Raw genomic sequence first — 72,089 nt, forward strand, 5'->3', positions numbered from 1 at the left:
CCACAGTAAAAAACACACATTTTAGGCATTTTTTTTGCAGTGGTGGGTTTTGTTCTAATCCACAGCAGACCCACTACTTGTCACCATACCACGAAATCCAAGGGAAATTAAAGGGGTGCTCTGGGCTTCCCAGAAACTCTTGTGTGCTGCCCTGCTTACCCCTTCATGACGCCGCTGATGCCACCATCCCCGCTGTGCTCAGACAGCTGAGGGCTCTTCTGTTCAAGTCCCCATGAAATATGTTCCGGAGTCTTTTTGTTCAGCTGCATATACAGTGACATTCAAATGTTTGCCCCCCCCCCCGTTCAAAATTACTGTTACTGTGAACAGTCAAGCGAGTGGGGGGCAACAAGCTGAAAGGCGAAATGTACCTCCGGGGGGGTTAATAGCACTGCGGTCTGTATTTATTTATTTTGAATTGTCTCCCTTGTCTCCTGTAATTTATACTCTGACATACCTGCCATCTGATTAGTGCATTTGTGGCTCACACACACAGGATTGACTTTTGTCTACCTGTGGACCATATGGAGTGGGGGGGGGGGGGTACTTCAATTTGAGCACCTCCCATAGCCATTGCTATTTAGTTTTTCTGATGGCATGTGTATTGGAGACATATAGTCGCTAGGGGGGACTGATATTCATTGTATATTTGAACTTATGTGGGCCGTTTCTGATCCTGTGTGACTTTAAGGGTCCAGTCACACGTCCCCAATTCGCGGACCTGCACTTCCGGGTCTGCATTTCCGTTCCCGAAAAAAATAGAACATGTCCTATTCTTGTCACAAGAATAGGCATATTTTATTATAGTGCCAGTGATGTGCGGTCCGCGAAATGCGGAACGCACATTGCCGGTGTCCGTGTTTTGCAGAAAAAAATGCAAAATGCAGAACAGAATTGCGGACGTGTGAATGGACCCTTATAGTGGGCATATTGTTTGGTAAATTAATCTAACACAATAAAAAAAATGCTGTTCTTGTGTTCCCATTTTCTGAGAGCCACATTTTGATTTTTCTGCTGATCATCTTGTGTGGGGGCTCATTTTTTGCAGGATGAGTTAAGGTTTTCATTTTGGGGTTGCGAGGGGTAGCTTTCTTTCAGGGGGATCATCCTCACACATATGGATTCAGGACACCAGGTTGCAGGTCAAAACAGTGCATTTATTGTGGCACACCAGCACAAGCAAAATGACAAAAATAATAAACACTCGCCCGTCCAGGCTCTAACTAAACACAATCTTCCTGACTCACCTAAGTCACCGGTCACACCCTGTGAACGCATGTGGCTTTCTCAGCCAATGTCCCACAGCCTCCTAGCTGTACAGAGCACAGTACGCCCACTGCCTCCAGTCCAGTGTCTCTTGGGGAATAGTCAGGGGCGGATTAAGTGCATGATAGGCCCGGGGCTGTCTACCCAACTTGGGCCCCCCCCCCCCCCCCTCCATTTTAGTTTAGTTTTTTTTTTTTTTTTTGTATGAAGAGGCTGCGGTGCTTTATGAGCGCCACAGTCTTTTCTTAGGCCATATGACATCTTCAGACAAAAAAAAAATACCCCAAATTGGGTCCTAAACTGAAAAATTTGGTCGTCAAATTTAAAATACATATAATTGTAATAAAAAAGACATGGAGGAGAATACAGCACCACATACCTGTTACATCCAGTGACATCTCCTGTCATGTAGACCTTCTATTTCCTCTTCTCCTCCATTTGACCCAGACCACCATGGCAAATTCTTTCAGCCGCATCTCGTCTCTACAGTTTGTAACACAGACACGTTAGATTTCTCAATTTTTCCATCAACCTCCTCATCCTGGTGTCCCCACAGTGTCATCCTGCCACCCCCAATACTGTGCCCGTTGTGCTCCCCAATGCCCCAGGAACTATACTGCTGAAAAAATAGTGACCCTGAAAGATATAATTGGGGTAATTTATCAAACTGGTGTAAAGTAGAACTGGATTTCCAAAAGAGCTGTCAAATATGAAAGGTGGAATCTGATTGGCTGCTATGGGCAACTAAGCCAGTTCTGCATTACACCAGTTTGATAAATTACCCCAAATGTCCCTATAGTGTCCACAGCAGCTATAATGTCCCCTAGAGACCCCCAGTAATAATACCACCCTCTATTGTGCTCCAGGCAATAATCCCTGTATAGTGTCCCCAGAAATAATAGAATTGCCCCTATAGTGCCTCCCCAATAGCAACACCCCCATATAGTAATTTCCACCACACTGCCCCCACATAGTAATCCCCCCATAGTAATTTGCCCCCACATTGCCCCATATAGTAATTTGTCCCCACATAGCAATTTCCCCACACTGCCCCCACATAGCAATTTGCCCCCACACTGCCCCATCTAGTAATTTGCCCCCACACTGCCCCATCTAGTAATTTGCCCCCACATAGTAGTCCCTCTCATAATAATTTGCCCCCACATAGTAATTTGTCCCCACATAGTATTCCCTCTCATAATAATTTGCCCCCACACAATAGTTTTCCACACACTGCCCCCACATAGTAATTTGCCCCCACATAGTAATTTGCCTCCACATAGCAATTACCCCACACTTTCCCCACATAGAAATTACCCCACACTGTCCCCACATAGAAATTACCCCACACTGTCCCCACATAGAAATTACCCCACACTGCCCCCACACAATAGTTTCCCCCACATAGTAATTTGCCACACATAGTAGTCCCTCCCATAATAATTTGCCCCCACACAGCAATTTGCCCCCACACAATAGTTTCCCCCACACTGCCCCATCTAGTAATTTGCCCCCACATAGTAGTCCCTCTCATAATAATTTCCCCCCACATAGTAATTTGCCCCCATAGTATTCCCTCATAATAATTTGCCCCCACACTGCCCCATCTAGTAATTTGCCCCCACATAGTATTCCCTCATAATAATTTGCCCCCACACTGCCCCATCTAGTAATTTTCCCCCACATAGTATTCCCTCATAATAATTTGCCCCCACACTGCCCCATCTAGTAATTTGCCCCCACATAGTATTCCCTCATAATAATTTGCCCCCACACTGCCCCATCTAGTAATTTGCCCCCACATAGTATTCCCTCCCATAATAATTTGGCCCCATACAGCCCCCACATTCCCCCCCATGTTCGATCGATTTATCTTCCCTAATAGGTCCTCCTGTGTCCCCCCCAAGTAGGCAAATGAAATAAAAAAATAAAAAATGAACAAAAAATGAAAAAATAATTACTCACCTATGTCCAGGGCCAGGCGCTTGCTCGCAGAGGAAGGCGGGCGGGATGAGTCAGGCGCGTCACAGTGCTGCGTCCCGGCACAGGCGCGCGATGACGTCATCACGCACGCCTGCGCCGGGATTTCACTACCGCATAGGCCTCAGGCCTACAAGGTGAATGCCGGTGATCGGCGACGGGACAGGGAGCTATGCGCTCCCGTGCCCCGCCGCAGTATGTGGGCGTTCGGGTCAGCGTTGGGCCCCCCAGCGGTGCTGGGCCCGGGGCTGCCGACCCGAACGTCCCTATTGTAATCCGCCACTGGGAATAGTGGTCTCTCAGCCTGATTACTTCCAGCTGGTCTCGCCTGTGGTGGAATAGGGGTGTGGACCACACTATCCACCCCTTCCTTGCCTCTACCCTGTGTGAGACCTGTCATTGTCTCACAGGGTACATAGTACTTTGATTTTACACTTTTTGTAAGGCAATGTGATCAAAAAATGGTTATTTTGACACCGTTTTTTTTTTTTTGCAGCGTTCACCTGAAAGGTAAGAACATGAGATATTTTTATGCAGACGTTATGGACGTGGTGATACCTAATATGTTTATATTTAACAAATGTTTTGAATTTTTTTTTGTACATAGTGTGATTATTGAAAATGGAGCTTTTTTTTTTTTACTTGAAACTTTAACTTAAAAAACCCTATTTTTCAATTTTTTTGTCCCATTATGGGACTTCAACATTTGAGGGTCTGATCCCTTTTTCAATGCAATACATGCTGTATTGTACAACATTGACTGTCAGTGTATTACACTGACAGTTCACCTAGGAGACCCAGCCTTGGGGCCTGGGCCTCATGGACCCCAAGGCCTTTGCAAATCTTGGTGCTGCCATGGCAACCATCAGGACTTTGCCATCGCAGCACGGGGACCCGATGGAGTGAGAGCCCCTCCCTCTGCGAACCTCCTATATACCGCAGTCAGAGTTATACAGGATAACTTGAGAAGAGATCTGGTCAGGACCTGAGCAGAAGAGCACGCAGTTTGAGCACAGTGGATACGGCAAAATCGGCGGTGCAATGGAGGGACAAGTACTGCGCAGATTATCTTTTCTCCAGCGGTTGGTACACAGCAGGATTTTCAACAAAGCCCTGATAACCCCTTTCAGTGGAGCTAAGCAGCATTCTGGTGCACAGCATTTGAAGCCAACAACTGTGGCAGAAACCATGGCAGTTTCTGCCACAGAAAACGCAGCGGATTTTGACAGCATCAACATCCACTGCGTAAATGGTCAATGGGCCCTAAGACTAACAGGAGGTGAAGCGCGCGGGGCCACACGGAAGGTGCGATGGCAGGAGCTGGAGAGGATGGAAGTAGTGGCAGTGGCAACAAGGATGATAGTGGCCCTCAAGGTGGCTAATCCCTCTCCCACTAGTGCTCCCTGGGCTATGTGTGCAATGAGTGGAGGGTGCATCCTTTCTTCCCTTGGGACACACCCTGGCCTTTTGGGTGCTTCTTGTCTGCTGGTGTTTGGGTTGCTCTTGATGTTAGGCAGATGGCTGCAAGGCTGGAGGGCAGGCATAGAGGCCGGCGGATGGATGGTGGCGTCAAAGACCAGGCCTATTTGGTTGTGATAAAGCAAGATCGGCTATCACTCCATTCACTTCTATAGCCGAGTCAGCCCTTAGCTATTTTTGGTAGTCTCAAAGAAATGAATGGAGAGGTCCATTTTAGAGATAAGTGTGGGTCCCAGACATTAGGGGAATATCCTAGCAATGTGCCTCCAATGTATGAGATAACACAACCCTTTTAACTCTTACCAGTGATACTTGGTGACTTTAACTATTTTGCCGTGATTATCTGACTACAGATTTTTTGGGAAAAGTAATTATCTTTTTACAGTCATTATCTTGAATATGAAAAGGTGTAAGTTTCAGATATGCTGGCGGAAGGGGCACTACACACAGGAGCCCTCAGTTTCCTCTGTCAAGGAAGCAGCTGGGTTCCTTGAAATACACATTCTTAAGGCCTCATGCACACAACCGTTTTTCGGGTCCGCATCTGAGCCGCAGTTTTTGCGGCTCGGGTGTGGACCCATTCACTTCAATGGGGGCGCAAAAGATGCGGACAGCACACGGAGTGTGCTCCATTCCGAGGACCCGCAAAAAAAATAGCATGTCCTATTCTTGTTCGTTTTGCGGTCAAGAATAGGCATGTCTACAATGGGCCGCCCGTGTCCCTTCCGCAATTTGCGGAACGGGCGGCCCATTGTAGACATGCCTATTCTTGACCGCAAAACGAACAAGAATAGGACATGCCTTCTTTTTTTTCTGCGGATCCGTGGTTTGCGGTCCGCAAAAAACAGCACGGTCGTGTGCATGAGGCCTAAGGCTGCATTACACAGCTCGGTGTGGAAGCGGTCCTTCCTGGCAATCGCCAGCGATCTCCTCCACAGGATGGAGGGGCGTTATCGCTATGCCATTGCTCGTCCCCATGCTTTATAGTGGTTTGCCAGTGGCAGATCGTGATTAGACACCACGATCTGCTGCCTGTGTAACATCCTGGAGTTATGTTACCAAACTCTTTTTCCCAGCTACCACATGTTAAGTGTAATTATATTGTCACTATTGTTATTATATGTATTTTCTAGGCCTGTTTTATGTATTATGCTGTAATTTCCATGTGCACCAGCAGGTGGCAGCAAGATGTAGCAGGACCTTAGCCAGTTTAGTACTGCTAGACTGGAATAGTACATTCCAGTTTAGTCCCCTCCCTCTGTGAGCAGAAGTGGGCCGGTCCCATGTCCTGTTTCATGGGGAGGAGAAGGAAGTTCTAGTTAGTGTACCAGCCACCCCGGCTAGGAGAAGGCTGTGTTAGTTGGAGCTCCCAGAAAATAGGGATCCCAAACCAGGACCCTGTCTCGGTTGAGACTAGAGGACATTCCCAGCCTGAGCCATCAGCCTCTGCTGGTTGACAAGAAAAGCAGCCATCTCCGGCCTCCAGGAAGAAGCATCCCCTGTGAGCCAAGCTGTGAGTACATATCCAGAGTCCAGGAGAAGCCAAATTCCTCCTCAGCTAGTCAGGCCCACACCAAGCAGAAGACAGACAGAGCAGAAGATAGATACCTGCCAGATTCTCCAGGCACATAGTATAGAAGCAGAAGAGATATTGAACCCTGCCATACATTGCCTATACCTGCTGGAACCCAAGACTATTGCTGTAACTCGTATGGATTTATGCTGCATTAAGTAAAGACAAGTTGGATTATATCACCAGTCTTGATCTCATTCCTTACTATCAAAGTTCCTCAGTTACTCCTACTAGCAACACTCAATTTTATTGCAAGCGAGCCAGGATCCAGGAGTCCAGCCTTACCTAGGTAGGAGACACAGAGACACTATCCCCACTCTGGCATTCCTCACCCGGTACGTGAGTTATAACATCTTAAAGGGCCCTGCAACAGTACCCTGCGCACATTGCAATTGGCGTCACAAACAAAAACTAACTATACCTACACCTGACCCAGTCGGCATTTAGTCTTGCGCCAGTGTGCATTGGTCCCAATCCGGCTTACTGCACCTGCAAACGATCATTTTTTAACATTTAGAAAAATTTGGATTGCATGATGATTAAGCATTTGCTCATTCATCGGGCAACTGGCGGCAGTATTACACTGCAAGAAGATCGCTAACGAGCATTCAGCAATTATCTGCCGAAATCGGCAAGTGTAATACAGGCTTTACACTACAGAGTTACATAAGGGGTATAGATAGATACATATGAGATAGCTGGATAGATATGAGATAGATATTAGATAGATGTATAGATATTAGATGTATAGATAGATAGATAAACGTGAGATAGATGGATAGAAGATAGATACAATTGCAGAGAAGACAGCAGCACAGTTAGACAGTATGAAAATGGGTGCAAATCCTCAGGGGAGATAGGTATTACTTCCACTGATAGATCCAAAAAACCAAAAGTGAGGCAGCACTCCAAGTGTGGTGAAAGGGTGAAGACCTGTTTATTTCTAAGGCCTTCACCCTTTCACCACAATTAGAGTGCTGCCTCACTTTTTGTTTTTTAGATGGATAGATATGAGATAGATGGATAGATAGATAGATAGATAGATAGATAGATAGATATGAGATATATATGAGATAGATGGATAGATAGATATGAGATGGATAGATAGATATGAGATGGATAGATAGATATGAGATAGATGGATAGATATGAGATAGATAGATAGATAGATAGATATGAGATAGATGGATAGATATGAGATACTGAGATAGATATGAGATAGATAGATAGATAGATAGATAGATAGATAGATAGATAGATATGAGATAGATGGATAGATAGATATGAGATAGATGGATAGATAGATATGAGATAGATGGATAGATATGAGATACTGAGATAGATATGAGATAGATAGATAGAGAGATAGATAGATATGAGATAGATAGATAGATATGAGATAGATGGATAGATAGATATGAGATAGATGGATAGATAGATATGAGATAGATAGATAGATAGATATGAGATAGATGGATAGATATGAGATAGATGGATAGATAGATATGAGATAGATGGATAGATAGATATGAGATAGATGGATAGATAGATATGAGATAGATGGATAGATAGATATGAGATAGATAGATATGAGATAGATGGATAGATATGAGATAGATGGATATGAGATAGATGGATATGAGATAGATGGATAGAGATGAGATAGATGGATAGATATGAGATAGATGGATAGAGATGAGATAGATGGATGGATAGATATGAGATAGATGGATAGATATGAGATAGATGGATAGAGATGAGATAGATGGATGGATAGATATGAGATAGATGGATAGAGATGAGATAGATGGATGGATAGATATGAGATAGATGGATAGATATGAGATAGATGGATAGATATGAGATACTGAGATAGATATGAGATAGATAGATAGATAGATAGATAGATAGATATATATGAGATAGATGGATAGATAGATATGAGATAGATGGATAGATAGATATGAGATAGATGGATAGATATGAGATACTGAGATAGATATGAGATAGATAGATAGAGAGATAGATAGATATGAGATAGATAGATAGATATGAGATAGATGGATAGATAGATATGAGATAGATGGATAGATAGATATGAGATAGATAGATAGATAGATAGATAGATAGATAGATATGAGATAGATGGATAGATATGAGATAGATGGATAGATAGATATGAGATAGATGGATAGATAGATATGAGATAGATGGATAGATAGATATGAGATAGATGGATAGATAGATATGAGATAGATGGATAGATAGATATGAGATAGATAGATATGAGATAGATGGATAGATATGAGATAGATGGATATGAGATAGATGGATATGAGATAGATGGATAGAGATGAGATAGATGGATAGATATGAGATAGATGGATAGAGATGAGATAGATGGATGGATAGATATGAGATAGATGGATAGATATGAGATAGATGGATAGAGATGAGATAGATGGATGGATAGATATGAGATAGATGGATAGAGATGAGATAGATGGATGGATAGATATGAGATAGATGGATAGATATGAGATAGATGGATAGATATGAGATACTGAGATAGATATGAGATAGATAGATAGATAGATAGATAGATAGATATATATGAGATAGATGGATAGATAGATATGAGATAGATGGATAGATAGATATGAGATAGATGGATAGATATGAGATACTGAGATAGATATGAGATAGATAGATAGATAGATAGATATGAGATAGATGGATAGATAGATATGAGATAGATGGATAGATAGATATGAGATAGATGGATAGATATGAGATAGATGGATAGATATGAGATAGATGGATAGATAGATATGAGATAGATGGATAGATAGATATGAGATAGATGGATAGATAGATATGAGATAGATGGATAGATAGATATGAGATAGATGGATAGATAGATATGAGATAGATGGATAGATAGATATGAGATAGATAGATATGAGATAGATGGATAGATATGAGATAGATGGATAGATATGAGATAGATGGATAGATATGAGATACTGAGATAGATATTAGATAGATAGATATGAGATAGATGGATAGATATGAGATAGATGGATAGATATGAGATAGATGGATATGAGATAGGTGGATAGAGATGAGATAGATGGATGGATAGATATGAGATAGATGGATAGATATGAGATAGATGGATAGATATGAGATAGATGGATATGAGATAGATGGATAGAGATGAGATAGATGGATAGATATGAGATAGATGGATAGAGATGAGATAGATGGATGGATAGATATGAGATAGATGGATAGATATGAGATAGATGGATAGAGATGAGATAGATGGATGGATAGATATGAGATAGATGGATAGAGATGAGATAGATGGATGGATAGATATGAGATAGATGGATAGATATGAGATAGATGGATAGATAGATATGAGATAGATGGATAAAAGAGGCAGTGGGCGGCAGGGAAGAAAGGGGTGCACACAAGCTCTTTAGCGGTCACCAGATGTAAGGCAGCTCTCCTAGAAGTCAGTGTGCGGCCCTGAGATAGAACCCCCAAAATCTACACTTCAGTAAACAGAACGTATGATATCGATATTATAACAATGGCCAGTATCCCTGCCTATATGCATTACAAAAAAAAAAGGGAGGGGGGGGAGTTACACTTTAACAATCCTTGGGTCATAATTGGGGCTGGGGCTGGACTGGGACCAGTGTGGGGCATTCTGATCATTGCACAGTATGTAGAGAGGTCATAATTGGGGCTGGTGCTGGACTGGGACCAGTGTGGGGCATTCTAATCATTGCACAGTATTTAGAGAGGTCATAATTGGGGCTGGTGCTGGACTGGGACCAGTGTGGGGCATTCTGATCATTGCACAGTATTTAGAGGGGTCATAATTGGGGCTGGTGCTGGACTGGGACCAGTGTGGGGCATTCTGATCATTGCACAGTATTTAGAGAGGTCATAATTGGGGCTGGTGCTGGACTGGGACCAGTGTGGGGCATTCTGATCATTGCACAGTATTTAGAGAGGTCATAATTGGGGCTGGTGCTGGACTGGGACCAGTGTGGGGCATTCTGATCATTACACAGTATTTAGAGAGGTCATAATTGGGGCTGGTGCTGGACTGGGACCAGTGTGGGGCATTCTGATCATTGCACAGTATTTAGAGAGGTCATAATTGGGGCTGGTGCTGGACTGGGACCAGTGTGGGGCATTCTAATCATTGCACAGTATTTAGAGAGGTCATAATTGGGGCTGGTGCTGGACTGGGACCAGTGTGGGGCATTCTGATCATTGCACAGTATTTAGAGGGGTCATAATTGGGGCTGGTGCTGGACTGGGACCAGTGTGGGGCATTCTGATCATTGCACAGTATTTAGAGAGGTCATAATTGGGGCTGGTGCTGGACTGGGACCAGTGTGGGGCATTCTGATCATTGCACAGTATTTAGAGAGGTCATAATTGGGGCTGGTGCTGGACTGGGACCAGTGTGGGGCATTCTGATCATTACACAGTATTTAGAGAGGTCATAATTGGGGCTGGTGCTGGACTGGGACCAGTGTGGGGCATTCTGATCATTGCACAGTATTTAGAGAGGTCATAATTGGGGCTGGTGCTGGACTGGGACCAGTGTGGGGCATTCCGATCATTACACAGTATTTAGAGAGGTCATAATTGGGGCTGGTGCTGGACTGGGACCAGTGTGGGGCATTCCGATCATTGCACAGTATTTAGAGAGGTCATAATTGGGGCTGGTGCTGGACTGGGACCAGTGTGGGGCATTCTGATCATTGCACAGTATTTAGAGAGGTCATAATTGGGGCTGGTGCTGGACTGGGACCAGTGTGGGGCATTCTGATCATTACACAGTATTTAGAGAGGTAATAATTGGGGCTGGTGCTGGACTGGGACCAGTGTGGGGCATTCTGATCATTACACAGTATTTAGAGAGGTCATAATTGGGGCTGGTGCTGGACTGGGACCAGTGTGGGGCATTCTGATCATTACACAGTATTTAGAGAGGTAATAATTGGGGCTGGTGCTGGACTGGGACCAGTGTGGGGCATTCTGATCATTGCACAGTATTTAGAGAGGTAATAATTGGGGCTGGTGCTGGACTGGGACCAGTGTGGGGCATTCTGATCATTGCACAGTATTTAGAGAGGGCACAATTGGGGCTGGTGCTGGACTGGGACCAGTGTGGGGCATTCTGATCATTGCACAGTATTTAGAGAGGGCACAATTGGGGCTGGGGCTGGACTGGGACCAGTGTGGGGCATTCTGATCATTGCACAGTATTTAGAGAGGTAATAATTGGGGCTGGTGCTGGACTGGGACCAGTGTGGGGCATTCTGATCATTGCACAGTATTTAGAGAGGGCACAATTGGGGCTGGTGCTGGACTGGGACCAGCGTGGGGCATTCTGATCATTACACAGTATTTAGAGAGGTAATAATTGGGGCTGGGGCTGGACTGGGACCAGTGTGGGGCATTCTGATCATTGCACAGTATTTAGAGAGGTAATAATTGGGGCTGGTGCTGGACTGGGACCAGTGTGGGGCATTCTGATCATTGCACAGTATTTAGAGAGGTAATAATTGGGGCTGGTGCTGGACTGGCACCAGTGTGGGGCATTCTGATCATTACACAGTATTTAGAGAGGTAATAATTGGGGCTGGGGCTGGACTGGCACCAGTGTGGGGCATTCTGATCATTGCACAGTATTTAGAGAGGTAATAATTGGGGCTGGGGCTGGGGCTGGACTGGGACCAGTGTGGGGCATTCTGATCATTACACAGTATTTAGAGAGGTCATAATTGGGGCTGGGGCTGGACTGGGACCAGTGTGGGGCATTCTGATCATTGCACAGTATTTAGAGAGGTAATAATTGGGGCTGGGGCTGGACTGGGACCAGTGTGGGGCATTCTGATCATTGCACAGTATTTAGAGAGGTCATAATTGGGGCTGGTGCTGGACTGGGACCAGTGTGGGGCATTCTGATCATTACACAGTATTTAGAGAGGTCATAATTGGGGCTGGGGCTGGACTGGGACCAGTGTGGGGCATTCTGATCATTGCACAGTATTTAGAGAGGTCATAATTGGGGCTGGGGCTGGACTGGGACCAGTGTGGGGCATTCTGATCATTACACAGTATTTAGAGAGGTAATAATTGGGGCTGGGGCTGGACTGGGACCAGTGTGGGGCATTCTGATCATTGCACAGTATTTAGAGAGGATTTTACAGATTTGTAGCAGCAGCCATAAGGACGTGAGGAAAGTGTCATGGTGTGAACCTGAGGCAGAAGTGACGACCATCCAGGAGAGGGCACAGGAATGCCTCCTCCGCCCGCAGTCTCCTCCTCCAGGATGATGGTGGCTGGGGTGATGAGGGGAGGAGGAGACATCTGATGGGGATGATGATGGTGCTGGAGGATGCAGGTTGGCTGCTCCGGTGCACACACAGCAGCAGCCAGCTCGTCGCCCCCAGCGGTAGCGCCTCACCGGCCGCCAGGAAGAGCTAGTCGGGCAAGGCTAGGGAGCGCCTGGCAGCAGCAGCCCTCTTCCTCAATGTCTCCCCTGCGAGGCTGCTTCTCCTCCCCGCTCCAGCTGCGCCCTCCGCTCATCCCCAGGCCGTCGCTGCTTGGCCTCTTGCTGCTTGAGCTCCTTGTGCTGCTTCTGGAGGAGGAGGAGCAGCTGTCCGGGAGCCCCACGTCTCCTTCACCCCCGAGCACCCTGCCGGCGGAGGAGCACCATGAAGGCGGAGAAGGAGGACCTGTCCATGATCAACCTGTCTGTGCAGCAAGTGCTGAGCCTGTGGGCACACGGGACGGTGCTGAGGACCCTGACCGGTGAGTGCCACTTCAGGCCCCATACAAAGGGCTCACCTCATCCATTGTCACCTCCTACACAAAGAAGTTATTAGTCCACCATGTGTGTTCATGGCCATAGTCGCCCCATGTGAACGACAGCCAGACAATGAGATGGCGGTACGTAACAGTATCTAACAATAGTGCATTGGCCTCCTGGCAGTCTGAGTATTGGGGTCACTATAAACTAGTACTCCTAGTGCTCAGAGGTGTAACTGCCACTTGCCTATCTATGCCTCTACACCCTGCTGACAAGGGGTGTCTCCTTTGCTCCAGCCACAAAATTGGCACCCCTTGGCATGCTGATGCCCATGGCACTGGCTCAAGCGCTGTCACTTGGCTGCTGGGATTTGGGAACCACAAGGTCCTGTTGTCTTTATCGGCACAGTCAGCGCATACTAAAAAGCTTTATTTTTACTGTCGCTTTAGCGGTTACTTAGACATTGTGGTCATTAACCCCTTCCAGCACAAGTCATTTTGGAACAAACGCCATTATGCGAATCTGACCTGTGCCACTTTGTGTCTAATATCTTTGGATCGGTTGGATTGATCCAAGCGATACTGAAATGTAGTTATTTTTTTTGGGGGTGACTCATACTTGATATTGGTCGATATATTTTCTTTTATAAAAAAAAAAAAAAAAATCCTAAATTTAATGAAGATTTGACCATAGGTCCACTTTATGTCGGCATGATTGTTCAAATGTACTTTTTTAATTTTTTGGGGGGAACATTAGAAGGTTTATAAGTTTACCAGACAGTTGTAAAATTTTCAGGGACCAATTCATTTCTGAAGGGGCGTTGAGGGGTTTGTATAGTAGAAAATCCCAATAAGGCCTATTGCACACGGCCGTTTTTTTTCCCCGTTTACTGGCCGTTTTTTGCGTTCCGTATACGGTCCATATACGGAACCATTCATTTCAATGGTTCCGCAAAAAAAACGGAATGTACTCTGTATGCATTCCGTTTCCGTATTTCCGTTTTTCCGTTCCGTTTTAACATAGAACATGTCCTATTATTGCCCGCAAATCACAGTCCGTGGCTCCATTCAAGTCAATGGATCCGCAAAAAAAAACGGAGCACATACGGAAATGCATCCGTATGTCTTCCGTTTCCGTTCCGTTTTTTCCTGAACCATCTATTGAAAATGTTATGCCCAGCCCAATTTTATCTATGTAATTACTGTATACTGTATATGCCATACGGAAAAACGGAACGGAAAAACGGAACAGAAACGGAAAAACAACGGAAACAAAAAACGGAACAACGGATCCATGAAAAACGGACCGCAAAACACTGAAAAAGCCATACGGTCGTGTGCAATAGGCCTAAATCACCGCATTTTAAAATCGCCACTCCTCAAGGTATTCAAAACGGCATTTAAGAAGTTTGTTAACCCTTGAGGTGTTTCATAGGAATTAATGCAAAATGGAAGTGAAATTTGAAGGGGTTGTTTACCCCTTGAGGACCTTTTCTACAGATTTCCCTAGCATGGCCGGATCTGTGGTGGTAATCATCCTTACCTGAACACCACCACTGAGTTCTGGTTCCATCGCTGCCCCTCTGGCTCTGCAGGTGCCCCGTCAACATCCAGTTTGATGCAGGTCATGTGACTGTTGCAGCCAAAGCCTGGCTGCAGCAGTCATATGTCACCCATACTTCAAGTGCAGCCCTCACGTGACCAGCGTCAAAGTGGGTATTGGCGTGGGGAGACTCGGGACATGCAGTGTCGGCGGGCAGCTACGGAGGTGGAACCCAGCGGTTGGCATCAGATGAGTATTATTACCATCAGCCATATAGCCGCACTGGGAGATCTGTAGAAAGGGTTCCCAAGGCCTGGACAACCCCTTTTAAATGGTTCATTTTTATTTATTTCATTTCAGTTAATTAATTAATTTATTTATTGGACACAGTAGCAAATAGAAGAGAGAAAATACTCAATATTTGTTACCCTGATTCTGTAGTTTTTGGAAATATCCAATATGTAGTCCTAGTGTGCTACTCTAATACCAAAGAAAACCACAGAAATAAGATAATAATGCACTTAGTAAAGTAGATGCAAGCACTATATATGGACAAAGTCCTCACTCTGATATGATAATATCTGAGACACTTAGTCAATATATTTTGATCAAAACACATCTAAGCCCGCCTACCGAACGCCAAGGTGGTCTCAGGTCAGACGGGTCCTACGCTAAACCTACCTAAGCCGTTGGGCTTCTATGTTCAGGAGCGCACATATAGTGTGGTGCTCTTAGTCACCTCCATGTGCATCAAGCAACGAATGGGAGGAGGAGCAAGCACGGAACGGTGCAACGGATGCGGACAGCACACGGAGTGCTGTCCGCATCTTTAGCGGCCCCATTGAAGTGAATGGGTCCGCATCCGAGCCGCAAAAACTGCGGCTCGGATGCGGACCCGAACAACGGTTGTGTGCATGAGGCCTTAGGCCACGTGACTGATGAACGTGTCATCACCGGCCTAGGAAAAGCTTTGAGAAGGCCACAGCACCACTGCGAGCACCACTGCCTTCTCGAACATCTGGGTGTCGGTGAGGGTCATCAATATTAAAGGGGTTCTGCAGTTCTTTTAAACTGATGACCTATCCTCTGGAAAGATCATCAGCATCTGATTGGCGGGGTTCTGACACCCGGGACCCCTGCCGATCAGCTGTTTGAGAAGGCAGTGGCGCTCCAGGAGGCCCAGTGACATCACGACTAGAATCACTGGCCTGGGAGCGGCTAAGCTCCATTTAAGTGAACAGAGCTTAGCCGCGCCCAGGCCAGTGATGATACTAGTCGTCGTGACGTCACTGGGCCTGAAGGAAACCGAGAGAAGGCCGCAACGCTCCTGGAGCGCCGCTGCCTTCTCAAACAGCTGATCGGCAGAGGTCCCGGGTGTCGGACCCCCGCCGATCAGATGCTGATGATCTAACTAGAGGATAGATTATCAGTTTAAAAGAACTGCAGAACCCCTTTAAGGGTCCATTCACACGTCCGTTGTTTCTTTCCTGATCTGTTCCGTTTTTTGCGGAACAGATCAGGACCAGTTCTGGACCCATTCATTTTCAATGGGTCCTGAAAAAAATCGGACAACACAATGTGTGCTGTCTGTTTCCGTTGTTCCGTTCCGCATGTCCGATTAAATATAAAACTTGTCCTATTCTTTTCCGCAAAAATCGGATCCTGGTACAATACAAAGTCAATGGTTCCGCAAAAAACGGATGACATTCGTATGTCATTACGTATGTCATCCGTTTTATGCGGAATCCGTTCCTGGAAATTAAATCCTGCCCACAGAAATCACTTATTCACTTAAAAAAAAATAAAAAATTTCAAAGAAATCCAAACAACTTTATTTGCTTTGTGAAATTTATACATGTTTCCGTTTTTTGCGGATCCGCAAAAAACAGATGACATACGGATGACATACGGAAACATTTTCAGGAACAACGGATCCGCAAAAAACGGGATATAGAAAAATACTGACGTGTGAATGTAGCCTAAATGTGAGCATTTTGACCCCACAGGAGTGTAACAGACATTATTACAAGTGGACAATAAAAAAAAATAAAAAAATTATTTTCAACGATTTTCAGTTTTAGTTCCCAATTTTTAATTTTCACAATAGGAGAAAAAGCACAGCACAAATTGTTACATAATTTCCCCCCAGAAATGCGCATACCGGTAAATGGTTGCAAACTGCTGTTTGGGGGATATGGCAGGGCTCAGGCGGAAAAAGGATCGCCATTTGGCTTTTGAAGTGGAGATTTTGCCGGAATGGGTTTGGTTGCTGTGTTGCATTTGCAGAGCCCCTGTGGTACCAGCACGGTGGAAAACGCCAAGAAATTACATTTTGGTAACTACACCCCTGAAGGAATTCAGCTAGGGATGTAGCGACCCCACAGATGTTTCATAGAATTTATTAGCATTGGACCGTGAAAATGAAAAATGTTATTTATTTTTATTAGTATGTTGCTTTAGCCCCAAATTTTTCATTTTCACAACTGATAAAAGGATAAAAAGCATTCTACAATTTGTTACACAATCTCTCCTGAGTATGAAAATATCCAATATGTGGAGATATACTGCTATGTGGATTTTGGAACATGGAGTTTGCGGAAGTGATTTTTAACCCTTTGAACACCTGAAATGTTTAAATTCTTCGTTTTTCACTACTTACCTTTCCAGGGCCATAAGTTTTTTATTTTTCTGTTCCTATAGCCGTATGAGGGCTTGCTTTTTGCAGGACAAGTTGCACTTTCTAATTCCACCATTTAATAATGCACACTGTGCAATGGGGAGCTGGAAAAAAAAATCCATATGTGGTGAAATTGGAAAAAATAACGCAATTCTGCAACAGTTTTATGGGTTTTGTTTTTACGGCGTTCCTTATATGGTAAAACTGACCTGTTACTTTCGTCATCCAGGTCAGTACTATTACAGTGATACCATATATGTATAGTTTTTCTTGCATTTTAATTCTAAAAAAATAAGTCTTGAATTTTTTTTAATTTTTGTCGCCCCTATAACTTTTTTGTAGTTATGTGTATGGAGCTATGTGAGGGCTCATTTTATCATTGATACCATTTTGGGGTGTGTATGACTTTTCAATCAACCCAAAAAACGGCGAATCGTCCATTTTGATTTTTTTTTTCTGTTTCGCCCGATGCCCATGATGTGTATTTATTTTATTATTTATGTATTTTTATGTTCATTTTTTGGGGCTCCATAGGAACTAATGTGCGGCAGCCTCGTATCATTGGTGAATACAGAGGCTGCTGCACACACACTGGCTCCCCTGATCCTCACTGGGGGGAGCCGAAACACACCTGGAAGCGTCCGTTTACGGGTTTTTGCACCTTAAGATGCCATGGTTACATTTGATAATGACGTGAGAGGATAAAAGTCCACGATCGGCATTACCGCCAGTCGCAGACATTAGGCCTGCACTCGGTTGCTTTGGTGCCCGCTCTGGAATGGGCGCCATCTTTAAAGACCCGACATGTGACGTACTATTATGTCACATGTCGGGAAGGGTTTAAGAGCAATAACTTTTTCAGTTGTTTTGTTGACTGACCTGTGTGAGCACTTGTTTTTTATAGGACAAGCTGTAGTTTTCATGGATACAATATTAGGCTACTTTCTCATCTGCACTTTGGTTTCCGGTTTTGAGATCTCGCAGAGGATGTCCAAACTGGACCAAAATGGTTCAGTTTGATTTAACACATCAGGATGCATCCGTTCCGTTAGGATGCAGTTGTGTTAAATTGAAATGGAACAAACCAGATCTCTCACGATCTGTCACTAAAAACTGTCTAAGTCGATGGATGATGGATCTGTTTTTATAGGATCAGAAAAAATATATATCTGGCACCATTGACTTACATTGTTTTTAGTGACGGATCTGGTTGGTTCTGTTTCAATGACCGGACACAAAAACGCAGCTTGCAGCGGTTTTGTATCTGGTCACAAATCGGAATGCTACCGGAAGGGAATGCATCCTGAAGGGAGCATACCCCATTTTCAATACATTGGCCTTAAACAGACCCATTTTGGCCTGGTTTTGAGATCTTCCAATGGATCTCAAAACCGGAATGCCAAAACGCTGATGTGAAAGTATCCTTAGGGTACATATGGCTTTGACCAATTTTTATTTCATTTTTTGGGAGGTGAGGTTTAAAAGAAAATGCAATTCAGTGTCTTTTTATTATTATTTTTCATTGGGTTAACTGTGTGGCATAAATGACGTTTTATTTTATTCTGTGGTTCATACGTATTATTTTTATACCAAACTTACCATATATTTCGGACTATGAGACGCATCCAGGATTTGGAGAGGAAAATTAGAAAAAAATATTTTCCATCAGACCTCACAGTAGACCCTCAAATCAGATGCCAATTCTTCATCAGACCTCAGATCAGACCCCCATTAGACCCCCAAATTAGACCCCCATTCTATAACAGACCTCCCTCAAGCTCCATCAGCCTCAGATCAGACCCTCCAACTTCCATCAGCCTCAGATCAACCTTCTATAAGACCCCACAGCCTCCATCAGCCTAAGGTCAGACCCTCCAGCCTCCATCAGACTCAGATCACGGACCCCTCAGCCCCAGTCAGCCTCAGATTGGACCCCCCAACCCCAATCAGACCTCAGAGTGGACCCCCCAGCCCTGATCAGACCTCAAATCAGACATTACAAATTTTTTTATAAACTTACTTCACTTGCCATTGACGGTGCAGCACATCTAGGACTCACCACTTCATCGTTTCTTCCGGGTCTCGCTGTGCATTGTGACCTGACGGCACACAGTATTAGCACTGCCCTCCCTGTGCCTCTCGCATGCTAATGACTGCTTTCATAATGGAAACTGTCAGAAGCATTCAGACTATAAAACGCACTGCCACTTTGCGTCTTATAGTCTAAAAAATACTGTATGTAGTTTTCTTATGTATTAATCCCTTTTTATACTATTTTCTTGAGAGATAAAAGGTGACCAAAATCTGTAATTCTGTCTTTTTTATGGCGTTTACTTGGGAAATTGAGCTTCCAATGCTGTACAATATACTGCAGCTGTTATCCACGTTCGTAGCTGGCCTCCAGGATTTGACCTCTGGTCACCATAGCAACCATCAGCAGCCTGCAATCACATTACAGGGTGACGATGACTAGAGAAAGTTGTTATTCACTGTGGGATCTAAGGGTTGAAACTGCCAACACCTGCCAACACCTGCTGTGGATGACGTGGGCACAGCCTCTGAGCTCACGCTCCGCTCGAAGTGTACATCCAGATGTGGCAGAGCACATGCTATATAGAAGTATAGATACATACATTTGCGGGAAGGGGTCGGAACCTCTGCCCAATTAGAAAAAGGGCAGCAATGTTTAACACTGACAAATGTAAGTTTATGCACATTGGAAGGAATAATGCAAGTCATCCGTACATACTAAATGGTAAAACACTAGGTAACACTGGCATGGAAACGGACCTAGGAATTTTAATGAACAGCAAACTAAGCTGTAAAAACCAGTGTCAGGCAGCTGCTGCCAAGGCCAATAAGATAATAGGTTGTATCAGAAGGGGCATAGATGCCCGTGATGAGAACATAGTCCTACCACTTTACAAATCACTAGTCAGACCACACATGGAGTACTGTGTACAGTTCTGGGCTCCTGTGAACAAGGCAGACATAGCAGAGCTGGAGAAGGTCCAGAGGAGGGCAACTAAAGTAATAACTGGAATGGGGGGACTACAGTACCCTGAAAGATGATCAACATTAGGGTTATTCACTTTAGAAAAAAAGATGACTGAGGGGAGATCTAATTACTATGTATAAATATATCAGGGGTCAGTACAGAGATCTATCCCATCATCTATTTATCCCCTAGGACTGACGAGGGGACATCCTCTGCGTCTGTAGGAAAGAAGGTTTGTACACAAACATAGAAGAGGATTCTTTACGGTAAGAGCAGTGAGACTATGGAACTCTCTGCCTGAGGGGGTGGTGATGGTGAGTACAATAAAGGAATTTAAGAGGGGCCTGGATGTATTTCTGAGCGTAATAATATTACAGGCTACAGCCAGGGCCGGACTGGGGATAAAAACCAGCCCTGGAAAAAGTTGCATACCAGCCCCACAGCATTGCGTTATTATTTACTTGTTTATAAAAGGCAAAAGCATTCATTTTAAAACACGTGTGAACACGAATATGAATTTTGCCCCACAATAGCTCTTTTGTAGAACCCCCGTTTATATTATCACAGTAGACCAGCTTTTCCCAACCAGGATGCGATAACGATATGCGATGCAATATTTTAAGGGAATTGTGTTAGTGGTCTATTTGCACTGTTATGGGGGATCTGTGGATGGCACTGTTATGGGGGATCTGTGGATGACGCTGTTATGGGGGATCTGTGGATGACACTGTTATTTAGTGGATCTGTGGATGACACTGTTATTTAGGGGATCTGTGGATGACACTGTTATTTAGGGGATCTGTGGATGACACTGTTATGGGGGATCTGTGGATAACACTGTTATGGGGGATCTGTGGATGGCACTGTTATGGGGGATCTGTGGATGGCACTGTTATGGGGGATCTGTGGATGACGCTGTTATGGGGGATCTGTGGATGACACTGTTATTTAGTGGATCTGTGGATGACACTGGTATTTAGGGGATCTGTGGATGACACTGTTATGGGGGATCTGTGGATAACACTGTTATGGGGGATCTGTGGATGGCACTGTTATGGGGGATCTGTGGATGGCACTGTTATGGGGGATCTGTGGATGACGCTGTTATGGGGGATCTGTGGATGACACTGTTATTTAGTGGATCTGTGGATGACACTGTTATTTAGGGGATCTGTGGATGACACTGTTATTTAGGGGATCTGTGGATGACACTGTTATGGGGGATCTGTGGATAACACTGTTATGGGGGATCTGTGGATGGCACTGTTATGGGGGATCTGTGGATGGCACTGTTATGGGGGATCTGTGGATGACGCTGTTATGGGGGATCTGTGGATGACACTGTTATTTAGTGGATCTGTGGATGACACTGGTATTTAGGGGATCTGTGGATGACACTGTTATGGGGGATCTGTGGATAACACTGTTATGGGGGATCTGTGGATGACACTGTTATTTAGTGGATCTGTGGATGACACTGGTATTTAGGGGATCTGTGGATAACACTGTTATGGGGGATCTGTGGATGGCACTGTTATGGGGGATCTGTGGATGGCACTGTTATGGGGGATCTGTGGGTGGCACTGTTATGGGGGATTTGTGGATGGCACTGTTATAGGGGATCTGTGGATGACACTGTTATGGGGGATCTGTGGATGGCACTGTTATGAAGGATCTGTGGATGGCACTGTTATGAAGGATCTGTGGATGGCACTGTTATGAAGGATCTGTGGTTGGCACTGTTATGGGGATCTGTGGTTGGCACTGTTATATGGATCTGTGGTTGGCACTGTTATGTGGATCTGTGGTTGGTACTGTTATGTGGATCTGTGGTTGGCACTGTTATGGGGATCTGTGGTTGGCACTGTTATGGGGATCTGTGGATGGCACTGTCATGGAGATCTGTGCATGGCACTGTTATGGGGACCTATGGATGATGCACTGTTATGGGGGATGTGTGCTATGACACATAGGGCCATGAGGGGGACCAGCATAAGATGCTATAAGTGTGAATGACACACATATAGCATATTATGCTGGTCCCCCTCATGGCCCTATGTGTCACAGCATTACTTTATTAATGTCCCCTCATGTGTCCTAAACAGCACACATAGCTGTCTTTGTATGCAAAGTCTTTCTTTACTGCTGAAACAATCCCTCTCCTATTGATAAAATCACCTGCCTCTCTGTACTCAGCCTCCTACCTGACACACAGCCCTGAACAGCCGGGTGACAGCTCTGCACAAGCAGCAGCTACCAGGCTAAAAGACCTTCCGTGATGTCATGATCATGTGATCAGTCACATGTGTAGGAGGAGTCAGGCTCCGGGCAATGTCCGTGCTGGGGGCGGGGGCGGGGGATGGGCTCCTCTCTCTGTCAGTCACTCACTCTGTGTAATATATACTGCACCAGCCAAGGAGCCTCCTTGTTGTCGGCACGGCCGGCCGTGCGGCAGTCAAGGCTACCGGCCTAACGGGAATTTTCCTGGTATCTTGGGAGGCCAGTCCGGCCCTGGCTACAGCTACTAGAGAGGGGTTGTTGATCCAGGGAGTTATTCTGATTGCCTGATTGGAGTCGGGAAGGAATTTTTTTTCCCCTTAAAGGGAGTCTGTCACCTCCATATGGCCATATACAGTGCTTACATGGCTCTGTAGCACACCTACACAGGATTGTAACGGTACCTTTGTCTTTGTCTTTAGACTTGCACCAGCAGGAAAAACGAAGTTTAAAGGGAATCTATCACCTATTTTGACCATATAAAACTGTTAACATAGCAATGTAGAATAAAGTACCTTCTTACCTACATGTGTCTTCTTTCTTTTATTCAACTTTTCATTCTTATAAAAAAAGCAATTTTTCTGATATGCAAATGAGGTTCCAAGGTGCCCAGAGGGGCGTTATTACTCTGCTCTAGTGCCCAGTAATGCCCCCCCCTGCAGTGCCCAGCCGGCCTTTTTTCCAAGCCCAGCACGCCTCCTAAGAAATAAATGTATTCCCACATACTCGCCGCCTCCCCACTACGTCATTTAATTTATTCATTGCACCATCGTGCTTCCTCCTCTCTTGGCCTACGGCGCCGCCCCCTCCCGATTACGTAATTTAATGAATACATTTTAAACTTACATACAGAAAAATATCTCCATGCACCAGGTGTGTATGTGCAGAGATATATGTCACACCTCTAATTAACTTATTTCCACTTGTGGACTGAGTATATAAAAAATAACTTTTACTATTAAATCGCTAAAAGCATAGGTGGTTGCAGTGGGACGAAACAAAAAACATACATACATATATACACATATATTGCCACCATCTGGGGCCGCGGTAAGATAGTTATGGGTAGATCTTACCCCGTCCTGTAGACACACGACCAGTAGACAGTGGGTGGCGTCAGTGCCCTGGTATGATAAATGGACACTGGTGACCAATGCTTCTGTGGGTATGGCAGTCTGGACCCTCCTATAATGCCCTAGTCTAGAGCCCTCCCTATATGGATGGTTAGGGGCTATCCTCATAGACCTGCTTCAATGACACAGAGAATACGGAACCTGTCCCTGTAATGGGGCCTAGTCCCTGTAAAGCCCTTACTGTATAGCCCTACATGCCATGTTTCATTCCATAGAATTGGAACTCATCAGGGGCTTATTGAAGTCAAAGGGTTTCTACAAAAAAACACAGAAAAAGACACGCAAAAAGACCGCGGTCACTAAATATGCTTAGTCATATAGACATTCAAAAGAAGTTATTGAGTATGTACCTCTACTTACTACTTTAGATAAGTTTTCTTTCCTTGTAGATTGGAGGGTGTACGGATCGTCAGTGGTACTTGTCCCTACAGGGTATGGGAAAGTGTTCCCCAAAAATATCCTCGCCTCACCGCAAGATACCAGGAGTGCGTAGATACAGCATGATGCGCCCAGACACTGCACGCTCGTATACCATCTCAAATGCCGGACGGCAGATTTATTCAGTACGATCATTTAATATGAATTTGTTTGGCAGGTTTCTCATCAATACATGTATCCGCACAAGGTTAGTTGTGGGATGCAGATGGAAGGAATATGAAAAACAGATGGTTATGGTCCTACATCCATTAGGTCATTCAGAATTACGTCATCATCAGTGGTTACTCAAATAAAGCAAGTGAAACTCTGTTGCTCATTGAGGCCATACAGTCTTCAAATAAAAAATCCATCTTGCCTCACACTGGAGGATTCTCTTATCCCAATCGCCACATCTTAGTGGTGGTTTCACTTTTTCAATGCCCATAAAGGAGAGGCACCTCGAGTCCCCCACCATGTTCAGTCCGTACATGGCGCGAGACATAGGTGTCCCTACAATTATTGATGTCACTTATATGCTCCCCGATCCTCCTTCTTAGTTCCCTCTTTGTTTTGCCAACATATTCCTTGTTACAGGAGCATGTGATTTTATAGACAACTCCTGTAGTCTTGCAGTTAATCAGGTCTCTAATGATATACGTTTTCCCCGTATTACTGCTCCTAAAGGATTTTCCACATTGCATGTACTTACAGGCTACGCACCCACTACATCTGTAATTACCATGAATTCCTCTTTTCAGCCAAGTTTTAGGTGCTGGTATAGGGGAAAAATTACTATTCACCGTCCAATCACGTACACTTTTTCCCCTCCTGTATGTTATACTTGGATGTTCTTTTATGGTAGCACAGATGTCAGGGTCCATCCTAAGTACATGCCAGTGTTTCGCAATTATTTATCTTTTGCCAGTAGAGGCCTCATTGAATGTACTAATCAGGCGTATCTCTTGTGCCTTTGTTAGAGAAACATTGTCACTGCTTGTTGTCTTCTTGGGGGTAAGAAGGGAGCTACGGTCACGGGCTTTTGCAGCCTGATAGGCTGGTGTTAACGTGCCAATAGGGTAACCCCGATCCATGAATCGTTTTTTTCAGGGTGGCTGCTTGTTTCTGAAATTCTGCGTCTTTGGAGCAATTCCTCCTTATCCTTAGATCCTGACCTCGAGGAATCCCCCTCCTGAGGGGGAAAGGGTGACAGCTGTCCCACCTCAGGAGGGAATTCGTTGAGGTCGGCTTACGGAATATTGTTGTTTCAAGACTACCGTCTTGATTTTTTATAATGAGGATGTCCAAAAATGGCAACTGTTTCTCGTTACACTCTGAAGTGAAACGTAGGCCAATCTGATTCCTATTGAGACCAGTTGTCCATTCGGAAAAATACTTTGAACAGCTTATCCAGATGACCAGCACGTCATCAATATAATGTGCCCATATCTGGACATTTTGGACTTCACGGATTGTCTCATCACAAAAGACAAGAGTGTCTTCCCACCAGCCCAGGAGCAAATTTGCATAAGATGGGGCACATGAACACCCCATCGCGGTGCCCCTGAGCTGGTAGTAAAACTTGCCATTAAAGAGGAAGTAGTTTCTTTTAAGTACAAACTCAAGTAACTGTAGAACCAGGCTATTGTGTGCCACAAATTGGCATCCGCGTGTGGATAAAAAATGTACCACTGCATGTAGGCCCCATTCATGTGGGATCGATGAATATAGGGCCTCCACATCAATGCTGCCTAGTATGCACCCATCCTCTAGATGTATACCCTCTAGCTGTTTCAAGAGGTCTCCTGTGTCCCTGACGTATGAGGGAAGTGATTGTACAAAGGGTGATAACATTTTATCTGCTATTTATGCCCAAAACTATCGGACGCCCTTTGAGTGGGTCATACCCCTTATGTACTTTCGGGAGACAGTAGAATGTTGCTATCTGTGGGTGCTGTGGGAGGAGAAAGTCATATTCACTCTGATTAGTTTATTCTTTTTTGCTGTGTCTAATATATTCCTGAGTTCTTGTTTGTATTTTACCGTGGGGTCCCCCTCCAAAATTTCGTAGCAATCACGCGGGGCCAGAAGTTTTTCACACATTGTTTTCTAACTATCTTTGTCCATGATGACAGTGTTTCCCCCCTTATCGGATGGCTTGATAGTTATATTCATGTTTTGTGCTAGGCTCTCTAATGTCCGTGATTCCTCCTGTGTACAATTGTCACAACCAGACAGCTGAGAAGCTCTGACAGAGGTCTTTCAGAACCTCCTCCTTGACTTTGTTGTGGTATTCAGTTTCTCATCTCGTTAGCCTCTCTCAGCTGTCATGTGTTGGACTAATTGCTTCCCTTTAAATTCCTCCCCAGAATGCTTTTCTGGGCGGCTTATATTTCTTCCTGGAGTGTGTGTGCACGCTGGTCTTGTTCTCCTGTCTGCAAAAGTTAAGTGTTGAACATTTATCTGTTACTTTCTGTTTGCTGGATCCCAGGTGACCCTGACTCCCTCCGTATCTTGTGTAGGGAGCCAGTGGTCGTGTCCCCTCACTATCGTAGGGTGCTCAGGGGTTATATAGTCAAGGTACGTGGATATGCAAACCTCCACCATTCGGATCTTTGCATAGGCTGAGCAACCAGGGAAAGTGCCAGGTCTTCTGCAGGGGTCCCCCCTTGGTTCCTTAGTTTTTGGATCCAGCAAGTCATTTATGCATGTTGCTTTGCCTTGTTTCCTGTACACCGTCCGTGACAACAATTTGGCGGGGCAGAAAATGAATAAATAAAATAAATGGATACATTTTCCCTGAAATAGAGGCAAACAAAAAAATACATACTCACCTCATCCATTGGCTTGCGAAGAGGCTGCCACAGCCATCTTGACTGAATATACTATGCAAAATATTGCGAGGTGACGTATGACATCACCACACTGGCCAGTGTGATGACATCATCACGTCACTTTCAATCAAGATGGCCACGGCAGCCTCTACATGATTAAATGGATACAGTGAGTATTATAACTTTTTTTCACCGGATTAACCACTGAAAGCCCTCATTCAGACGACCGTATTAATGGGTCCGCAACCGTTCTGCAATTTTCTGGAACAGGTACGGACCCATTTATTGCAAAAGATGCAGACGGCACACGGTGTACAGAAGTTCCGTTCTGCAGCCCTGCAAGAAAGATAGAGCAAGTTTAATTTCTATCATAGTGCCGGCCATGTGAGATAGTGATGGATGAGCATCGGCTGGGACGTTTCGCGAACGCGCGTTTGAGATCAAATGTTCGCAAACCGCGTGTTCGCGGCAGGCCCCATTGACTTTAATGGCAGGCGAACCTGAAGAACCTTCAGGTTATATTTGCAGCCACCAAATACTTACTAGAAGTCCACAATAATCCCACACCATGGACAGTTACATACCAGCGGGGGATTATTGGCAAAAATTCCCACAAAAAAATATGTATTTTATACAGGGGCCATTTTTATGCATCTTAAAGGGAAACTCTCAAAAATGTGCCCTGCTGATTTTAGGCCCCAAAAATTAGGCATTCACCTGACAGAAAATAACTTGTGATGATGTGGCTGGAGGTACATTATGCGGTCACTGGATACAAATTTTACTGTAGGCCTGCACAGGCCCCAAAAATTAGGCATTCACCTAACAGAAAAGAACTTGTGATGATGTGGCGGGAGGTACATTAGGCGGTCATTGGATACAAATTTTACTGTTGGACAGTACAGGCCCCAAAAATTAGGCATTCACCTGACAGAAAAGGTATTTTATGCCTCTGTATATACATAAGACAAGGACCATTCTTTGTTCTGGGTGAGTTGGCGGATATGTGTAGGCTGGCATGAGGAAATTCAATTACATGTGGTCGTCACACGTGTTGAATTCCTTAGAGATCCATGCCTCATTCATTTTTAGAAATGTGAGGTAGTCCACACTGTCATGAACTAGGCGAGTGCGCTTATCGGTCACGATCCCCCCTGCTGCGCTGAACATCCTTTCGGACAGGACACTAGACAAGGCGCAAGCCAAGAGTTCCATGGCAATTGTGCCAGCTCTGGCCACAGGTCAAGCCTTCACACCCAGTAGTCCAGGGGTTCCTCGCTTCTCAGAGCGTCCACATCGGCTGTTAACCCGATGTAGTCAGACACCTGTTGTTTTAGGCTTTCCCTGAGACTGTATTCGGAGGGAGGCTGTCGATGGGTTGGCTGCAAGAATGATCTCATATCCGAAGTGACCAACACATCTTCAAACCGCCCTCTTATTGCAGGCGCGGAAGGATTGGTACCCGCACCTGTTTTGCTGTGGGTGGAAATTCCTCTTCCAGCGCTCTCAACAAAAGAATGCAGCATCTCTCGCCGCATGGCCTGGAAATGCTGCATTCTGCCAGCCCTCTGTGATGCTGGTAACATTTCCGCCATTTTGTGTTTGTACTCAGGGTCTAAGTACGTTGCCACCCAGTACTTGTCCTTGCGCTGTATGCTTTTGCACTAACTTGGAAGCGGTGGAGCGCCCTGGCTCCTGCTCATCACCCAGGAGAATGTCGTCCTTGGTCTCCTCCCCCATCCACGGACAACACCAGGGATCCCCGAAAAGTTTAAAATCAACCCTCAAAGCCTGCTCATCTTGCTGCTCCTCCTCCTCCTCCCCCAGCCACCATCCTCCTCTGACTCTTCTTCAGACTCCTGCTGACTTGTCTCAGATGGAGTAGCCCCCCTGGAAATTCATTCAGCATTGCGACATCCTCATCCTCCTGCTCCTCGACGGCTTGATCAATGACACAAAGCAATGCATGCTCCAGAAAGAAGGCATAAAGTACAATGTCACTGATGGCGCTCTGGCTGCGACTGACCAGTTTGGTGATCTCATCAAATGGCCGCAGAAGTCTGCATGCGTCGCCCATGAGCAGCGACTGTCGCGGTAATAAGAAACCAAGCTCCCCAGAACCTGTCCTGCTGCAGAGTTCGTACAGGTAGTAGTTAACGGCACGTTACTGCTGGATCTTCTAAAATGGCTAGGGATTTTTCTGGCCTGCCGCAAGACGTCCTGGACCCCGGGGTATTTGGCAACGAATCGCTGCACGACTAAGTTCAGGACGTGTGCCATGTACAGGACGTGTGTTATTTTGCTGTGTTTCAGAGCTCTTAGCAGATTGGCACCGTTGTCGCACACCACTTTACCAACTGTCAAATTGAGCAGGGTTAGCCACTGATCGGCCTGTGACCGCAGAGCTGAAAGCAGTGCAGGACCAGTGTGGCTCTTGGCTTCCAGGCACAACAGCCGCAGCACAGCATGACAAAGTCTCACCTGGCATGTCGAAATGGGTTCTGGGGAGCTTGGGGGGGCACAGCGGAAAAGGCGGTAGCAGTGGAAAATGAGGAGTCAGCCGAGGAGGAGACGGAGGATGGAGTAGGAGGAGAAGAAGAAGAGGCAGGCATGGCGGTAACACCAAATCCACACGGGAGCCACGGGTTACATGCTTGAAGGCTGTCAGAAGGTTCACCAAGTGGGCAGTAAAAGTTATGTAGCTTCCCTGCCCGTGTTTGCTAGACCAGGTGTCTGTAGTCAGATGTATCTTGGCACCGACACTGTGTGCCAGAGATTTATTCACTTGCCGCTGAACGTGGCCATAAAGCTCTGGGATGCCCTTCTGGGAGAAATATTGGTAGGCCAGGTGCCTTTATAAGGCAGTTGTCCCTAGGTGAGTGTTGGGCTTACCAAGACTTATGTGTTGACACAGGCTGCAGATGGCAACACTAATGGCAGCAGCTGACACGTTAAAAAAAAGCCCACACTGCGGAGCCATGTGCCGGCGTCCTGGGAGCGCCAGATGTGACCGTGCATGGTAGATGGCTCGCTCCAGATACATTTGCAGTTTGCTTTTCGCCTCCTGTGCCCTGCAAACTCTTTCTGCTTCTCCTCCTTTCTTGCTCTCTGCTGCTTTGTCTCTCCCTCTGAACTCCCCTCCTCTTCCTCTCTTGTGGGCACCCACGTGACGTCCATCGACACATCATCATCGGCACCTTCACCACCACTGACATTAGAGATCTCAGAGTAGGCAGCAACAGCGGGGACCTCCCTCCTTGGACTGATCTGGGTACTGTCGTCAGACCGCTGGGTGGCCGCCGTTTCTACCTCCTCTTCCTCATCTGATGTGAATAATGGCTGCGCATCGGTAAGGTCTGGGAATGGATAGGAAAATAATTCTTCTGACTCGAGTGGAGGGGCTATGGTGGTGGTGTCTTTGGGGGTACACACAGCAGAGAGTGAGGAGGGTGCTGATACAGAGGATGAGGAGGGTGCAGAAGGCTGAATGAGACCCTAAACTAACTCTGGTGCATCCTTTGAAGTAATAGCACGCTCCTTCACCAACTTCCCACTTAAGCTTCGGCCTGGTGCACCTGCCCGACCCCTGCCACCCCTGCGGAACGGCCTGCCTCTTCCTCTGCCTGTCATTTTCAAAATGACCCTGTGCCTAAGTCCCTAGAGAAGAGCAGTTTTTGTGCAAGCAGGTATATTGCAGGCCTCAATCAATATTTGATGTTAACAGGTATATCAAACCCCTTAAGTATTTTGTGGAAGCAGGTATATCGCAGGCCTCAATCAAAATTTTGAGGAAGCAGGTATATCAAACCCCTTAATCAGTATTTTGTGGAATAAGTATCTCGCAGGCCTCAATCAATATTTGGTGGAAGCAGGTATATCAATCCCCTTAATCAGTATTTTGTGGAAGCAGGTATATCGCAGGCCTCAATCAATATTTGGTGGAAGCAGGTATATCAAACCCCTTAATCAGTATTTTGTGGAAGCAGGTATATCACACCCCTCAATAATTTTTTTGCCACAACGGTTATATCACACCACCCTGTTTATTTGGGGCAACAGGTATATCGCAGCCCTCAATCAGTATTTTGTGGAAGAAGGTATATCACACCCCTCAATCAGTTTTTTTGGGGGGCAACAGCTATATCACACCCGTTGCAGTTAGTTGTTCCAATAGCTTTTGTCCATCTGTATAGCTGCGGTATTACAGCAAAACTGCACACAACTGCTGCACAATACAAATGCACTATAATATACTTTCTATGTTAGCAAGTATATTCTAAGTATATCACACCCCTCAGTATGTCACACCTATTGATAGCACACCTATACCAGTCCTTAAAAGGACTTTTGTGGCCCTATAAGCTAGCGTTTGGTGTCCCTAACAGCCTGTCCTTGCTCCACAAAGCAACCTCTCTCTACACTGGCAAAACACTGTAAAATGGTTGCCAGATCGGCTTCTGTGATAGGGTGTGTCCATGTGCTGAAACTTATCAATTGGCTGTCCTGTCTCACCTGATGGATGTGTCATGGGTCATAGTTCGGTGCAATGCAAAAGAATATGGCGCCGGTGGATATCGCCATATGTTCGCATGTACGGCGAAACGAGAACGTGCAAAGTTTGCCGCGAAACGACCGCCGGGCGAACCGCAAGCCCATCTGTAATGGTAAGTCCACAAAATGCGGAACACACACGGCCGGTATCCATGTTTTGCAGATCAGCAATTTGTGGACCACAAAACATTACAGCTGTCTCACATATTCCCCTTTGCAATTCTAACTGTTCGGAGCGATTCAATATTGAATCGCTCCGAACAGTTAGAATTGCAAAGGGGAATATGTGATTATGATGATGATTATTCTGTTTGAGCCCCAAAGGACTTTAAAAATTTATATCACTTGTGCCATATATATACGGATTTTTAATTGAGGTTTTTATATATATTTTTACATTATGTATATTTATTAATAGAAAGCAACCTGGTAGCAATGTTTCCTTCATTGCAAGCACTGTTGATAGCAATATGATGAAGATACAGAAAAAATGCATCTGTTGCGGAAAAACCGCATGAAAAACGCATTAAAATCGCAACACATGAAAAAGATATTCCAGTCCAGGTTTTGAAAGTACCTGTGGCAATATAAAAGGAAGTGATGTGTCAGCAGAGATATAGCCACTGAGGAAGGGGAGGGAAGTCCCCGAAACGCGTCTGGCGTTATATCCCTGCGTTAAGTTAAAATCCGGATATGAGTGAGATCATTTAAATCATCGCATTGAATTTGGAGCGCTCCATTCTTTCATCTAAGTGTGAGTATCATCTCACTGGAAGACCGCAACAAAGATACCAAGTCCCGCGATACTTCGGGAGAGATCACGTGACAGACATCGAGGACTGAGGACGCCGGAAGCGAATGCAGCCGAGCGGTGCAGTAAGCTGAACAACGGGATTGCCGGATACTCTGGTTGCATACCGGTAAGCGAATTTCCCCACAGCATTGAGCACCTGAAGACATTAAGGTCCTCAACACTCCACAAGGTCTGAATTGCATTCTTTGCGGTGAAAGGGTAATTAACAGACGAACTTTGCGATAGTATTACCTGCATTTAAAGGGACATTGCTCTAAACATCAAGTGGATGTCCATATCTTGCATCTAAAGGGACATTGTGGTTATCGCTACCACAGAATCTGTTCATAAAGATCACACAGGTGCAATATTGGAATTATATTTAGGCTATAGGATATCCTATTTATCAAGCCGTGCAATATATAAAGGACTCTTTTCATATAGGGTTCTACCACCAGTGGACTGCTGTCTATATTTTATATATATATTTTTTTTATGTGATTGATATTTCCGGATATTGTATTTTATCAGATCGTTTTATTATATGTTGTATTATTTTTGCCGCTTAATCTCCATTGCTGAGCTAGTGGCTATTAAATGCTTTTGATGTGACCCACATAGTGAGTGCCAGTTGTCTTTCTATCCATTTTCTTTTAAAGGGAACCTGTCACCTGGATTTTGGGTATAGAGCTGAGGACATGGGTTGCTAGATGGCCGCTAGCACATCCGCAATACCCAGTCCCCATAGCTCTGTGTGCTTTTATTGTGTAAAAAAACAGATTTGATACATATGCAAATTAACCTGAGATGAGTCAGAGCTTGAAAATATGACTCTTCTCTGCTCACACAAGTAAGATATGACTCTTTTATGTTAATTTGCATAAAAGGCGGGAAGTACAAAAATGCATAATACTTATTGAATTCGAAAGATTTCTCAGCTGAGGGGTCTGGTAGACTTGTGAGTTTATTACTTTCACATACTCGTTAGTATTTCTGGTTTTGAGATCCAGCAGCGGGTCTCAAAACCGGAATTAAGCAGATCTGTGCCATTTAATACATCCAGATGCTTCCGTTTCGGCTGGATCTGGTATAAAAATCATTGGTGTAGGACCGAGTTGGTGGAAGTGGGTTTCCTAAAAATGGTAGTTGACAATTCATCAGTACCCTTTCTAGAGATAGAGATGTCAAGGAAGGGGAGAGTATTTGGATTGGACTTATGTGTAAATCGGAGTCCTATATTGTTGCTATTTAGCTCATCCACAAAGCCTGAAAAATATGATTTGGTGTCGTTCCAGATGACAAAAATGTCATCGATATAACGGGCCCACAAGGCTATAGGCCCGGTACTCGACGACATTTCATTAGAGAAAACACTGGTTGTTTCCCAGCCCAGGAGCAAATTAGCGTAGGGTGGTGCGCAAGAACAACCCATCGCCGTGCCCCTGAGCTGGTGGTAAAGCTTTGTACCAAAAAGAAAGAAATAATGCGTGAGCAGGTACTCAAGAAGTCTCAAAACAAAATCGTTATGTATAGAGTACTTGACAGCCCCTCATGCTGAGGAAATAACCTACTACTTTAAGTCCAGCTGCATGTGGAATAGATGAATATAAAGCTTCAACATCTATGCTCCCTAAGATGGCCAGAGCCTCGATGGTGACACCGTCTAGTCTCTTAAGCAGGTTCATAGTGTCCCTGACATATGATGGCAGGGACACTACGAAGGGCATTAGGATTTTGTCTATATATACCCCAAGATCCTGGCTGATACATCCAACCCCAGAGACAATTGGCCTCCCTTTTAGGGGAGTCGTCCCCTTGTGGACCTTCGGCAGGCTATAGAATGTAGCATTCACTGTGTATTTAGGGTACAGAAAGTCCTCCGCGGAAATTAACTTTTTAATTCTCGCATCCTGAAGGATGTCACTGAGTTCTAACAGGTACGGTTCGGTCGGATTTGATAGTAATATTTTATAACTATTTTTATCCCGTAGAATCTGCTCACACATAGCTCTATAGTCAACGAAATCCATGATCACTGTGTTACCCCCTTTATTGGAGGGTTTCACAGTGATCGAAGGGTCATTTTTAAGGGCAGTAATGGCCTCCCATTCCTCCTTAGTACAGTTATTAGACAGGGGGAATGGTGACACTTTTTTTTAGGTCTGCAGACACAAGTTGGAGGAAAACATCCAGACAATATATATCACTGGAGGGAGGCATCTTAGTGCTTTTATTTCTGAGTGTGGTGAATGGACCCACACCAGTTGAACCACCATCTGTTTCCTCCAAACTGTGTAGCAACCTAACGTCAGACAATAGACTTAAAGGAATCCCCAGTTCCTGGCACTGACGCTCATCCATATTTTATTAAAATTTGTGCCACCTGAGTTTACGGATGAAAAGATGTAAATCTTTAGTCAAGGTGAAGGCATCAAAGCGGCGTGTGGGAACGAAGGATAAACCTTTACTGAGGACAGTCATTTTGGTACAATTCAATGTTCTATGAGATAAGCTAATTACTTCGGGGCCTGTTGTTTCCGTGTCCTGGATCTGTTTCTCAAGGGGTATGGGGTCGCTTGATCTAAAAAACTCTGTGATTGTCCTTTACCTCTACCCCCTCTCCCCCTACCCCTTCTATATGGGTTTTTGTTTCTCCTAGTGGATGTGCTTATTTGCTCACGTTCGCTGTCTGAGAGGTCGGTCTCAGTGGTAGACAATTCCGAAACCACCTCTCTGACAGTGACCTTCTCCTTGAGAACAGAGTACGCCTTGTTCTCTTTAAATTCAGCAAGGTCTTTGGTAAATTGCCTGTGCTTCCGTTCTCTAAGGTAGAATTGATACTTTTCTATGGAAGCCTGCAATTGTTTTTCTTTATTATTGAAGTCAGAGTCTTGGGTAAAGGTTTTTGTAACTTCAATCTGAGCTTTCAGTCTTTCTCCAAGACTTTCAAGATTGATCATCTCCTCCTCAAGCAGCAGACTCATAAATTTAAGTGAGCTGGCGGTGGCTAATTGTTCCCACTGGTTACCAAAACCGGGCCTCCTCTGTCTGTTAACAGGGGTAAGTGAAATTCTTAAACCCCTCGGAACAATGCCATGTTTTATATAGTTATCCAGACTTTGCACTTCCCACCAGATAGAGAGATATTTTTTATATAATTTATTTAACTCTTTAAAAGCAGTTTTAAAGGAGGGAGTGAACTTTTTTTGCACATACGACTTGTCCGAGAAAACCTCCCTCGCCTCATCAAACCATGTGTCTGTGTTAAGGACAACAGTCAAAAAACCTGCCATGCCAGAAAGATACAATATGTATATAACAATATAGATGACAAATCTAGACCACCTGAGTCATACAGAAAATTGAGATAAGTGATCAATTTAAAACTTAACCTTTAATGGAGTTCATGAGCAGATGTGGCTAATGAGCAGCAGCACTTGTCTGCAGTCTCCATTACCACAGTCCCACATCACCACAGTCTGTCCTGTCTGTCCTCTCTGTACTTCATGTCTCCTCATGAACTCCATTCCCACAGAGATTCAGCTGAAGATCTTATCAGCTGTATTCAGGACCATAATCCCTGACAAGTAGGATAAGTGGATGAAGCAGTTCTTTATCTCACTGCTGTGAAGTAACTTGTCCTTTTGTGTGATTAGGACAGGTCTTGTGTGTACTAATAGGACGGCGGCCATTTTATTTCTCCTAATGAATGCTCCCTAGACAAAACGAGCCATTATAACTAATGAAAGGTATTTGGGAATATTTTTATAATAAAAGGAATATTTACGTATTTTAATTTTCTTAATTACCGGAGAACCCCTTTAAGACCGGCCACTTAGATGCCGGTATTAATTGTGCTTGCGCTGCTGAAGGAAGTGCTAAAGTTATGTGGAGACGCAGGCTTCCTAGCTGTCTTACATTTAGACTATTTTCTACTCCTAAATCAGGCGTAGAAAATTGTAAATTAGAAGAAGCTCGTGGCCCATCACCTTCCCCACCCATGCCACGCCTACTTTTTTAGACGTAGCGTAAGTGGGGTGAAGTTGCAGATTGCAGCGCAAAGGCCTTAGTTTGCGCCAGAAATACGCCTAGTATAGGCGTATTTCTGGTTAATAAATGACCCCCAGAATTTTGATGTTCTAAATCTATTGTGCTGATTACTTTTGAGCAGCCACAGGATCACACATGGTATATTTCTGAACTTAGTTACCGATTCTAGCAGTTTTTCTCAAATTAATTAGATCAAGCATTAGTAGCCTAGTTATGCCTGCTCTGCAAGCAAAGGTGACCACATCTGCATCCACAGTGAGACTAAGGTCTAATTCACACTTCAGTGAATCACAAACGTATGCTGTCTGTGTTTCCCATGGACAACACATGTACCCATTGACTTTTAGGCTAGGGCTACACTGCCACATGTGTCACGCAAAGTTGCGTAACATAAAGGGAAAAACTACACTGTGACGTGTCTGCGGCACGACATTTGCACAGAATTTTCGACTGTCTGCAGTCGCAATATTTCGCAGTACAAGACCATTCACTATCAGTATAAAAAATGTTGCACGACTTTTCTGCGACAAGAAGTTGCACAACACGTGTTGCAGTGTAGCCCTAGCCTAAGGCCTCATGCACACAACCGTTGTTTTGGTCCGCATCCAAGCCACAGTTTTTGCGGCTTGGATGCGGACTTCGTGTGCTGTCTGCATCCGTTGCTCTGTTCCGTGGTCCGCAAAAAAAATATAACCTGTCCTATTCTTGTCCGTTTTGCAGAAGAGAATAGGCAGTTATATCAATGGCTGTCCGTGCCGTTCCGCAAATTGCAGAACGCACACGGACGCCATTCGCAAAACACACAATGGTCGTGTGCATGAGGCCTAAATGTGTTTGTTCATACATCACTGTGGATCAGGGAAAAAATCATTGTGACTTGCACTACTTTGGTCTGTGAAACGGACCAAAAAAAAAAACATTGAAGTCGATGGGTGCATGAAAAACCACTGACAGAACACGGATGGCATCCATGTTTGGTCCGTTTATCTCTGACCACTGGTAGGAGATGCTCTGGAAATTAATTTTCAGCCGAACAGTGTCCACATGGAGGGCAAAAAGTGGACACATGGACCAAACACTTTATGGAGGAAACATGGACGGATTTTCCACAGACCTCAAACATACCGTACACGGAAATGTGAACAAGGCATCAAAGGAGAGGTGGCTGCATTTGGCTGTTTCTGTAGCTGCTAACAGAGAGAGCCATCTTTCGATTAAAGGGGACCTGTCACCTCTAAAGGCATGCATGGCTATTTCGCCTGTCAAAAAGACAGGCCTCTCAGCAGAACCAGACAGACCTCAGGAAAAGTCAGTCAGTGCCAATTCATCATGCAACAGATCCAGGAGAGCACTGTGACTTCCATTATATAAAGGGAACATAGCCATAATCTCCTCCTTGATGCCATTGCCACTGCCTGCCATTGCATATATACCATAGGTCAGGGAACCACTATTCTACTGGTAGGCGGGGGTCCCAGAGGTGAAACCACCATCTATCAGATATTTGTGGCATCCTGTGGATATGCCATACATCAGAAAATATTTTAGTACATAAATTCTCATTGCATGTTCTGCACCTCTATTTAAAGCACTCTGAAAAGATGTAGTGATTGAGATGTTTTCCACTGTTATGTGGGTACCTTGTGTTAAAAAAACAAATTTTTTCATTATTGCATTGTACTCATTTTGAGCTCAAAATCATTTCTTCAATTGGTCTTTTTTTTTAGCCCCTTTCTCTGTACATCCTTGAGATTCTCTAAAAGCATGCTTTGTGCTTTTTTTGTGTTCCACCAAGAAGCACATCTGATGGCTCCTGATCTCTGACCCTATAGACATTTATTATAGCTCAGTTCTTATCTTACTGATAAGAATGTGGGTTAAATAAGTGTTTTTGACCTCTTAGTAATTTAGAGATAAGGGTTATTAGATGACACAAAGTGAAAGTACAATTTCTACAGCTAGGCAGAAGTTAACCCTTTATGACAAAGCTGCTGAATATTTTTAATAAAGACCAATTGAAAAAAGTAGCACACCAACAACAATTTTTATTCTTGCCAGTGACTGTTTGTGAGCTGTCCCCTCCCTTCTGACCAACTCTCTTATTTCCAACTGACACAGGACAGGAAGTTAGTTACTTCTCTTTTCATTTCTATTACACGAACATTGAGGCTGCTATAGGCTGCTATATACATAGATGAAATGGCTTCCTGTCCACGCGTAAGATGCTGTGTTATTTGGAAAGTCAGAGTACTGGTCACATGGCACAGCTGAGGATCAGAAGGGAGGTTATAACTCACAAATACATTCTCTGGTAAGAAGTTTACCTTCACTACAGTTTAGATCATGTACCTTTCTAACAGGTCAGAGAATAAGCTTCTTTAACCTCTTTAGGACACAGGGCGTACAGGTACGCCCTGATGTCCTAGTATAATTTAGACCTGCGGTTTGCGGCTTTTCATATTTCGTGCGGCGGTGGTGCCATCGGGTCCCCGTTTCGGCTGTAGGGGGGCCCGATGGCATGGAAGGCAGCGCAATGCCTTCCTGAGGCATCGGCGCTGCCTTCCTGTGACGAGCCTGTGAGATCCAGCCCCCTCGATCTCACAGGCCGGAAGCTGTATGAGTAATACACACAGTATTACTCATACAGCCAATGCATTCCAATACAGAATATGGAGATACTAAAACATAATTTTTTTGTTTTAAAAAAAGCTGTTATTGTGTAAAACTTACCTAAATAAAAAAAAGTATACATATTAGGTATCGCCGCGTCTGTATCGACCGGCTTTATAAAAATATCACATGACCTAACCCCTCAGATGAACACCGTAAAAAATAAAAACTGTGCTAAATAAACCATTTTTTGTTACCTTACATCACAAAAAGTGTAATAGCAAACGATCAAAAAGTCATATGCACCCCAAAATTGTGCCAATCAAACCGTCATCTCATCCCTCAAAAATCATATCCTACCCAAGATAATCGCCCAAAAACTGAAAAAACTATGGCTCTTAGACTATGGAAACACTAAAACATGATTTATTTTGTTTCAAAAATGAAGTCATTGTGTAAAACTTACATAAATAAAAAAAGTATACATATTAGGTATTGCCGCGTCCGGATTGACCGGCTCTATAAAATTATCACATGACCTAACCCCTCAGATGAACACTGTAAAAAGATAAAAATAAAAACGGTGTAAAAAAAGCAATTTTTTGTCATCTTACATCACAAAAAGGGTAATAGCAAGTGATCAAAAAGTAATATGCACCCCAAAATAGTGCCAATCAAACCGTCATCTCATCCTGCAACAAATGAGACCCTACCTAAGATAATTGCCCAAAAACTGAAAAAACTATGGCTCTCAAACTATGGAGACACTAAAACATGATTTTTTTTGTTTCAAAAATGAAATCATTGTGTAAAACATACATAAATAAAACAAATTGTATACATATTAGGTATCGCCGCGTCCGTGACAACCTGTTCTTTAAAAATACCACATGGTCTAACCTGTCAGATGAATGTTGTAAATAACAAAAAAAATATGCTGCCAAAACAGCTATTTCTTGTTACCTTGCCTCACAAAAAGTATAATATAGAGCAACCAAAAATCATATGTATCCTAAACTAGTACCAACAAAACTTCCACCCTATCCCGTAGTTTCTAAAATAGGGTCACTTTTTTGGAGTTTCTACTCTAGGGGTGCATCAGAGGGGCTTCAAATGGGACATGGTGTCAAAAAAACAGTCCAGCAAAACCGTATGGCATTCCTTTCCTTCTGCGCCCTGCCGTGTGCCCGTACAGCAGTTTACGACCACATATGGGGTGTTTCTGTAAACTACAGAATCAGGGCCATACATATGGAGTTTTGTTTGGCTGTTAACCCTTGCTTTGTAACTGGAAAAAAAAATATTAAAATGGAAAATCTGCCAAAAAAGTGAAATTCTGAAATTGTATCTCTATTTTCCATTGATTCTTGTGGAACACCTAAATAGTTAACAACGTTTGTAAAATCAGTTTTGAATACCTTGAGGGGTGTAGTTTCTAGAATAGGGTCATTTTTGGGTGGTTTCTATTATGTAAGCCTCACAAAGTGACTTCAGACCTGAACTGGTCCTTAAAAAGTAGGTTTTTGAAAATTTCTGAGAAATTTCAAGATTTACTTCTAAGGCCCCTTTCACACGGGCGAGTATTCTGTGCGGATGCGATGCGTGAGTTGAACGCATTGCACCCGCACTGAATCCTGACCCATTAATTTCTATGGGGCTGTGCATGTGGTGATTTTCACGCATCACTTTTGCGTTGCGTGAAAATTGCAGCATGCTCCTCTTTGTGCGTTTTTCACGTAACGCAGGCCCCATAGAAATGAATGGGGTTGCGTGAAAATCGCAAGCATCCGCAAGCAAGTGCGGATGCGGTGCAATTTTCACGCACGGTTGCTAGGAGACTATCGGGATGGAGACCCGATCATTATTATTTTCCCTTATAACATTGTTACAGAATGAATACAGAATGCATAGTACAATAGCGCTGGAGGGGTTAAAAAAAATGTAAAAAAATTTAACTCACCTTAATCCACTTGATCGCGCAGCCCGGCTTCTCTTCTGTCTTCTTTTTTGCTGTGTGCAGGAAAAGGACCTGTGGTGACCTCACTCCGGTCATCACATGGTCCGTCACATGATCTTTTACCTGTCACGACCATGTTTATGGCCGTGACTCCTTGGGAGCTGCATACAGTTGCCCGTGGTTTGGGTTGTTGTGTCAACCACAGCTGGAGGCATTTTGTTGTTTGCCTCAGGTGCGGTTGCTGCGGACAACAGGTATGTGTGCGGTTGCCTTGGAGTTGTGTGCGTGTATTTATGCACTTTTGTATGTCTGGTGTGCACTCTATTTTATGTTTGGTGTGCACTGACATCTTCCCTTCACTGTGGTTGCCCGTGGCAACGTTTGGTTGTATTGTGTACATGTGGTGGCAGTGTCCCGGCCTTCGGGCTGACTCCCAGGACATGGTTGCCACCCATGTCGTTGCCTGCGGCAACAGCCACAGTGTGTTCTTGGGTTGTTCACTTCCCCTTTAATTTGTGTTTCCCTTCCCTGGTGCTGGAAGGGTTAACTCCCTTCCCAGTGTGTGTGTGTGCTCTGGTTGTGTTTGTTGGGTGTGGCTACTTGGGCCTATAAAGCCTCAGTGTGTAGCACATGTCTGGGGGTTGCTTCAGCCATGCTTAGCTGGAGCAGCCTCCTGTGAATACCATCTGCCAGTGAGGGCCACCCTTGTGGTCATACTGTCACGGCTAAGGATGGGGAAAACCCTCAGCCGTGCGATGCCAGATGATGTTATGTGCTGCTTGACCAGGACGATAGTATTAGGGAGCAGGTCACCTCCTATCGCGTCCCTAAACTGACCCTGACTCCTATCCATATGAGTCAACCCTGAAGGTGGGAGGACTCATACACCGGATGCCTAGGGGTCCCTACTAGCCCTCAGGATTGTTTAAGTGGAATGTGTGGAATGTGATTGACAGGGCCAGGGAACGGAATCGTTCTCTGCTGGCCCTGTTTGAATTCCAAATCTCGCGCCTGCGCGGTACCTGTCTTTAATCGGCGCAGGAGCACTGAGAGGCGGCCGCTCTCTCAGCCGCTCCATCCTCAATGCGCCTGCGCCGATGACGTCACATCTACACCCGGCGCAGGCGCATTGAGGATGGAGCCGCCTCTCAGTGCGCCTGCGCCAATTAAAGACAGGTACGGCGCAGGCGCGAGATTTGGAATTCAAACAGGGCCAGCAGAGAACGATTCCGTTCCCTGGCCCTGTCAATCACAATGCGGAGGGGGCGTCATTAGGATCGGAGGATGCGGCTGCTACCAGCAAGTAGCCGCCCTACTTGCTGGTGGCAAGGTAATTTACATATTATAAAAATAGATTTTTATCAAATTCTACTGAACCAAAATGAATATTTAGCTTATGTATGCAGAGCTCGCAGTATAGGGATTATTATTAACAAAAAAAAAATAACGGTTTAGTGGGCTGACAGAAGCCCTTTAAGGCCTCATGCACATGACTATAAATTTTCTCAATATCTGATCCGCATTTTCTGCAGATTAGATGCGGACCCATTAATTTCAAAGGGGTCACAAAAAGATGACCTATTGTTTTCTGTTTTGTGGACAAGGATAGGCATTTTGATAATGGGGACCGCGGTAATCGGTGGATGCACCCGCCCGGTATCCGTATTTTGCATATCCACGGATTGCAGACTGCAAAATACATACGGTATTGTGCATGAGGCCTTAAATATATATCTTGTAGAAAAAGACATCTTCAGACTCTTGCTGAATAACCTCTTGCTGTTCTTTCAGAGATGTGGTATTGGGTTTTCCTATGGGCCCTCTTCTCCTCCCTCTTTGTCCATGGAGCAGCAGGAGTTCTGATGTTCGTCATGCTACAGAGGCACAAACAGGGGAGGCTGATATGTGTGGTGCTGGTCAGCATTGGGTTCCTGGCGTCTGTCACCGGAGCAATGATAACTAGTAAGTGTTATAATGTAGGCACAGATTACACATTGGGGATTATTAATAACGTAAAATGCTGAACCACAATTTTCATGAATTGTACTGTATTTGCTTTTATAGCCAAGGCAGAGTTTAGTCTAGAAAAGACATAAGACTGGGCACTTTGGACAGTCACTTGGGTCCATCTCCTGAAGATAGATTTATCAAAAGGTCTCCGTTGTTGGAAACCCCAGTGATCAGCTGCCATCTGGTTGGGGGATTCTGTAGAAAGTGTTCAGTATTCCTGCTGTGCTACCACATGGCGAAATGAAGTCTCTACTGAAACCAACAGCCTATCCATATAATGCACAGATGTGCCAGGTTCTCCAGAAAGAGACTGATATTATACTTACTTTTTTCTCAACAAATGACTCCCCTCTATTAATGCAAAATTCTCTTCTAAGAATAGCATTGTTTGGTTCATTCTATTTCAGAATAGATGAGAAGGGTAATTGATAATAGGCTTTCTAAACCAGAAAACCCCTTTAAACATGAGAAATGCATAATTGAGCTTTTGCATTTATTTCTAGTATTTTAGCTTCGATTATGATGGATGACAGATCCCATTGACTTGGCCTCATGCCACAGTGTGTCCACATCTGTCTGTCCATACCGCAGTCCCGCAGTCCTGTCCTTTTCTTGTCTGTTTTACGAAAGAAAATGGTGGCATGCATTTGCCTGGGATCTGTGGTTTGCAGATGGTCGTGTGCATGAGGACTTAAAATGGCCCCCTCAAGTTCCCATCAGGTCCCTATTTTTCTACACGAAAGAATGGTATAGCAGACTATGCCATTGTGGTTGTGAACAAGCATCTGATGGATTGGTTGCTAAAGGCAGTAGGATCATAACCTTCACAACAACGGTCATTAAATCACCACGTTTAAAACAACAAAAAGCTCTGGGTAATATAAATGCTTATTTCGGGACATGTAAGGAACAGTAAAGTCTGTTAATACCATAACAAGGTCTTACCTTTAGTCTTCTAAGGCTACTTTCACACTTGCGGCAGGACGGATCCGACAGGCTGGTCACCATGTCGGATCCGTCCTGCGGCTATTTCGCCGTGCCGCCGGACCGCCGCTCCGTCCCCATTGACTATAATGGGGATGGGGGCGGAGCTCCGGGGCAGCACGGCGGTGCACGGCGAAAGGCCGTCGGACTAAAATTACTGCATGTCAGGCTTTTTAGTCCGGCGGCTTTCGCCGTGCACCGCCGTGCTGCTTCGGAGCTCCGCCCCCGTCCCCATTATAGTCAATGGGGACGGAGCGGCGTTCCGGCGGCACGGCGAAATAGCCGCAGGACGGATCCGACATGGTGAACAGCCTGTCGGATCCGTCCTGCCGCAAGTGTGAAAGTAGCCTTAGGTTGCTTGAATGTATCTTCAAAAACAATGTTATTGTGACATAGATTGGTTAACATCTACTGCGACCACATCTGCATAAAAAAATTGATGTAATCTTTATATAAAAAACTGAATATAATATCTTATAATAACCCTATCTGCATTTATAATTCATTATATATTTAAATATATTAATAAATGTCCAGGAAAACATGAATAATAAATTCCTGTTTCTAGGTATAGCACACAAGCAAACTCAGTCCTAAAAACACATAATGCAAAGTTTGTCAAGGTGACAGAGAAATGCCCCATATGCTAATAGTACGCTAAAAACAGTCACACCAGTGTCATGCCAAGGAACACATCATTGCTAGAGTTCTATGTCTGGTTGGTCTAATGATGGCAACATGTAAAGGCATGGAAGTTACAATCATCTTCTGACTGGCTTTATGGATGTTTTCACAAATGGATTGATATTCATTCAATCATTATCTGGCATAGAGATTTTACATTGTGTTAAGAGTATTGTGGACACAACTTCATTGTGTGTTTACTATATTTTTCACTCCATATAAGACACACCTAGGTTTTAGAGGATAAAAATAAGAAAACATTTTTTTTTCATGATACCCCCAGTGTTGATCAGACCTCAGCTCAGACCCCTAATGTTATTCAGACCTCAGATCAGACACCTAATTTTATTCAGACCTCATATCAGACCACCAATCAGACCCCTCAATCAAACCCCCAATGTTATTGAGACCTCAGATCAGACCCCCAATGTTAGTCAGACCTCAGATCAGACCCCCAATGTTTTTCAGACCTTAGATAAGACCCTCAATGTTATTCAGACCTCAGATTTGACCCCCAATATTATTCAGATCTTAGATCAGACCCACAATGTTATTCAGACCCCTCAATCAAACCCCCAATGTTATTCAGAGCTTAGATCAGACCCCCAATGTTTTTCAGACCTCAGATCAGACCCCCCAAGTTTATTCAGCCCTCACATCCGACTACCAATGTTATTCAGACCTTAGATCAGACCACCAAATGTTATTCAGACCTCAGATCAGACCTCCAATATTAATCAGACCTCAGATCAAACAAAAAAAATCTACTTAACTCTCCTGCTTCGGATGCTCTTCGTGCCGCGTGTTGCTGTGACCCGACGTCACACAGCGTGAGGTCACAGCACAATGTGTGGCCCAGCAGAAGAAGACCAATGAGTAGTGAGTACTGCCTGCACAAGGAGAGCTGTATTCACCTCTCCCTGGTCCTACTGTACTAATGAGTGCTTCCATAATGAAAACTGTCATTAGTATTTCGCCCTTTAAGATTTACTGCCATTTTCCACCACTTTTACGTCTTATGGGGCACTTTCAGCAATAGAAAACACCCCTGAGCACATGTGAGCTCATTAGCATATTGCTTCAGCATCACAGGCACAGACAAGAGAAACAGCATTGTAATGTATGTCATGATCATGAAGCGTTAAAAAAATACCTAGTAAAATAAATAATATGGCAGGACACTACAGAGCAATGGCAGGAGGCACAGATAAGCCTCATGCACACATATGTGTCAGTATTGCAGTCTGAAAAACACAGATCCACAAATTACAGACACCTTCCGTGTGCAATTCACATTTTTCTCATTCCTATCAAGAATAGGACATGTTCTGTAATTTGCAGAAGGGAGATACGGACACGGACAGCACACAGATGATATCCGTATGCTGCCTCTTTGTATTTTTGCGGGCCCATAGAATGAATGGGTCCGGGTGCAAGACGCAAATGATAAGGATCAGACATGGATGCAAAATACGATTGTGTTCATGAGGCCTTACTTTTAATGAGGTGACCACATGCGCCATCTCAGTAGTTTAGAGATAAGGTTTATGGCACAAAGTGAAAGTACCAGTCATACAGTTAGAAAAACTGTTAACCCTTTGTGACTGAACAGCTCAATATTTTTAATAAAGACCAATTGGAAATATGATTTTTAGCCAAAAATAAGTTAAATGCAAATATAAAAAAATGGTCTCCAAAGGTATACATAGCCTTTAAACATTCAGCATTCATTGTGCCATGTTTTTTTTTTTAAATATCCACCTTAGAAAGATTGTTCACTTTGGAGTTATTGGGTCTCACAGCTGCAAGCTCCCGCAGTCAACATGCCCTAACAGTCAGCATTGAGTGGCCCTATAAAGAGGTTATCCAGAAGGAAAAAAATATCTAACTCGTGTCTAACTTGTTAAATGGCTTGAACTGTTAATATGCTTTATTTCTGAAAGGTGCACCTGACACTTCCATAGGAGACTATTGCTGTGTGTGAAGTCAACTGGTTGACTGGCTCATTTCAGTAGCTAAGCCCTATTCTCTGTCAATGCATTGGCCGTGACATTGAAGGAGGTTGGCTTAGCTATTAAAATGAGCCAGTCCCCTTCACACACACAACACTGGAAATTCTCTTTTTCTATGTTGAGACTGAGTCAGAAGTGGAGGAGCCAGGGACCAGCACTGACAGCTGGAGATTGGGGGCACCCTCTATCAATAAATTATATCAGTAAGTTATTTAAAGGGGTAATCCAAGACTTATAAAGACCTCAGAGTGTACCCGACCCGTGATGGGGTTTATACTTACCTGGTCCGCGCCGCAGGGTTCCAGCTCCATTGCTCCACAGCCGTCTCTGTAGCTCCATGATGTTCTAGCATCAGCATCCTGTTGACGGACGCCAAGAGACTGCTGCAGCCAATCAATGGACACAGTGGTGACCTGCCACCTGTGTGGCACGTGACCCAATGATCACATAGTGCCCATAAACAGGATGCTGATGCCAGAGCATTATTGAGCTGCTAAGATGGCCAGGGAGCAAAGGAGCCATAACCCAGCAACATGGACCAGGAGAGTATAAACCCCACAGTGGGTTGGCCACTCTCTGATGTCTTTTTAAGTCTTGGATAACGCCTTTAACATTTTGGACACAAGGAAAAATATTTTTTTTCTTCTGAATAACCCCTTTGATAATACAAATATGTCTCATTTGTGAATACCTTAATTTTTGGACTAAAATCTGTAATGCATTGGAAGATGGAGCCAGCTGGTATTTGTAGCTAAACCACAATGAGAGATTAGAAAGATTGTATACACTAGTGATTGGATTGTAATACTCTGGAAAGTATTTTTAAAATTGAGCTTGGTGAGTCACACGTTAGCTTAAAAATTCCTGTTTCCCCAGTGCTATTCTAAAAATAAGTAGATTTCAGCAACACTGAATTGCTTCTGTAATGTCTTCTGACCTTTAAAAAGTTTCACAATTCACACAAATGAAGGATTTTAAACAATAAAATTGCTGTAATGTATAAAAAACATGTAGATTGACTTAACTGCAGAAAATGTCCATGCTATTTGTAAATCATTGTCGTCAACTTTTGCCCAAATTAAACAGAACTAAATAAAAAAATAAAAATGAATTACAAAAAAACTATTAAATAAAAAATTAAATGCATTAATAAAATTAGATATTACCCATAAATGCTATAGCACAAACATCTTCCACATTGCAGAGATTGTTACCAGTCATCATCATCAATCTCATCTTCAGTGGGATTCTTAGTCTAATTTTCTCTATGTCAGACACATTTCAAAGGACAGGACAATTTCATAGGAGGTCAGTAATCCATCAGTATGTTTTTGACTTCTATGGAGGAAACCCATGTAAACACTGGGAAGAAGATACAGACTTCATGCAGATGTTGTACTTGGACTTAGGCCAAGCTAGCATGCACAGCTGTTTTTGGATTTCCCATAGAAGTGAATGGAGCGAACCAAAAATGTCCATTCACAGTGGCTGTGTCACCAGGTAGAATGGTGTTCTGGAGATGGACGTGGGTGTTCCGGAGGTGGGACCTGTAAAGACTACACACTTATGGCTTATCCTGTGGATTTGTCATAAATAACTAAGACTAGCAAACATGCAAAGCTAGTGGATGATATAAAATGGTCTACATACAGCGGCCTTGCTTCTCGCCTTAGAAGGCCCTCCAGGACAGATCAAGGTTTGAATAGCCATCTACTCTTATGTTGATTGATAATATGTGATCTTTATATTTTTTACAGGTGCAGCAGTTGCAGGCATATATCAAGTTGCAGGAAAGAACATGGCACCTCTAGAAGCTTTAGTGTTTGGCGTTGGGCAGACAGTGCTGACTGTAATCATCTCCTTCTCACGTGTTCTTGCCACACTATGAGACATTCAAACTGGAAGTATTTGAAGGAATGGATCTGTTCAGAAGGAAAGTAAATGCACATGTTTTATTATATACATAATGTTGTAGTGAGGACCACTACGCATTATGTAGTAATAAATAACGATATGTTGAAGAGTGACCCTTTAGGAGAACTTAACATTTAAAGGGAAGATCATCTCTTCAGAAAAAGTGGCTTCCGATTGCTAAGCTGTTGCACTATTAAAATGTCAAGCACCTCATGTGCCTCAATCCCAGGCAAGGAGCAGTACATTTTCTACAATGCTGTAGGGAGGCGCACCTTGCAGAACTGGTCTGGTCATCTAGTCCTCTAGTGTTGTGAGCATGGCAGTAGTGTGTACAGTGTTGTTCAGGAGATTTCATTATATCACACGAGATGAGATTTTTTAATTAGGATACCAAATAGTTACATAATCTTTTTGGGGGAATTCTGATCATCGGATACACACTACAGGAGGTTCTTCTGCGATACGGACACTGACATTGGAGACCCCAGAAGACTGTACCACTGCTGTGGATAAAAGGCAATGGTGAAAGGCTTATATGTGCCAAATTATTTTTGTAAGTCTTTTTTTTATCAGTTTAGTCTTAGATGGTGACATGCTGATTATTGATGTCATGATCATTTAGAAAGTGATAAATACTTAGCAGTGAACCTTGAGGCTTGTGTACTGGCCAGCAAGAACAAAAATTTCATGACTTAAGTTCTAAGGATCTAATAGGATTCATAAGTCTGTGTATTTCATTTTTATACAACATCTTCATAATTCCAACTGCTAGTACCACCATCTGAAGCTCTGCTGATATACCATTTGAACTGTACGTCTAAGGTATATGTCAGGAGGATTTCCTAACGTATACCTCAACAGATGTATGCCACTGTATAGGCAAACAGTAAAAGAAGTCTCCAGTAGGCTCCCAAAAAAAAAAAAGTATCCCGGACAGGAACAAATTTTCACTTTATTCCTCAGTGTATAATAGGGCAGGCTACTATACTGTGCTCTGTACAGCAGAAACAAAGGCTTGCTGATACATACTGGCCTGGTGTATTTCAAAAGGACACCTTTATGGCATACGCCTGGTTAATATGGGGCCCTATGGATTTTAAATCTGCCAATGCATTCGTCAGACACAGTTAACAAATGGTATAATAACAGAACCTTAGCCAATATATTCTGAGCAATCCAGAAAGGAAGCTGTCAGCAACCCATCTCATGGGAAGTTACTTAAAGGGATTGTGCGCTGTAATGATATGGATGGACTATCCTCAGCATAGTTCATTAATATCAGATTGGCGGGGTCTGACTCTTGAGATCCCCACCGATCAGCTGTTTCAAGGTGTGACTGCTGTGTCCCCCTCAGTGTTTAAATGGTCACTAACTTTTCACACAGCTTTGGATAAATCAATAGTACAAGCAACCATAAGAAACTTTGTAATGTATCTTATCAGACAGAAATGTCTACTTCTCCAGTTATCAGTTGCTTACCCTCTGTCCTTTGGCTTGCTAAATGTTTCCAGGACAGAGCAGCTCATTAAATGATCAGATTACACATGTAAATACAAGTCTATGGAGAGGAGAGGGGGAGTGAAATACACACAGACAAGAAGACTGTTGCAGCTAAGTAGCTCAGCCCTAGTGTTTTATTCACACACATATACAGGTTAGTTCTTCTTTCTAATGTGCTTTATGAGTATGAGAAAGTTAAGAAGCAGATTCTCCTCTACTTTCTGTGTGCCCAACCAGCTCTAGGAGAACTGCCAACTAGAAATATTGGGGAAAACTGCTAAAAAAAATGGCAAATACAAATGATACAGAAAATAGTGTCAGAAATAGTGTTATTCCTCATGTACACACACTGTACTATTGATTAATGCAAAGTTTGTTGAAAGGTTAGGCACGCTTTAACTGGACACTATCTAGCTTGTAGAAGGAATGCAGTGTTATTACAACTTCTTGTCCATTCACTTGAATGGGATGAGCAGTTATTATTAAACTGCACAGCCGCTATAATCTAGACCTCTAGGAGTCAGACCCTGGCTGATCTGATACTGATGACCTATCCTGAACACCATTACAGTGCACAACCTCTTTAAGGATTCTGGTGCATTCTTACTTGCATACAGTAGGGCACAGTTACTAATCAAGATGTGTTAGGAGCGCATGCCTTGCAACACATTTATTGTCTTAGACGCTTTTATGGTGTGACAATTGTGCCAAAATTCTGGCGCCAGAATTAGTAGGTGGTATAATATTAGACTGGACAACCTAAGGTGTGCCATGTTTATCATCCAGCATCAGCCACTGCGATAAATCTAGTGCATCTTTACACTGTCAAAATGTTAGAAAGGCTTAGTAAATCTGTCGCAGTGTATCTTTCTGTCAAATTTGCAGTTTGCTACACCACGGATCCACACTGGGGCTAATCCGACACATGGTTACAGGCACATGGAGTCCCTGTGTTTCCCCCCTACGGAGACACAGGTAAACTGTGTGGCCTGTTAGGTATTTCATTACAACACCGTATTATGGAAGTATTCTGTAAGGAATGTCTCCATAATACAGTATTCTGTGGAATTTGGTAGAATAATCTTTCTTTCAGATTCTGTATGGACTTGAGAGAGTTCATAGACTTCTGTATGAAACTGGAGTCGTATGGTGGCACAGTATGAGCCCATGTACTTGTGTGTGTGCCGTAAGTTGTACAAAACCATAAAGGGCTGGGACTCTTAATCTGCATCATCTGACTTGTTAAATGATATGTAATACCGATATGGCAGAGCTGAGTTTACATCTAGCACAATTTATATTATGCATCGTCTGTGTGGCTCATCACTGATACATTGACATTAAATATGATCCTTCTACATCTGTATAAGTTGACATACAACTTTCAGTTTTCTTCTTTCATAGTAAAGAACATGATGTGATAATTAGAAATATGAGTATTATCCTCAAGGGTTTGATTCATAAAAGTACCGTATGTCTTTTGTTTTCAGCTTTAATTGGTATAAATGGTTGAGAACAACAAAGATTGGTTTGACATTATTTTTTTTTCTCTTACTGAGATGATATCTCCAGCTATGACTCTGCAGGAGCAATAATATAGATCCAGCAAATTAAATACTGGAACGTAAGGAACATTTGCTGATGAGCATTCTGCACTATTAATATATCACAATGATATTTGCCAGTCTTACTATATATCCTCTCTGAGGTTCTCGAAGTGCATGTTTAACAATGCCTGTTTTATATGCTATAACTCCCAGTATTTAATCCAACATAAAATTGCCTAAATCTAAACGATGTAAAGTGGATGTTCACCCATGAACATGACTATAAGGTTTACATATCTCACACTTCATGACATAAAATGTTTTATACATCTTGTACCGATCCTGACTTATTCCGTAAAATATAGTTCAGAGCAATTCTGCAGGCTTTAGAGAAGAAATCTCCCAGCATTCTTTGCTTGCTTTAAGTTGGTTTGCATTCTGGCGTATTCCTTACTTGCTCTGTATAGTAATGTAAAGTAGGAATGAAATGTCCCACTGCATTGCTGATAGTTTCCAATAACATTCAGTAGAATTTTAAATGTAGTTCAGGGCTATAATACAAGAATAAACAAGTAAAAACATGTTGGGGCACATTTATTAAGACCGGCGGTCCTAATAAGGCCCTGTGCTAGAGTTTCACGCCACGCCCACAACTTTAGACCTGGCGTGAGCGAGGCGAAGTCGCAGATAGCGGCGCAATGGTCATCTGCGCCTGAAATACGCCTAATTAAGACATATTTCTGAATAATAAATGACCCTCTCCATTTTATGTAGCGTGTGTGTGTATGTTTATGGGAGTCAGGAGAGATGGATGTTAGCAGGTGCCTATGTTATGTATAAGGCCATTGTCAAGTGTGTGATTTCTTCCCCAAACAAAGTAACCGAGTCCCATAAAGAGTACAAAAATGAATTGATCTCCCAGCCTAAAGGGAATGACACTTTGAACAGCATAAGGATCATCTTCATTCTGGTGGTAGGCGAATGTTCCATCTCACAGACCCTTCTTGATGTTAGCTTCAGACAACCTTCTGAGGCATGTTAGAAGATTGTTAAAATTGGAGGATTACCTTTTTTAATTTGTTCATTCTTAAGGCTGTATTAGACCACATCATTTTAGGGACAATTATTGGGAACAAGCATTCATATATAGGTACTCTTGTTTCCAATAATTGACCCTTACAGTATAATCAAGCTGCCGATGAACGAGAAAACAATCAGAATGCAAGATGCCTGATTATCGGCAGGACATCTCCCTGTGTAATCAGGGGTGTGCTGCCAATAATTAATAGAGCAGAATAAAGGAGGAATGTTGTAGCAATTGTTCCTTCCACATTCAGTGTGCATTGGCCTGTATAATTAGGCCGGTGCAAACGAGCATCGATGGATGTGTTATTATCCATCAGCGCTTGTACTGCCCGAACATCAGGCGGAGTAATAGGGCTCTGTATTCTTTCTGTCGGGGTGTTATCAACCAGCCATTCACTTTACAAAGATGTAATCTTGAGGTACCATTAATCAGAGTGCTCATTCAGGACCTGCGCCCCTTGTTTGTATTTTTGTATATTATATACTTTACATCTTTGCCCAACAACAAAAATTGTTAAAAAACATAGGGATGAATTTATCATTCCCCCATCCCAGTTTTCTTGCATAAAAAAGTTGCAAATCGGCTTTTTAAATGCAATTGCTCCTAAAGTTAGATGAAAGTGGTGTTTTCTACACCGCCCTTGCCACATTCCAAAAGAAGGGGTAGTGATTAGGGCAGGGGGTCAGTGATCAATACAACATGTTGGTGCTAGCTATGCAAAAAAAATCCAAAAAGTAGAACGTGCTTAAAGAGGACTTTTCACCGATTTTTACACTGTGAACTAAGTATACAGACATGGAGAGCGGCGCCCGGGGATCTCACTGCACTTACTATTATCACCGACGCCGCTCCGTTCTCCTGCTATGCCCTCCGGTATATTCGCTCACTAAGTTATAGCAGGCGGAGTCTGCCCTTGTTCTTCTGTAGCGCTGGCCAATCGCATTGCAGAGCTCACAGCCTGGGAGAAAATAACCTCCCAGGCTGTGAGCTCTGCACTGCGATTGGCCAGCGCTAGAGCAGAACAAGGGCAGACTCCGCCTATTATAACTTAGTGACTGAAATCTCTGCCTACTATAACTTAGTGAGTGGAGATACCGGAGGGCATAGCAGGAGAACGGAGCGGCGTTGGGGATAATAGTAAGTGCACTGAGATCCCTGGGCGCCGCTCTACATGTCTGTATACTTAGTTCACAGTGTAAAAATCGGTGAAAGGTCCTCTTTAACTAAAACTACCAAATCAGGAGCACCTTGGAAGACATTCCAACCCTAAAGAACCATTTATAGTTCAACTATTTAAGAACACTGAAAATCTTTATAGCAGTGGTCAAAAATGTCAACCTATAGTGACATTGCCTCATGGGCTTTACCAAGTGTACTTAAAAGAATTTCTATATCTCTGCAGTAGACATGGGTAACCAAGGGGTTGTTCAAAAGTTCAAAGTATTTTAGGTCCAGTGTGAGACTTCCGCCTCTGCTGGTTCCCTATCCCCGCTGGACCAGAAGTGGGAGATCTCATTAACATACACATCACTGATGCGGGGAAATCAGGAATGGCATGTGACCTCAGAGGCTCACCGGTAACACGCTGTCCTCCGGGGAACAGTAGCGGTAGAGACAGAAGCTCGACACTGGACCTGGAAGACTTTGAATCATTTTTTCTTAATTTTATTTTTTATTCTACACTGTGGCCAGCCCAATGGGAATTATTTCCACTTTTGAACAACCCCTTTAGTAAAACAGGTTTTAAGGGGAAGTTGGTATAACACAACAGCCTGAAAGCTCTGAATACAAAATAATATGTTCACATGAATCGAAAATATCTATTTCTGCTCTTTAAAGGATTAGTTCCATCTCATAAAGTAATGCTAGAATATGCCATCAGTTTGTGATCAGTGGGCATCCAATATCTGGTTTTGCACTGAAGACCCTAAGGCTCCATTCACACTTCCGCAAGTGTGGTCAGCATACGTTCCACAATTGTGTGGAATAGGTGCGGACCTATTCATTCTCTATGGGGACGGAATGGATGCGGAGCGCACACTATGTGCTCTCCGCATCCGCATTTCCGGAGCGCAGCCCCAAACTTCCGGTCCACAGCTCCGCAAGAAAATGTAGCATGTCCTATTCTTGTCTGCAGCTGCGGACAAGAATAGGACTTCTCTATTTAGTGCCGGCCGTGTGCGGCCCGGTGTATTGCGGATCCGCAATACACCACAGACGTGTGAATGGACTCTTACTGTCTTTCCTTGTACAGTGCCACTCTTGGCCATCTACTCTGCAGGGATTTGTAGCACAGCTCCATTGAAGTGAATGTGTCATCAGAAAATGACCTAGTATTTAAATCACATTTTTATGTTAAGCATTTTTTTTTTTTTTTTGTGTTTTATTTTTATTTTTCATGTCACAATATTAAAAATATATAATCCTGCAGTTTTCCGACTGGCCATAGACCTAATAATACGTCACAATTTACTGTTGTGTACAGGTAACTTATCAGTATCCATTACCATTATCACCACAGGCAGAATTACAATGACAAGTAACACCTCTATATAGATAACACCGGATCCAACAGTCACAATAGGTGATATCACAGCTTATCTACTCCCTCCTGACCTCTGCACTGGTCACAGCATGCCTAGAAAACTGTTCCATAGAAGTCAATGGGGTCTGCTCCTGTCCATTGTTTCTATGGCCCTTTTAGCTGCTCTGATAGGACAGGAAGCCTTAACACATTGTAGGCTTAGTGGCTAGCGTGAAAATTGCAGGACTATATACTATTTTTTAATATAGCTAGTGACATGGAAAATTAAAAAATAAACTTACCATAAATAAAAAAATTAAAAAAATGTTTAACATAAAAACCTGATGTAAAAAAAATAGTTCATTTTCTGACAACTCGTTGCTTTTAATTTTTTTTATTATTATTAGCTCCATGTTGTCTCTGTTGTCCACAATGAACCAATAAGTCAGAAACAAGCTGTAGAGCTGGAAAGTGCACAACATTTCTATGACACACTTGACCCTATTAAGTATTTTAATTATGGTTTTATATCAACATGATTGTTAATATTGAAATTTGTAGAAGATTGTGCTACGACTGTAACTGTTCTCTTAGGATTTTTCATAATACAGAATGACCAGTTTATAGTGATAGGATATGATAGGGAGTGGTACTAAAATTGAGTTTACTGATAAGGTATACTGGAGATAGCAGACATTGGCATACTTCTTTTGCCTATCCACATGGCATGCCCGAATACTGTTATCAAGAGCTACATCAAAACAGCCAAAAACAGTATAGTAAAAGGTTGTTTTTTTTTGTCTGCGTGTATCTAGTTATACCTCTCATAAGCGTTGTGTTGGCCATAGAGAAAAATTTAGAAAAATATTTTCTGCACATTTCTTGACTGAACCATGTGTTTGTGTGAATGAGAATGTAGAAGTTCCAGTATTGTAAAAAACCGTATTGGTGTGGTGTGAAGAACTGTGAAATATTAGGAGTAAATGAGAATATTACCAGTGGCGCTGGCTACTGTATAGTGTTATTACTGTATAAGTGATGACTGTGGCTTCTTTGTGTTGGTTACTTGGTGTAGTAATTGTCATATGAACAATAATGGAGTAATACTGTCACCTTTTCCTTTATCTTAGTAATAATGAATGTTCAGTTGATGGCTTTTGTCTTTCTATTTGGGAATCATTTGCAATTTTGCACTCACTTTATACTCTTTTTCTATGTTTTGTGCCATTTAAAGCTTAAAGGGCATCTGTCAGCAGATTTGTACCCATGAGACTGGCTGACCTGTTACATGTGTGCTTGGCAGTTGAAGGCATCTGTGTTGATCCCATGTTCTTATGTTACCCACAATGCTGAGTTTTAATATATGCAAATGAGCCTCTAGGTGCAACGGGGGTGTTGACGTTACACCTACAGGCTCTGCTTTCTCTGACCCTGCTACGCCCTCTGCACTTCGATTGACAGGACCAGGCGTGATGATGTTTTCACTGCCTGGTCCTGTCAATCAAAGTGGAGAGGGCGTGGCAGTTGCAGAGAGAGCAGAGCCTCTACATGTAAGGGCAACTTCCCTGTTGCTCCTATAGGCTTTTTTGCATATATTAAAACAATTTTTCTCAGCAATGTGTGCCCATATAACAATGGGACCAACTCAGATACCTTCAGCTGCCAAGCGCATGTAACAGGTCAGCCAGTGTCATAGGTACAAATCTGCTGAAAGATGCCCTTTAAAAGGTATTGTCCCCTGTCTGTATGCTCTTTGGGGGCAATGGACATTACAGAAGAGAAGTCAACTCTTGGCCTCTATAAGCCAACAACCTGGCATACTCAGGCCACTCATGTATTAGGCAACCATACATTTGAATGGCTGCCATGTAATACTAGAGGACATTATGATCTTAAGGGGTTATTATAAAAAGCCAGTCTTAATGAGCCCCTCCGTTGGCAGTGGATCCGCCAAAGTTATGTAGATGCGCCTGCCTCTACATAACTTCAGTGGAGCTACCACTGCTTCGAAATCTATTCCAGTTCCCTTGTGGCATAGATTTAGACCATTTTCTAGACTGGGCCATCCCCTTTGCCCACCCACACCACATCCACTTTTTTAGCCCTGGCGTGAGTGGGGGAAAGTTGCAGATCGCGGTGCAAAGAACCTTTGTGCCGCAATCTACGCCAGAAATATGCCTAATATAGACGTATTTCTGTTAGTAAATTACCCTCTTAGAGTTCAACAAGCTATTGCATGGACTAAATTAAGAACAAGCACTTTAAGGGGGTATACCTCATCTTGTGAAAATTGCCCTCATCTGAATATTTCAAAGGGTTTGCTAGTTATTAGTGATTGTTGCTTCTAATTCTATTGCAACTTACATTTACATTTTACCTTGCAGTACTACTTTTCAATAGGCATGAATTACTAGGGTTTGAACACCCTTACATCTACTCTTTTGTAACTAGAAGCTTCAAGTTTGGCCTTTTTATTTAATAAAACCATTTTCAGTGAATTATCTGTACATGTTAATACTGGGTGTACATGCTTCAGCTGCCAATTATGACAAAAAGCCACCCCCCCCCCCTCCTCGGTGACTAAAGAGTGTATTATTTTGTGAATTCCTTGGTTTTACCCACAAAATCATGCAGCCATTTGACGCCACGAGTGGCTAGACTTTGGCTCCATGCAGCAGCGAGAGTGTGTAAAACTGGCCTTAGTTTTGTTATAAGGGAACATGATTAAAAGTAGGGGAATGAAAATATGCAGGTGTCAAACCTACCGTGCTACCACCAATGTAGTGATGGAGTCTATATGCTGAAATATGTGTGTCGTTCTCCACAATTGTTTTTGTTCAATAGCAGGAAAAAAAGATTAAAGGAGTTGTCCGGGTTCAGAGCTGACTTGGGCATATCCTCATTTTCACCCCTCCAGCCCCTCCGACATGAGCATTGGAGCATTTTATGGGCTTTTCATGCAAGGGCTTTTTTGTTTATATTACACTGCTAGGTGGATGCTTCCGCCTAGCAGTGTTCCCGGTGATGTCCGGCTCTGATGGACGGGCTTTAGCGCTGCCCTATCTGTTTTACAGGCTATAGCAGCGCTAAAGCCTTTCTATTAGTGCCGGTGATGTCACCGGGCTCACTGCTAGGCTGAAGCCTCCGCCTAGCTTTCCCCAATGGAGAGCCCTGTACGTCACCGGATCTCCCAAAAATTTCTTTTCCCTGCGCGATTTATCGCAGGGCAAAGGAGAGCATTAGAGCATGAAATGCTCCGATGCTCATGTCAGGGGGGCTGGAGGGGTGAAGATCGTGATATGTCCGGGTTCAGCTCTGAACCTAGACAACCTCTTTAGTACAAGTGATACCAATTATGATTTATTTTTATTTTTGTGGGAATGAAAGGCTCAATTGAAATGTACATACTCCTGGGAGCTTTAACTAGAAAACCTTTGTACATTGAGTTTAACAATATAGCAAAGCAGCATTTGTCATTTAGCACCATTCATGGTACTATCTGTATAGTTCCATAGAACTACAAGTAGTGAGTTACTGAATCCATATTACTTTGAAAAACAAGTTATGTGATAAATTCACATCTGCTATATTTCTCTTAATTCCAGATTTTATTATTTACTTAAAAGGGTTGTCTGACCTCAGACATTATTGGAATATTGCTGGGATATGCCAGCAATGTTAGATAGGTGCAGGTCCCACCTGTTTGACCCCCTCCTGTCTCCAGAGCGGGACCCTCAAAGTGAACAGAGAACAACAGGGCATGCTTCTATTGTAGTTCTGAAAATAGCCAAGCGCTGGCTCGGTGAATGGAGCGTGGCCGTGTTTTCGCTGTGTGATCTCCATTCATTTCGATGTTCTTCAGAAAATAGCTGAGCGCACCCATTTTCAAAGCTCCCATAGAAATGAATAAAAAGCACGTATTCGCTGTGTGCTCTCCTTCACTTCAGGGGGCCCATTCTGTAGACAGTTTTGAGTTCCAGAGGACCTTAGCAATATGCCATCAATGTCTGAGGTTACACAACCCCTTTAAAGACCATGTCCACCTTAGGAACCAATTTGTTTTATCGTCACAATGTATCCGAAATGAATAGCATCAATAAAAGTTCCTTACATTATATGTTTACAGCTCCTATGTTGATCTGTGTGTCCACTCTAACAGACTATAAATTAACCCTGTGTAGTCTGATTCTGAATTCCTTCCATCTTTCCCCTACTTCTTGATATTGTTTGCTTAGTAGGTTAACAAGTTGTAGAAGAAAGATAGAAAAGAATATAACTGCAGAAACAGACAATTTCATGTTTGTTTGTAGCTTGCTACCATGGAGACACATGGGTCTGCATTGGAGTTGTAGACACAAAAAATGTTAGGAAATGTTTAATGAAGAATATTTATGTTATTTTTAGATGCATTGAAACAACGGGAAAAACCTTGGTTGCGAAGGTGGCCATTAGCCTTCAAAGAAACTATTAAGCCATTTATATCTGATTGTTGCTATAAGTTGCCTTTTCCAGGTGATGACAATGTCACTGCTACATAAGTTTTATTACTGATTACTTTTTTCATAAGTATGTTCCCTCTGACTAATATTGCATGCAACTTACAGAAGCTGATCACTAAACACTGTACATGATCTGAAATATTTAAAAAAAATATTATAAAGTTGTAAATATTGTACAATATTAATTTTTAATTTTATAAGATTTTTTATTTTTCACATTAGTGTACAAAAATTCATGATGGAAATGGAAATACAAAAATAAAATGTTTTGTTTCAAGTAATAGTTTGTTAAGTGTACACATGATTTTTACTTATAGTAAATGTGGTACTACAGCATTCTCTTGTCTGGTGCCAGATTACAGAGAAATTGGGGTAATAAAACCAACCATATTCACCAATTCCCCTAGAAATCTTTCAGCAGTCTTGTACATGGTCGTAATATGCAGACTTTTTTTTTTTTGTCCATATTAAGAACACAACACTGGAAGCTCATGTGGTTCATTATGAACAAAGTTAGATCACCGTAGGGTTCTGTGGTGTTCTAATGCCAGTTCTCATGAACGGTGGCAGGTCTGGGTTTGTGTCTTTAATACAGGCCCAAAAAGCACCCTATTATGGCCATTTGAAAGCGAACTTACATGTATAGTATTTCATAAGCATACCCTTCCCTAAGGTCTAGAATCTTAGGACTCTCAGGACCTTTTCCAGCACCCTTGTTCTGTGGATATTTAGGTGATTACTTTTGTTATCTAATGGGAGTTAGTTACCTTATGGGAGCATGGTTACAAGGCGTATTCCAGGGGTCCTGCTTGGTATTATAGAGTGTGCCTCCATTTTAACAACCGGGACCCAACACTGCAATTTATCCTTTCTTATCTCCCGTATAGAGGACCCATTCAAGTGTGGGCCGCAATACGGGCACGGCCGGGCAACAGCCGTGTGCATGAGCCCTTATGACTATACACAGCTCTAGCACTTTGTGGATGTAGTATTCTGCATCCAGTAGCAGAAAGATGCAAGAAATGTGTCACAGAAGAGCTGCTTCTGGATGGATAGAAACAGACCCACAATACGTTTGCCATACACCTGCCTGTGTAGCAGAAACCCCTTCTGAAATGGCTAATCTACTTGTAAAAATAGTTGTTAGAAAAAGTTGGGACAGAATCTATAGCCTGGCCATCCTCGGCAGGGAGATTACTTGGCTTTTTAGACAGAGACTTTGAATGTAGATTGAAAGGAGCATTCACTAGGTTGTAACACTTTTCCAAGTATAAAATATAGATAGACCTCTACTGTTGCCATCTTGTAACAAACTCTGTGCCCACATTGTGAACTATATTGTGTAACTTAAAAGCTATGTACACCTTCGGGGGCAAAGTTTTTATGATTTCATTTTACTCATTTTGGGCTAAAAATAATGTTTTTTCAATTGGTCTTTCTTAAGTCATTCTGTCGCAAAGGGTTAACAGTATTTTTAGCTGTGTGCGTCCTACTTTCATTTTTTGCCAGTCATCTAATACCCTTATCTCTAAATTATTAAGAAGTCATAAACACTTATTTAAGGCTACTTTCACACTAGTGTTGTTAGAATCCAGCAGGCAGATCCGGCAAACTATGCAAACAGATATCTTTTTTTCCCGGATCCGTTAGACGGATCCGCTGATATACCGGATCTGTCTCATCCAGTTTCACATGGAATAACGGATCCGGTATTTAAAATTTTTCAAAGATCAAAAGCAAAACTAGCTCCTCCTATCTTCCGACGCAGGAGCTGACCAGAAAACCGGATCCGGCAACGCGGCAATCTCCAGAACACTTGGTACCGAATCCGGCATTAATACATCTCTATGGAAATGAATGCCGGATCCGGCAAGTGCGGTATTGTTGCGGGATTTTTGCCGGTCAAATACCATACAAGGGACGGAACGGGAGACATCCTGATGCATACTGAACTGATGTGTTTTTTTCCGGTATTGAGACCCTTTACCGGATTTCAATACCGGAAAAGAATAATGCTAGTGTGAAAGTACCCTAAGCCACATACTTATCAGCAGTGATGGCCAGTTCGCCGTGTTCGCCCACAAACACATGCGGGCTGCTATCTTAACTCACAAGTCCAGCGATGCACAGGTAAGCCCTGTGCATCGATGAAGAACAGCCCAATGAAGGCCCCCGGCAGGTAAGACAGGTAAGTTGGTGACAGTGGATCATCTGGGTTGCCACAAATTGGAGCCATGAGCAATGGCTGATGTGACAAAAAATAGAAGAACTTGAGCTCATGGACAACCAATTAAGAAAAATACTTTATTGTTGCATAATAAATATTAAGTATATTACCATTAAAAAGAAGAGTAGAGAACAGAGAAAAACATATAAAACATATTGTAGATAGAGTATATGCAGTCCTAATTACAGTTAAATATGACCTGGTATCATGACATACAGACTGTTAGCCTAAGCGATGTAAAACAAGCCAAGTGGACTCACCTAACAGTAGTGGAATCTGTGTAACGCTATCACTGTGGAAACCACTATTTAAACCTACCTCTGGCCAATAAGGGCCCTGATGATGTGTGATTTTACTCGCCTGAGTGTGTGTGCGAGCGCGGCAGCCGGAGCTCTGTGGTCCCGCCACCAGGCGTCATTCTGTGACGCAACGAATCACATGGGAAACATGTAATAGGTAAATAAATTAAATTCATAGATAAATAACTCAGTGGGATGTGCTACAATGAATAAATGCAGAAGCGATATTACTAAAATATTATGAAAATATATAAATAAATATTATAGGAGAAAAGAAAGGAATCACAGTGCATTAAAGATTGTGAGACTGGATATACCAATGGTTGCAAAAATATCTATATGTGCTTAAACAAATACATATAAATACAATAAAATTCATAACATTTCATAATATAGTGACATATACTGTAAGTGAAGCGAGTGTGCATATACTCTATTTAAAATGTTTTATATAAGGGCCTCTGTACCTTTGGCGTTGTTGCCATCTGTTGGTCCATTTCTGTCCTGTTCATGCCATTTGTGTTGAGGGCTCACCTGAGAATTTATCAATATGTTATACACTTGACTGATGAACTTTCGATTATATGCACTTTACTTGTGTCTAGTGGTCTGTATTATGCCGGGATGGTGTTTTTCTCTGTTCTCTACTCTTCTTTTTAATGGTAATATACTTAATATTTATTATGCAACAATAAAGTATTTTTTCTTAATTGGTTGTCTATGAGCTCAAGTTCTTCTAGTTTTTATCATACATTTAGTGAGCTTTTCAGAGTTATTTTTGTGGTGTCTAGTCCCTATATGTAGGCGCAATAATTCATTTGTCAATTTTTCGGCAGGGACATATTTGTTTTTTAATGGCTGATGTGAGTAGAAGCACTTCACAGTGGCAAAATGAGCAGGGGGGATTAAAGCATCAACTCAGTGCAGGCAGAGTACATGCAAAACAATAATCCAAGCAATAGTTCAATGGCAACTACCAATCCAAATCAATCCCATAAATACTAAAACTAACAAATCAACCTAGTTTAAATTATTGTCCCAGGACTTTAAATTGATTAATAAATGCCTTGCAGGACTTCAGGTTGTCGTCAAGAGGTACAGGCAAATGGGTATTAGAACTGCAGGAGGCTGGCAATGGCATCCGAGCTAGAGGTGGAGAATGAGCTTCATCAGCTTAAGCAGGGGATGTCAGATCATCCAAACGATTTTCTGAAGGATCTGTTGTAGCTGATCTTGGCAGCTTCGCTGGTGAGATAGTTCTTGGAAAATGTCATAGAACTCAGGCAAGAAGGATTCATGACCTGCGCAAACTGACACCTGGAAGGCCTTCCTGGATAATGGTTCCCTTGTTTTTCATGGATGGATTGCAGAGCCTTTGGTTTGAGCAATGGCTCATGTGAGTAGAAGCAGTTCGTAGTAGCAAACTCAGGAGACAGAATTTGTATTTGATCTCGCATAAAGTCAGGGCAGTAAGAGTTCGTACAAAACAATAATCTAAGCAGAAGGTAAAAGGCAAGTGCCAATCCAAATCAATCTCAGCAATATAGAAAGTAACAAATGAACCTGGTTGCTCAGGGGAATAGCAAAGGGGAGTGGTCCTTAAATAGCATTATAGTTTAGAACTGCAGAGTTAATACATGGTCAAATCACATTATTAAAACCATCAGCTAAAATACAGAGTAATCACTGTGTGCAGAATAAACAGCAGCTACTGTAGACTGAACGGGACTGGTGCCTCGCAGCGCTGGGGTCCTAGGTTCTAGGTTAGAATCTGATCAAGGACAATATCTGTATGGAGTTTGTATGTTCTCCCCGTGTTTGCGTGGGTTTTCTCCAGGTACTCTCGTTTTCTCCCGCACTTCAAAGACATACTGATAGGGAACTTAGATGGTGAGCCCCATTGGGGACAGCTTGATGCTAATGTCTGTAAAGCGCTACGGAATATATAAGTGCATAAAATAATAATAAGGTCCTAGTATGTTGTCACAGGTATATGGAGCCATGCTAATTGCTGTGCATCTCACAGCTGCTGGAGGGTGCATGGGAGAGATCAATAGAGCAAACATGATGATCAACGTGGTCCCACAGATGCTTAGTTGGGTTCAGGTCTAGGGAATTAGGGGACCAGGATAGTATTAAGAAGTCTTGGTCATAATCTTCCAACCAATGTTCTATTGGTGTTTCATTTCTAGCCATGTTCCATTTCTAGTCATGTGACATGTTATATTGTCTTGCTGCACCCCAGGGAAGACAATTAACAATCATGGGTGGAATGATGCCACCCTCTGTAGTCAGTGTATTTTGCACCTCTCTGATTAAGTTAAAGATCCCATGGTACAAATGAGCCCAGGTGACTCTCTGAACAGTCTATTTTCTTTGGCCATTAATATAGACAGACATATCAGAGAAAGGTCAGAGAGGGGAAAGGATGTGTTCATGTTGTCATATTGAGGTGTCCTATCCTAGTGTGACTGAGAATGCATCAAAGCAAACAGGTTTCCTGAGACTCCCCAAGGCAAACAATCATAGGAAGATACTCTTAGGTTTTTAAGTGTTCTTGCATGGCAAGAATGTTCCCGATTGGTGTGCTATTAGTTTGTGGAACGTTTCTCTGAATGGTTAACGAAATATCCACGTTTTTGTGGCAAAATTGGTCCCATAGGAATGAATGGCGGAATGTTCAAAACTAGATTGGGAGCTGACAAAAGCTAGAGTGGGAGCTGAAAAATCAGGACATGATTTCTAAACTACAGGAAGTCACTACAATAGACAGAAAAATATTAGTTAATAAATCCAACAAAAAACAGATAGACCAAATGAATATGGAAGATGAGATGGAGTGGAGAGTTCCTATTATCACCCAATACAACCAGGGTGAGTTTATCCTAAAAAATAATTGTGAGACAACATTGGGAAATCCTCAAACAGGATAAAATTATAGGGGATAAAATACCCCTTTTTCCCACGTTTATATTTAAAAAAGGCGCAAAATCTGGGCAATTTAATCGCTCCTTCTATTATTAAAAATAGGATTAGGGAATCACAATCTCAAAAAAGTAGAAATGATATAGCTGGCTTCTTCTCCTGTAAGGTATGCAACGCATGCCATTTGTCAAGACAGACTGAACCATTATAAACAATAGATACTGTACACAACACCTACAAAATAGAGCAACATCTAACATGCCAAAGCAGGGGTGTGATTTATTTTATAAAATGCCCATGGTCAAAACTCTATGTGTGGAGGACAAAAAGGACATTAGTCATCAGAATGGGGGAGCACATTAGAAACATAAATAAAAAGTTTGATGGTCATCCACTTTCAAAGAAAAACATAGAGGAAGGTTTGAAGGGTCAAAATTTGGGGCATTGGAACAGGTTACACCAGATTCCAGAGGAGGGGACTTTATTAAATTGATGTCCAAAAATGAAACAAGATGGACCTACAGATTAAATACACTGGCACCTGCAGGCCTCAATCACGAAATTGAACTATTTGCGTTTACTTGAACAAAAAGGCACTTAAACACTTGACATAAAAAGTGAGAAGATCCCCCTTAATTCAAATGTATGTAAATGGAACAATTGCAATCTAAATAGATAGTCTAATGTCTGAGAGTAGCGGGGTAATCAGGAGTAGTAACCATGGAAACAGATGCCTACTTAACCATCAGCAGGCGGGACCTGAAACTAACCCTGAGGAAGGAACTCGATAGTTCCGAGACGCGTTGGTGTTGGTCCAAGCAGGTACCCGTACCTAGTGTGACGTCACACGGAGGATTCCCTTCCTGGATTACTATTGCAGGCTTCCCTCGCGCGCGAGCATCATCGGCCGGGACCACGCGCGCTGAGAGTGGAAGCTGAAGACTGACCTGACCTACCCTACAGCAAGACGTCGCTACTACCCTTGTGAGGAACATCAGAAATCACATAAAGAGGCAAGTGATACATCGTAGCCTTATGTATACTGAAGATTGAAGCGCATTACCGTGGTTACTATTATCATTAGCGACACCTTAATTCTAGGGGAGTACATATCTTTGCAGCAACTTTATTTTATAATACTACACCTTCCAGCACAGGTCGAACCCTTTATCCTTTTTGATATTAATCTAACTTGGAGGTTATTTTGGCAATTAACCCTCCGTCGACCCAGCAGCGGCGCACTCCCACGGAGTGTGAAACTGTGTAGTATTACCTCTTCCTCTGTACAGCAGCACGGGTTCCAAAGATGAATTTACTCATGATTTCTAAACTGCCACCACTCCCTCATTTTCAACCCCACCTACACAACTCTTATATCAAAACGTTCAGCTATCCCTGCTGCCACTAAAAATGTCCACAGCGAATCCATAGTCCTGATAGTTTTCACAATATGACCATTTGTTTGAAACTCACGCCACCCATTGACATACATTTAAACTCCACTCTAGCCACCTCAAATTTGAAGGGCAATATTTAAACTGTGACTGTGCCTTAATTTTTATTATTTCAGAGACATACTATGCATCAAAATGTAGGTCTGGGTCTTGTGATCCTTACAATATAAAGCTCTTCACTGTAGGATTTATAATTTATAAACTACAACCGTTTGAAGATGGCAACCACCAGTGAAGTGAGCAAGTTGGAACAGTTTGTTTTTAACCAACCTTCTCTGCCCTTGCTGTAGAGTGAGTTGCCATAGGAACCCAGGTGTGTGAGCAGCCAGCAGAGTGACAAAAGCTAGAGTGTGAGCTGAAAAATCAGGACATGATTTCTAAACTGCCACTACTCCCTCATTTTCAAGCCCACCTACACAAATCGACTGCTAATGTTTTTATAAATGTATGTTTTAATGTAACTGTGAAGCACTTTGGGCAACGACATTGCAATTAAATGTGATATCTAAATAAATAAAAGTTGAAATGCATTTCTCACTCTATCAAGCTTGCCATGTGCACTTTTTAAATTTGATCAATCAATTGGTTAGTGTAATGTTTACTATCTTTACTCACTCCAAACACTCCATAAAGTTACTCTTCCCAGTCCAACCTTTAAACAGTTACTCCAGCCACTCCAACCACACAACAGTTACTCAAGCCACTCCACCCAGTTACTCTGCCCACTTCAGTTGTAGACTACTGGTGGAGGCAAGAACACTTCACACAATTTCCACAGAAATTGTAGCTTTTCTAGTTGTTCATATTGTGGTAACAAGGGGCACTTTTCCAAGAGGTATTCCCTGAACAAGAAAACCTCCAAAATTAGAGGATAAAAGGGAGTCTCTTCTGGCTTAGGGTGGGTTCACATCAGCATTATGGATTCCGTTATGGAATAACGGAATCCATAAGATGGAAGTCAAAACAAAAGCCTTTAAGAGGCATTCTGTTTTGATCCTTCATAATACAAGTCTATGGACAGCAGAACAGATCCGTCCTGGTTTCCGTTATGCAGTAGTCCAATCCTGCATAACGGAAACCAGGATGGATCCGTTATGTTGCCCATAGACTTCTATCGACAGGACTTTGTTTTCTGTCTTGCATAAGGGGAACCAGACGGATCTGTTATTATTCCCATAGACTTCTATTATGACGGATCAAAATGGAATGCCTCTTAAAGGCTTCCGTTTTGACTTCCATCTTATGGATTCCATTATTTTCCGTTGTAACCATGTTATAACGGAAAGCCATAACGGAATCCATAACGCTGATGTGAACCCACCCTAATACTTAATTTTCATCCCAAAAATATTTTCTTTTTGCCCTCTAGGATAAAATGGAAGGGTATATGTTTGCTAGTGCAGACTTTTGTTTATTGTGGCACTGCAGCAGATTGGCAACATTCTGCACTCCTGGTCTTAACTTATCAGTAGGGATTATCCACTGTGAAATGGTTTCTTTTTTTGTTAGTTCTATATCTCCTATACAGTTATTTGGGGTATTTTTGTCTTCTCCAGAGGCCCAAGCAATTAAGCAAGAAGAGGGGATTTAGTTATCCTCCCAAATCCCTGGCTGATGCTTTCTTTGTGGCCAAGAAAGGTGTTGATATTCCTCCCTGTAATTAATACATTGACAAATAAGATAACCATATGTAACGACTACCCTCTATCTCTCATCTTACAATTATTTGATCTGTTCAAAAAGGCAGTCTAAAATTGACCTTAGGGGACCCAATAATATTGTCAAGATCTGTGAGGGGGTGAAGAGATTACAGTCTTTAATACTCAGGGTTGTAATGCTTGTAGGTAGGGACCAGAGGCGTACATAGAAATCACTAGGCCCCATAGCAAAAATCTGAATTGGGCCCCTTAACCCCACCCACTACCCACCATGGCCCCTCCCACTTCCTGACCTGGCTCCTCCTATGCCACACCTCCATTAAATAAATTTATACATGACCTACAGAAACTGTTAGGGGTTTCCTGGGGGCGACCTGTAACATGGGATATCTGCTGCAGCCTGCAGGTCTCCTTATTTGGGGTGCCCTGTTAAAGGGGATCTGTCACTAGTAGAGTTGAGCGAACACCTGGATGTTCGGGTTCGAGAAGTTCGGCCGAACATCCCGGAAATGTTCGGGTTCGGGATCCGAACCCGATCCGAACTTCGTCCCGAACCCGAACCCCATTGAAGTCAATGGGGACCCGAACTTTTCGGCACTAAAAAGGCTGTAAAACAGCCCAGGAAAGAGCTAGAGGGCTGCAAAAGGCAGCAACATGTAGGTAAATCCCCTGCAAACAAATGTGGATAGGGAAATGAATTAAAATAAAAATTAAATAAATAAAAATTAACCAAAATCAATTGGAGAGAGGTTCCATAGCAGAGAATCTGGCTTCCCGTCACCCACCACTGGAACAGTCCATTCTCAGATATTTAGGCCCCGGCACCCAGGCAGAGGAGAGAGGTCCCGTAACAGAGAATCTGTCTTCATGTCAGCAGAGAATTAGTCTGCATGTCATAGCAGAGAATGAGGCTTCACGTCAGCCACCACTGCAACAGTCCATTGGCATATATTTAGGCCCAGCACCCAGGCAGAGGAGGGAGGTCCCGTAACAGAGAATCTGTCTTCATGTCAGCAGAGAATTAGTCTGCATGTCATAGCAGAGAATGAGGCTTCACGTCAGCCACCACTGCAACAGTCCATTGGCATATATTTAGGCCCAGCACACACACAGGCAGAGGAGAGAGGTCCCGTAACAGAGAATCTGGCTTCATGTCAGCAGAGAATCAGTCTGCATGTCATAGCAGAGAATGAGGCTTCACGTCAGCCACCACTGCAACAGTCCATTGGCATATATTTAGGCCCAGCACACACACAGGCAGAGGAGAGAGGTCCCGTAACAGAGGATCTGGCTTCATGTCAGCAGAGAATCAGTCTGCATGTCATAGCAGAGAATCAGGCTTCACGTCAGCCACCACTGCAACAGTCCATTGTCATAAATTTAGGCCCAGCACCCAGGCAGAGGAGAGAGGTCCCGTAACAGACAATCTGGCTTCATGTCAGCAGAGAATTAGTCTGCATGTCATAGCAGAGAATGAGGCTTCACGTCAGCCACCACTGCAACAGTCCATTGGCATATATTTAGGCCTAGCACACAGGCAGAGGAGAGAGGTCCCGTAACAGACAATCTGGCTTCATGTCAGCAGAGAATCAGTCTGCATGTCATAGCAGAGAATGAGGCTTCACGTCACCCACCACTGCAACAGTCCATTGGCATATATTTAGGCCTAGCACACAGGCAGAGTAGAGAGGTCCCGTAACAGACAATCTGGCTTCATGACAGCAGAGAATCAGTCTGCATGTCATAGCAGAGAATGAGGCTTCACGTCAGCCACCACTGCAACAGTCCATTGGCATATATTTAGGCCTAGCACACAGGCAGAGCAGAGAGGTCCCGTAACAGACGATCTGGCTTCATGTCAGCAGAGAATCAGTCTGCATGTCATAGCAGAGAATGAGGCTTCACGTCAGCCACCACTGCAACAGTCCATTGGCATATATTTAGGCCTAGCACACAGGCAGAGGAGAGAGGTCCCGTAACAGACAATCTGGCTTCATGTCAGCAGAGAATCAGTCTGCATGTCATAGCAGAGAATGAGGCTTCACGTCAGCCACCACTGCAACAGTCCATTGGCATATATTTAGGCCCAGCACCCAGGCAGAGGAGGGAGGTCCCGTAACAGACAATCTGGCTTCATGTCAGCAGAGAATCAGTCTGCATGTCATAGCAGAGAATGAGGCTTCACGTCACCCACCACTGCAACAGTCCATTGGCATATATTTAGGCCCAGCACCCAGGCAGAGGAGGGAGGTCCCGTAACAGAGAATCTGTCTTCATGTCAGCAGAGAATTAGTCTGCATGTCATAGCAGAGAATGAGGCTTCACGTCAGCCACCACTGCAACAGTCCATTGGCATATATTTAGGCCCAGCACCCAGGCAGAGGAGGGAGGTCCCGTAACAGAGAATCTGTCTTCATGTCAGCAGAGAATTAGTCTGCATGTCATAGCAGAGAATGAGGCTTCACGTCAGCCACCACTGCAACAGTCCATTGGCATATATTTAGGCCCAGCACACACACAGGCAGAGGAGAGAGGTCCCGTAACAGACAATCTGGCTTCATGTCAGCAGAGAATTAGTCTGCATGTCATAGCAGAGAATGAGGCTTCACGTCAGCCACCACTGCAACAGTCCATTGGCATATATTTAGGCCCAGCACACACACAGGCAGAGGAGAGAGGTCCCGTAACAGAGAATCTGTCTTCATGTCAGCAGAGAATTAGTCTGCATGTCATAGCAGAGAATGAGGCTTCACGTCAGCCACCACTGCAACAGTCCATTGGCATATATTTAGGCCCAGCACACACACAGGCAGAGGAGAGAGGTCCCGTAACAGACAATCTGGCTTCATGTCAGCAGAGAATTAGTCTGCATGTCATAGCAGAGAATGAGGCTTCACGTCAGCCACCACTGCAACAGTCCATTGGCATATATTTAGGCCCAGCACACACACAGGCAGAGGAGAGAGGTCCCGTAACAGAGAATCTGTCTTCATGTCAGCAGAGAATTAGTCTGCATGTCATAGCAGAGAATCAGGCTTCACGTCACCCACCACTGCAACAGTCCATTGGCATATATTTAGGCCCAGCACCCAGGCAGAGGAGGGAGGTCCCGTAACAGAGAATCTGTCTTCATGTCAGCAGAGAATTAGTCTGCATGTCATAGCAGAGAATGAGGCTTCACGTCACCCACCACTGCAACAGTCCATTGGCATATATTTAGGCCTAGCACACAGGCAGAGGAGAGGTTCATTCAACTTTGGGTAGCCTCGCAATATAATGGTAAAATGAAAATAAAAATAGGATTGAATGAGGAAGTGCCCTGGAGTCCAATAATATATGGTTATGGGGAGGTAGTTAATGTCTAATCTGGACAAGGGACGGACAGGTCCTGTGGGATCCATGCCTGGTTCATTTTTATGAACGTCAGCTTGTCCACATTGGCTGTAGACAGGCGGCTGCGTTTGTCTGTAATGACGCCCCCTGCCGTGCTGAATACACGTTCAGACAAAACGCTGGCTGCCGGGCAGGCCAGCACCTCCAAGGCATAAAAGGCTAGCTCTGGCCACGTGGACAATTTAGAGACCCAGAAGTTGAATGGGGCCGAACCATCAGTCAGTACGTGGAGGGGTGTGCACACGTACTGTTCCACCATGTTAGTGAAATGTTGCCTCCTGCTAACACGTTGCGTATCAGGTGGTGGTGCAGTTAGCTGTGGCGTGTTGACAAAAGTTTTCCACATCTCTGCCATGCTAACCCTGCCCTCAGAGGAGCTGGCCGTGAC

At 43.4% G+C, this 72,089-nt stretch overlaps 1 protein-coding gene across 1 annotated transcript; it reads left to right on the plus strand.

Annotated features, from left to right (window-relative positions):
• Positions 1 to 12,686: 12,686 nt before the first annotated feature.
• LOC122938534 (transmembrane protein 170B-like) lies at positions 12,687 to 51,446 on the plus strand. The gene is made up of 3 exons (XM_044294091.1): positions 12,687 to 13,150; positions 42,776 to 42,946; positions 48,432 to 51,446. Exons 1-3 carry the CDS (start codon positions 13,054 to 13,056, stop codon positions 48,560 to 48,562), a joined length of 399 nt encoding a protein of 132 aa, XP_044150026.1. The 5' UTR covers positions 12,687 to 13,053; the 3' UTR covers positions 48,563 to 51,446.
• Positions 51,447 to 72,089: the final 20,643 nt, after the last annotated feature.

The sequence above is a fragment of the Bufo gargarizans genome, chromosome 5 (genome assembly GCF_014858855.1).
Source record: "Bufo gargarizans isolate SCDJY-AF-19 chromosome 5, ASM1485885v1, whole genome shotgun sequence".
Taxonomy (NCBI): Eukaryota; Metazoa; Chordata; class Amphibia; order Anura; family Bufonidae; genus Bufo; species Bufo gargarizans.

Bases quoted from the DNA above. Each gene is read 5' to 3' on its own strand.
- LOC122938534 (XM_044294091.1), top strand. From the start codon at position 13,054: ATGAAGGCGGAGAAGGAGGACCTGTCCATGATCAACCTGTCTGTGCAG. The intron at 13,151-42,775 runs GTGAGTGCCACT...CTGTTCTTTCAG, and splicing joins GGTGCTGAGGACCCTGACCG to AGATGTGGTATTGGGTTTTC. The intron at 42,947-48,431 runs GTAAGTGTTATA...TATTTTTTACAG, and splicing joins CACCGGAGCAATGATAACTA to GTGCAGCAGTTGCAGGCATA.